The following is a 72,089-nucleotide window of genomic DNA, read 5'->3' as shown; positions in this document are numbered from 1 at the left end:
ACAATTCTTCTGCCTCAGCCTCCTGAGTAGCTGGGATTACAGGTGCCTGCCACCACACCCGGCTAATTTTTGTATTTTTAGCAGAGACGGGGTTTCACCATGTTGGTCAGGCTGATCTTGAACTCCTGACCTCATGATCCACCCGCCTCGGCCTCCCAAAATGCTGGGATTACAGGCATGAGCCACCGTGTCCGGCCAGGAAGCCTCTTTCCTAAGGACCTTAAGCCCATTCATGAGAAAGATGCCATCATGGCCTGATCACCCCTTTTTAATTCATGTTATATTATGTTATTTTGGTTTTGTTTTTTATTTTTTTGACACAAGGTCTGGCTATATCACCCAGGCTGGAGTGAAGTGGTATCATCTCAGCTTACTACAACCTCTGTCTACTGGGGTCAAACGATCTTCCCACCTCAGCCTCCCAGGTAGCTAGGACTACAGGCATGCACCACCATGCCCAGCTCACTTTTGTAGTTTTTATAGAGACAGGGGGTTCATGATGTTGCCCAGGCTGGTCTCAAACTCATGAGCTCAGGCAATCTTCCTTCCTCTGACTCCCAAAGTCCTGGGATTACAGGCCTGAGCCACTGTGCTGCCCTATTTTTTTTTTAGTTTTAATTTAATTTTTATTTATTTTTATGTATTTATTTATTATTATTATTTTGAGACAAAGTCTTGCTCTGATGCCCAGGCTTGAGTGCATTGGCATGATCTCGGCTCACTGCAACCTCCACCTCCTGGGTTCAAGCAATTCTCCTGCCTCAGCCTCCCAGTAGCTAGGATTACAGGCACTTGCCACTACGCCCGGCTAACTTTTGTATTTTTAGTAGAGATAGGGTTTCACCACGTTGGTCAGGCTGGTCTCGAACTTCTGAGCTCAGGCAATCTGCCTGCCTCTGCCTCCCAGAGTCCTGGGATTACAGTCCTGAGCCACTGTGCAGCTCCTCTTTTTTATTTTAATTTTTATTTATTTTTATGTATGTATTTATTTTTTTTTTCTGAGACGAAGTCTCACTCTGTTGCCCAGGCTGGAGTGCAGTGGCATGATCTCGGCTCACTGCAACCTCCACCTCCCAAGTTCAAGCTAGTCTCCTGCCTCAGCCTCCTGAGTAGCTGGGACTACAGGCGCCCACCACCACGCCCGGCTAATTTTTGTATTTTTAGTAGAGACGGGGTTTCACCACGTTGGTCAGGCTGGTCTTGAACTTCTGACCTCTGGTGATGTGCCCACCTCAGCCTCCCAAAATGCTGGGATGACAGGCGTGAGTCACCGCACCCGGCCTCTTTGCTTTTCTTAAGTGACTCCATGGGGGACCCATGCAGCCAGCAGCATCTCGGCTTTTTCTCCCTGGCAGGTGTCTGCGGGAAACCAGCATCCCAGTTAACTTCAGATGCGAGCGTGTTGATTATACACGCTCAGGGCCCCACATTAGGGAAGTTTGTGAGTCACAGCCCCACACGGGGTCGCCCAGGGATCAACAAGATCCACAAACCAGCATGGTTAGGATAAGTGGTTTCACAGTCCTTTTTTTTTTTTTTTTTTTTTTTTTTTTTTTTTTTTTTGAGATGGAGTCTGTCTTGCTCTGTCGCCCAGGCTGGAGTGCAGTGGCGTGATCTCGGCTCACTGCAACCTCCACCTCCTGGGTTCATGCCATTCTCCTGCCTCAGCCTCCTGAATAGCTGGGACTACAGGCTCCCACCACCACGCCCGGCTAATGTTTTTTTGTATTTTAGTAGAGACAGGGTTTCACTGTGTTAGTCAGGATGGTCTCGATCTCCTGACCTCATGATCTGCCCGCCTCGGCCTCCCAAAGTGCTGGGATTACAGGAGTGAGCCACTGTGTCGCCCTTTTTTTTTCTTCTTTTTAATTCCTTTTTTTGAGACGGAGTCTCGCTCTGTCACCCAGGCTGGAGTGCAGTGGCGCGATCTTGGCTGACTGCAACCTCCGCCTCCCAGGTTCACTCCATTCTTCTGCCTCAGCCTCCTGAGTAGCTGGGACTATAGGTGCCCGCCACCACGCCCGGCTAATTTTTTTTTTTTTTTTTTTGTATTTTAGTAGAGATGGGGTTTCACCGTGTTAGCCAGGATTGTCTCTATCGCCTGACCTTGTGATCTGTCTGCCTCGGCCTCCCAAAGGGCTGGGATTACAAGCATGAGCCACAGCGCCTGGCCCCTTACAGTCCTTTTTAACTCACTTCTAGAAGAAACCATCTCAGCCGCTTTTACACATCTGCAGCTGAGACAAGTGTGGGGCACAGGTTTCCCTGCTGACCCAGGGAAAGGATCAAATTGCTGTGTCCACTTTGCAACACCAGCATCTACCAGGTACTGCGAGGCAGAAGCTCAAAACCATGCATGACTTTCCTTGGCTTTTTTTTTTAATAAACCTCTGTTCAAAAATAAACAACACGTTTTTCTGAGCAGCCTGAACCTGTTCCCAATTTCTTGTCCACAGAATAAAAAATATACAAGTGCATTATTTTAAGGGTGACTCTAGCTGCCTTTCTGGGGGGAGAAAAACGGCACCTGCCTGGAGCCAGAAGCGTGTTCGGAGCGTTTGATGGCGTTTGATGTTAAGGCAGGGGCCACCTGGGTCGGCCTGTCATCGAATGACGTTTTCACACCAGTCCCCAAAACAGGAGATCTGGAAAATCTGACATCCAAGGTTTTAGATCTTGGCTTAGAAAAATAGACATTCCAAGATGCCTGAAGTGTTTAAGCGGCTATTGCTAATTGGATAGTGTTGACTGTGGAAGTAATGGATCCGAAATTGAAATGGGAGATTAGATGATTAGACGTATTCTCCAGACGCTTACAAAAACAATTATGTGTGTGCCTGTGTGTGTGGAGAGAGAGAGAGAGAAAGGTATATAGACAGACTGGGCGCAGTGGCTCACGCCGCTAATCCCAGCACTTTAGGAGGCCAAGGCGGGCAGATCACCTGAGGTCAGGAGTTTGAGACAAGCCTGGCCAACATGATGAAAACCCGTCTCTACTAAAAATACAAAAATTGGCTGGGCGTGGTGGTCTGTAAAAAATTGGCTGGGCCTGTAGTCCCAGCTACTCGGGAGGCTGAGGCAAGAGAATCACTTGAACCCGGGAGGTGGAGGTTGCAGTGAGCTGAGATCGTGCCACTGCATTCCAGCTTGGGTGGCAGAATAAGACTGTCTCAAAAAAAGCAAAAAAGGATATATAGATAGACAACAGACATATTCTATTACAGATGGAAAGAAATAAACTAAATAGGTTAAACTAGATAGGAATAGATAACTGTTAGAATGAGATAGATGGTAGGTATATAATTAATAGAAAGACATAAATTAGGACAATTAAATGATAGACCTAGGTAAATACATAAATGATAGATAGATAACAGATATATTATTAATACATAGGAATAGGTGAGTTAGATTACATAAATGATAAGAGATAGGTAGATAAATATGTGACAGATATATAGAGAAATAGCTGGATAGATGCATAGATGATACAGAGCTAGATAGGCAGATATTAGAGGGATGATAGGCAGATAGATACAGGGATAGATGATAGGTAGACAACTGATACATAGATTATAGATTTGATACATAAATATATAGATAAATGGATGGATAATAGAGGATGGATCTATAGTAGATTATAAATAGTAGAGAGCTGATAGGTAGATAGACAGCTAGCTAGCTAGATGGATAGATGATTGGTAGACGGATAATTGATACATAGATTATAGATTCAATAGGTAAATACATATATAGATAGATGGACAGCTGGATGGATAATAGATAGATGATGGATATATAGTAGACTATAGATAGTAGAGAGATGGTAGGTAGATAGCTAGCTAGATGGAGAGATGATAGATAAGTGATACACAGATTATAGATTCAACAGATAGATAGATAATGCATTAGATGGATAGATAGATGAATAGATAGCTACAGGGATAAATGATAGGTAGATAGATAATTGATACATAGGTTACAGATTCAATAGATAAATGCATATATAGATAGATGGATGGATAATAGATAGATGATGGATATATAGTAGACTATAGATAGTAGAGAGATGGTAGGTGGATAGACAGCTAGCTAGCTAGATGGAGAGATGATAGGTAGATAAGTGATACATAGATTATAGATTCAACAGTTAGATAATGCATTAGATAGATAGGTGGATAGATGGCTACAGGGATAGATGATAGGTAGATAGATAATTGATACATAGGTTACAGATTCAATAGATAAATGCATATATAGATAGATGGATAGATGGATAGATAATAGATAGATGATGGATATATAGTAGACCATAGATACTAGAGAGATGATAGGTAGATAGACAGCTAGCTAGACGGATAGATGATAGGTAGGTAATTGATACATAGATTATAGATTCAATAGATAAATAGATAATACATTAGATGGATAGATAGATCTATAGGTAGATAGGTAGATAGCTACAGGGATAGGTGATAGGTAGATAATTGATACATAGGTTATAGATTCAATAGATAAATATGTAAATATACATAGGTGGATAGATTGATGGATGGATGATAGAGGATGGATATATAGTAGATGATAGATAGATAGTACAGAGATGATAGATAGACGGCTAGCTAGCCAGACAGATAGATGATAGGTAGATAATTGATACATAGATTATAGATTCAATAGATAAATACATTAGATAGATAGGTAGATAGGTAAGTTGATAGATAGCTACAGGGATAGATGATAGGTAGATAATTGATACACAGATTATAGATTCAATAGATAAATACATATATAGATACATGGATAGATGGATGGATGCATAGATGGATGGATGATAGATAGATGATGGATATATAGTAGATGATAGTAGAGAGATGATAGGTAGATAGACGGCTAGCTAGCCAAACAGATAGATGATAGGTAGATAATTGATACACAGATTATAGATTCAATAGAGAAATACATAGATTAGATAATACATTAGATAGGTAGATAGGTAAGTTGATAGCTACAGGGATAGATGATAGGTAGATAATTGATACGTACGTTATAGATTCAATAGATAAATACATATATAGATAGATGGATAGATGGATGGATGCATAGATGGATGGATGATAGATGATGGATATATAGTAGATGATAGATGATTGACAGATAGATGATAGATGTTAGATAGATTATATATAAATAGATCATTAGGTCGATAGATGATAGATGGGTAATAGATAGACAGAAACTCCCCAGTCTGCCTAAGATATTTTCTGTTATTTTATAAGACATAACCCTCATGAGTTCTTTTGTATCTGCTGCTGCTGTTATTCTGAAAATAGTGTAAAGTTTCGGAGTTTCAGGTACAAGAGGACCCTGCAGATATCAGCCACCTGCTTTTCCCTCCCTTCCTGGGGAGGTTCGGTTCTGCCTAAGATGCACTCTCTGGTACATCCCTGTGGGTCTCAGAGCCGCCCCCTCATTGTCTGCAAAGAGGGAGGTGCGGTACCCACTCCGGGGACCCCCTCCATCCTTGGGGCACTCAGCGTGCGAGTCAGCTTGGCCTTCTCCTTCACAGACAAGTGGCATTGTCACAAGAGAGCGTGGGCCATTCAGAGGACTCTCACCCTCATGAGGCTGGCATTGCATGACACTGCGTTGGAGCCAGAGGCAACCTCAAAACGCATGGGCCCTGCTTCCCTCTTCTCAGAAATGAGGAGAACCTCTGGTAGAGATGACTTTTGGGGGCTCACAGGGTCGGTGCAGAGGGGTTGTCTGGGGCCGAGCTGGGACCTGGCTCTCAGGAGCCTCTTTACACTTCAGGTTGTCTGTGCCAGAGCAGATCCTGGGCTGTTGAATCATGGTAGGCAAACCACAGAACGATCTTTTGGGGTGAAACCTCAGGCTCTGTTCACTCACTGGCGTCGTCAAACCACACCTGCAAAGAGCTGGCAAACTATTCTCTAAGCACAGAAATCCTGATGCTTATTTGCGGCCATTCCGAGCCCTGCAGGTGGCTAGGGAGAGAGCCATAAGGTATTTCTTGTGGCGGGGGGTGGGGTCCCTCTCTGGCATTCCCAGGGCTGCCCCCAGGACCTGGAATCAAGCAGGAGAAAGAAGGACATAACCGAGAGAAGGCTTCGTCTCCGTGAGGCCGTGGAGTCCGGCCCCGGCCGAAAATAAACTTCGTATTACGATTGACATCAACAGACAGGGCTTTTCTCTGTGATATATTTAAGCAAATTGAATGCAATTGCCTCAATTGAATTCAGAGCAAGGCCTGCCCTGACCTTCCGCTGAAGCATTCTGCCTGCTTGGAGAGCAGGCTGGGGCACACATGACATCATTTGTACAATTTGCACATATTTATATAATTTGTCATGATGCCATCTGCACAGGCTGGAGGCTGCGAGGTTTGCCTCCAGCACCGCTGTGAAATCAGGCCTGTGAGAATCACATGCTGGACATATCTCTTGTGTGTGCTATTTACTTCGAATTCAAGTGTACCTAGTCACTAGTGGGGGGAGTGGGGTAGATGTGTCTGTGTGTGTGCGTGTGTGTGTGTGTGTGTGTGTGTGTGGCGGGCAGAAGATGCAAATCCGTTGATACAAATCAACAAGCAATATTATGGTATAAGGGAAATAAAGCCAGCAGGTGCTATAATACATGTCAAAAAAAAATCTGTTTTATGCTTATGCCACTGTAAGACAACAGACAGCTGTGTAGAGGTGTGGCTTCAGCGACTGCTGAGGAAGGGTTATTTGCAGGTACAGCCATGGGATGTCAGAGGTGTCTCTATTTTGACCTCAGGCACTGAGGTCCTGCCCACGAATGGCATGGTAGCGTGGGGAATATTCGAAGGAAAACAGAGAGGTGTCTGGATGATCTGTTTTGTTGCAGGGAGCAAACCAGAATAATGCAGGCAGCCTGAACTGAGAAAAGGAGGTTTCCTGATTTCCAAAGACACACTGAGTTCGCTGACATGTATCAGGGAGAAAAGCTCATTCAGGGATCTCTGCTGTATTACAAATTTTAATTTCTCCTGGCGTGGGAGTTCACAGCAGCCTTATGGAGGGAAATTCCTCCAAGCCTGCGTGTCATAAACTGAACTACAGGGTTTAGGGTCCTCAGGCTGCCCAGGGATGCTGGAGGTCCACAGGTCAACTGCAGGGAGATGGATTCCCCAAATGAGCAAGAGGGTTCTGATGCTCAGGAAATAGATTAGTGGCTCCAGGCAGGTGTGGCTTCATGACCGTAAGGAAATGGAAGCAAAGAGTTGTTGGGCATGTAGAACTTTCATTTCTTGCACATTTATTCAGAGATAGAGCGTATGAATTTTTGGTAGAAAATTCAATATTGCTGTTGATCTCAAATTCAAGTGTAGCTGGGCACACATGCATACAGCTGTTTACCTTGAATTCAAGTGTACCTGGGCTGCTGTTTACTTTGAATTCAAGTGTATCTGGGCATGCATGCATACTGCTGTTCACCTCGAATTCAAGTGTAGCTGAGCACACATCTGTTCTCCTGCTTATCTCGAATTCAAGTGTTATCTGGGCATGCCTCATGCTGCTGTTCACCTTGAAGTCAAGTGTACCTGAGCACGCATCTGTTCTGCTGTTTACCTTGAATTCAAGAGTAGCTGAGCACACATCTGTTCTGCTGTTTATCTCCAATTCAAGTGTATCTGGGCGTGCATCGTGCTGATGTTTACCTCGAACTCAAGTGTAGCTGGGCACACATCGTGCTCCCGTTCACCTTGAATTCAAGTGTACCTGAGCATGCATCCATACTGCTGTTTATCTCAAATTCAGGTGTACCTGGGCACGCATCTTTTCTGCTGTTTATCTCGAATTCAAGTGTAGCTGGGCATGCATGCATACTGCTGTTCACCTCGAATTCAAGTGTACCTGAGCACGCATCTGTTTTGCTGTTTATCTCCAACTCAAATGTACCTGAGCATGCATCTGTTCTGCTGTTTACCTCGAATTACACTGTACCTGGTACGCATGCCATAGTTTTATTGGTTAACTAGAGCAATTTGTAAAGCAAACTATCATCATTTTCCCCAAGTTGTAACCCTTGGCAAATCATTTCCCCCAAGTTTCAACTTTGTTGAAATGGAAGCTAAGAAATTCCACACAATGTATATATTCCTGGTAAAGTTTGCCCAGTACCTGAGCCAGCACCTAGGGATGTAAGAGCAGACAGTGGAGGTTGGGGTACAGACAGATTTGGGTGACCCAGACCAAATCTGATCTTCTAGAACCAAGAAATCCCACAGAGGCAGGACAAATTGGCCCGTTCGGGGCCAGCGTCCTACAGGATCCCAGACGCTTATGTTATGTGTATTTTAACACAATTTTAAAAATTGGAAAATAAAACAAAACACCTAGAGCCATGATCTCTAAGGCCATATGTGTTCTGCCCCTATTACTCCTCACTCACTCCATTCCAGCCCCACTGGCCTTTTTCTGGCTCCTCAGACATGCCAAGCACTCCCTGCCTCGGGGTCTTTGCAGTGTCTGTTGCCCTCACGTGGAATGCTCTTCCCACAGATCTCTCTATGACTCTCTCTCTCTCACTTGCTCTGCTCTAATGTCTCTTTTTCAGTGAGGCCTTTCCTGATCACCCTACAGAAAAGCACCCAGCAATATTCTCTATTCCTTTTCCTTGCCTTGTCTTGGTAGCAATTGCTCCTTGCTGACATATAGAAAGAATATGTGTTTATGCAATGGTGAATGTGATGACCACAGATTTTTCCCCAGCCCTGTTCTAGGCAGAGACTGGGAAATGGGTCATTCCTGTCCCCTATTCCAATTCTCTCCTTCTATAATGGCTTATTTTTCCTTTTTAATGTCTAACCTAATGTCGAGCAATTTCAGTTGATTTTTTCATAAGCTGGAAGGTCCATGAAATCTCTTTCTATGGCCATTATTTTCTCAAACACTGCAGTGTCTTTTTTCAGTGTTTTCCATATATAATGATATTCCTAGGAATATCTCCTTGGCCTTCCTATCTAAATTCACCCAATGTGGTGTTCTTCATATTTCAAGTGAATTCAATACTGCCTTCGTAATTGTTGGCACCTTTAAACTGTTATTGTCCCTGATAGGTAGGTGCTCGTCTTATTGGTTAAATGAATGATTTTGGCAATTTTGCTTTTTAAATTATTTTTATTTTTATTTTGAGACAGGGTCTCAGTCTGTTGCCCAGGCTGGAGTGCAGTGACGTGATCTCAGCTCACTACAGCCTCGACATCCCAGGCTCAAGCAATCTTCCCACCTCAGCCTCTCAAGTAGTTGGGATTACAGACATGTGCCACAGCACTCCACTAATTTTTTTCTATTTTTGTAGAGACAGGATCTTGTTATGTTTCCCAGGCTGGTCTGTAACTCATACACTCAAGTAATCAGCCCATCTGGGTCTCCCAAAGTGCTGGGATTACAGGCTTCAGCCACAATGCCCAGCCTAAAATGTCTTTTTGATAGAGTGATTTTGAAGATTAAGCAGGCTAGTGGGTCAAGCACGTAGTACATTTGAAGCCCAAAGGCAGGGAGTGTGAGCCCCAGGTGGTGGTGGTGGGGATGAAAGGAGAAGCAGGAGGCAATGGGGAATGAGACACTTGAGACTGGGACTCAGGGCTCTTCAGAGAGAGAAGCTTCCAGGTCCTGGAGAAGGGGCGAGACCCATGCGAGTCCCCTGGACGCTCAAAAGGAAGGGCCAGGTTTCCCTGACACAGTGGGCTCCGTGGTCTCCTCCCCTCCTTTTCACCTCAGGAGGGAGGGAAAGAGGGGAAGAGAAGGTCCTGCAGAGGAGGCAGGATGGCCGGTTGAGGGGGGGTCTTGGGTGCTTTTTCCCAAGGGCTGCCTCCTGCGGCTGCCCCAGGGGCTTCCTTGAACAAGAATTCCCTGCTCTCCCGCTGAGAGCCAGGGTGGGTCCTCTGTCCCTCACCATGAAGTTCAATGAGTATTGGAGAGTCCCCATGAGGTGAAGCGGCTTCAGCCCAACCACTGGTCCCTGCTGCACTCACTCTTCAAGAAGGACCACCAGCTGCCTGATGGTGAGCATGGAGCAGGTCTGAGTGGACCAGACTAGGGCCAAGAAACACACCAAAATTGAAATACAAAACATGAACAGACCAATGACAAATAATGAGATCAGAGCTGTAATAAAAAGTCTCCCAGTAAAGAAAAGCCCCAATATTCTATGGCATCACTACTGAATTCTAACAAACATTTAAAGAACTAACACCAATTCTACTGAAACTATTCCACCAAATAGAGATGGGGAATACTTCCAAACTCATTCTATAACACCAGAATTACCTTTATACCAAAATCAAAGACACTTTAAAAAAAGAAAACTACAATATCTCCAATTAATATTGATGCAAAAATCCTCAACAAAATGCTAGCAAACCTTTAAGCAATACATTAAAAATATCATTCTTCATGATCATGTGTGATTTATTACACCCTTGTGATTTATCACAAGGATGCAAGAATGGTTGCAAATCAATCCAAATAATACATCACACCAACAAAATGAAGGAAAATATTATATAATCATTTAAGGCATTTTAAAAAAGCATTTGATAAAATTCAACATCCCATCATGATTAAAAACCCTCAAAAACCTGGGTAGAGAAAGAACATTATTAACATAATAAAAGCCATATATGACATACCCACAGCTAGTATCATACTGACAAGGGAAACACTGAAATCCCCTTCTCTAAGATCTAGAACATGACCAGGATGCCCACTTTCACCACTGTTATTCTCCATAGTACTGGAAGTCCTAGCAAAAGCAATCAGACAAGAGAGAGAAATAAAGGGCATCTAAAGGGAAGAAGACAAATTATCCTTGTTTTGCAGATGATATAATCTTATATTTGTAAAAAACCTGAAGACTCCACAAAAACTACTAGAACTGATAAATTCAGTAGAGTTTCTGGATACAAATCAATATACAAAAATCAGTAGTTTTTTTTTTTTTTTGAGACAGATTCTCGCTCTGTCACCCAGGCTGGAGTGCAGTGGTGCAATCTTGGCTCACTGCAAGCTCCGCCTCCTGGGTTCACATCATTCTCCTGCCTCAGCCTCCCGAGGAGCGGGGGCTACAAGAACCCATCATCACACCTGGCTAATTTTTTTTGTATTTTTCGTAGAGACGGGCTTTCATCGTGTTAGCCAGTATGGTCTCGATCTCCTGACCTCGTGATCTGCCCACCTTACCTTCCCAAAGTGCTGGGATTACAGGCGTCAGCCACCGCGCCCAGCAGGAATCAGTAGCATTTCTATATGCCAAGAGTGAACAATCTGAAAAAGAATATAAAAAGAAATACCATTTATCATAGCCACAAATAGAACTAAATACATAGAAATCAACCAAAGAAGTAAAGGATTTCTACAACAAAAACTATAACACAATCATAAAATAATTTGAAGACACAAAAATTGAAAGATATTCCATGTTCATGGATTGATAGTGTTAGTATGTTAAAATGTCTATATTACCCAAAGCAATTCACAGATTAAATGCAGGAATCACATTAACTGACTTCAAATTATATTACAAAGCTATAGTAACTGTAGCAGCGTGGTACTGGCATAAAAATAGACACATAAACCAATGGAATTGAACAGATAACCCAGAAAAAAATTTTATACATTTTCACTGAACTCATTTTCAACAAAGGTGCCAAGAACTTAAATTAGGGAAAAGACAATCTCTTCAATAAATCGTGCTTGGAAAACTGGATATCTACATGCAAAAGAATGAAATTATAACCCCAACTCTTGCCATATACAAAAGTCAAATCAAAATGGATTAAATACTTAAATCTAAGACCTCAAATTAAAAAACTACTGCAAGAAAACATTGGGGAAAGTCTCTCCAGGTCTTGGCAAAAATGTCTTGAGTAATACCCCACAAGCACAGGCAACCGAAGCAAATATGGACAAACGAAGTTACATCAAGTTAAAAATCTTCTGCATGTCAAAGGAAATGATCAATAAAGTGAGGAGACAACCCACAGAATAGGAGAACATATTTGCAAACTATTCACCTGACAAAGGATTAATAACTAGAACAGATAAGCAGCTCAAACTACTGTATAGCAAAAAAATCTAGTAATCTGATCTTTAAAATGGGCAAAATATTTCAATAAACATTTCTTAAAAGAAGGCATATGAATTGCAAGCAGTTATATTATCAGAAACATACAAATCAAAACTACAATGAGATATCATCTTACCCCAGTTAAAATGAATTTTGTCCAAAAGTCAGGCAACAGCAAATGCTAGTGAGAATGTGGAGAAATGGGAAGCCTGGTACACTGTCGGTGGAAATGTAAATTAGTACAACTACTATGGAAAACAGCTTGGAGGTTCCTCATAAAACTAAACTAGAGCTTCCATATAATCCAGCAATTTCACTGCTAAGTATATACTCACAAGAAAGGAACTCAGTATGTTGAAGAGATGTCTACATTCCCACGTTTGTTGCAGCATTGTTGAAAATAGCCAAGATTTGGAAGCAACATAAGTGTCAATCAACAGATGAATGGATAAAGAAAATGTAGTATGTATACACAGTGGAGCCAGAAAAAAAGAATGAGATTCTGTCATTTTTAACAACATGGATGAGGGTTATTATGTCAAATGAAATAAGCCAGGCACAGAAAGACAAACTTTGCATGTTCTCACTTATTTATGGGCGCTAAGGATCCCATTGAGTTGAACTCAATGGAGATAGAGAGTAGAAGGATGGTTACCAGAGGCTGAGAAGCATAGTAGGGGGGCAGTTTGGTAGGGCCATGGAGGGAACTGAGGATGGCTAATGGGTACAAGAAATAGTTAAAAAGAATGAATAAGAGGTAGAGGTACTATTTGATTGCACAACAGGGTATTTGTGCTGATAGCACAACAGTAGTATTTGTACTGATAACACTGTTTGTACTGGTAGCACAACAGTAGTACTTGACACCACAACACTGCAATTGTCAATAATTGACAATTATTATAATCGATAATAATTTAGTTGTACCTTTTAAAATAACTGAAATCATATAATTCAATTTTTGTAATACAGAGTAAATGCTTGAGGAGATGGATACCCCATTTACCATGCTGTGATTGTTACACGTTGCATGCCTGTATCAAAGTATCTCATGTACCCCATTTATACACACAACTACTGTATACCCAAAAAAATAAAAATAAATGTGATATAATAATCAGGTATGGTTTTGCTGGGGTATATATTACATTGTTGTATTTTGCCTAGTCTATAGGACTAGGGGGAATAGCTGTGGTAAATTCCCACAGAGGCAGTTGCAAAACTCCCTACACTTCTCTCTCCCATTTGCACTTTAGTTTGTTAAAATCTGCTAAAGCTGTTTCTAATTCACTACTTTGTAGCATTCTTTGGCTTTGTTTTGGAGGACTAGTAAATCAGTTAGCTGATATTGGTTTGAAAACCCTGAATCATAGGTCTTAAGCATTATTTGGAATTCCTTGGCAAACCTAAGGTGTCTTGAGTCAGATCAGGAAATCCAAACATCAGAGCACTTAATTCGGACTTGGTGTAAAGTGTATATCTTATGTTTGAACCCACTCTTCCTGTGGGTTTTGTTTTAAAAGAAATGACTACTATTTTGTCTTCTGTAGCTATTTCTGGACCCTTTGTGGTTTAAGAAGGAATACAGGGAGGAGAAAGAGAAAAAAATGAAATCATCCAGGTGAGGAAGTTTAGAAAGCAGAGGTTTAGGAGAAGAAAAAGAAGAGACAGTTTCTGGCAGCTTCCTGATTTTAGAAGCTGAATTTGCTACTTTTCTTTAATTCTGAGGTAGTTTCAAATATTTTGTTGTTACCTTTCTGGAAATAAATAAGTTTATCATTTCCACTTTTGGATGTTTTTAGGTGCCAGCTAAAATACAACCCTCATTTATTTTCCTTGATGCAGAAACCTAACTTCTCTAATTTAGCATACGAGAAGACCAGTTTGGGAATATTTAAAGTTCTTCACTTTGGGAACCTTAGATGTTGGTCGTCCTTAGTAAAATCCTCCCTTTACATAAATGTTTGCAAGAAGAGGTGCTATAATTATCACACATAAAACCAGCTGGGGTGCCCAAAGGGGGACACTCTCCTTGCCTGTCCTCGATTTTAGAGATTTTTTTTTCTCATTTTTCTTTAAAAGGAGTAGTTGAACTGTGGCTTGTCATTTGGTTAGAGGATCAGAGTGTGCCAATTGTGGATGAGACTCCATGGTGTCTACCACTGAGTCATTTCTGTCCTCTTGTATCTCCCAGTTTCTCTGTCTTGGCGTTTATCACCTCCAGGGAGATGCAAATCAAAACAATACCAGACATTACCTTATCTTAAGTAGAATGGTTATAATAAAAATGACAAAAGAGAACAAGTGTTGGCAAGGATGTGGAATAAAGGGAACTCTTATAAGCTGTTGGTTTGAATACAAATTAATACAGCCACTATGAAAAACAAGTATGGAAGTTTCTCAACCTAAAATGGAACTACTGTATGTTCCAGCAATTCCACAACTGGGCATATAGCCAAAAGAAATAAAATCAGTATGTTAAAGAGATAGCTACACTCCCATGTTTATTACAGCACTATTGACAATGGCCAAGATATGGAATCAATCACAGTGCCCATCAAAGAATAAATGGATAAGACAACATGGTATGTAAACATAATGAAATGCTATTTGGCCACAAATATATGGCATAATAAAATAAATGGCAGAATAAAATTCTGCCATTTAAGACAACATAGATGAACCTGAAGGACATTATGTTAAGTGAAATAAGCCAGACATAGAGAGACAAATAACACAGGAATTTATTAAATGTGGAATCTAAACAAGCTTATCTCTTAGAAGTAGAGAGTAGAGTGGTGGTTACCAGAGCCTGTGGTGGTTAGTCGGGAGGACAGGTTGGAAAAATGTTGGTCAAAGGAAACATAATTATTATTAGATAGAAGAAATAAATTTTACAAGATCTGTTATGCAGCACTGCAGTCATACTTAATTATGATATATTGCAGTCCTGAAAAATGAAAAGGTAGTTGATGTTAAGTGCTTTCACCACAAAAAACAATAACTTTTAGATCATGCATTTGTTAATTAGCAAGATTTAATCATTTTATAATCTATATGTAATTCAAAACATACATAATAAACTTACACAATGTTATTTTCAATTAAAAACAAATTTTAAAATTATGCTTAAAAAATTTTTTATTCAAGCTAGAATTTGAATATAGCTAAATATCTTCAATAAATAAGAAAAATTAAAATAATTTCAAAAATTAAAACTAAGAGATTTGCTTGCCAATAGGAGCCGCGTAACAGTGTACTCAAGAAGAAAATAACATTTTCCTGTATAAAGGTAAAATTAAAATGAAGGGGTGAGAGACAGACCTTGAGAATACAAAATCATAGTGGACATTGAACTGAGGAAAGCACACAGTTCTTGGCACCAAAAAATTAAAAGATATTGAGATATTATAAAAGTACAATTCACATGTTTTATTTAAATCAGAAAGAAAATTATGTGCTTTTGTATAATTTAATTGATTACAAAGAAATATTTTTTAGAAAATTTTATCACTAACTTGTTAAAAATAGATGGCACTTCCATTGCAACTTTTGCAGAATATTGATGATTCTTTTATCAGATCTGATTAGCACCAGAGGACTGACAGTGGCATAGGCATTGACCACAAACTTGTGGACACCATAGGTGACAGGGCCAATTACCCATAACAGCATTGTGGATGATGAGAGGATGAAGTCCACTGAGTACATCAGCACAAAGAAATTCACCAGCATCAGGATGGTCTTGGTGGCCATTTTCACTAGAGAGGTCCTTAATATAAGGCTGCTGCTGTGAAAGTGCTGGGAGTGCCTCTGATGCCTGGACAAAAGAATGACCATGTATATACTTGAGAGCAGCATGACTCCTATGAAGAAGGCATCTCTGGATAATGACAGCATAAGAAATAGCGCCCTGATGAGGACATTCATTGGGGAAAATGTGCAATATTTGCTGATATTCAAAATCATCTGGGTCATTGGAATAACCTACAGTGTAGATTATCATGTCACTACTGAAAGACAAATTGCTAAACCAAAAAACAAATAAGCGCAGGATATCGTATTTTGTAAATTTATGTTTAAATCTCACCAACCAGGAGGTGCTGGGGCTGATGGTAATGGCCTGGAGCATGCTCAGGAGGCAGGTGGTGCAGATTAAGAGGCCCCTCATCACCTTGTGCAAATAGAAGAAAGCTTTAGGCCGGGCGCAGTGGCTCACGCCTGTAATCCCAGCACTTTGGGAGGCCGAGGCGGGTGGATCACGGGGTCAGGAGATCGAGACCATCCTGGCTAACACGGTGAAACCCCGTCTCTACTAAAAAATACAAAAAAAATTAGCCGGGCATTGTGGCAGGCGCCTGTAGTCCCAGCCACATGGGAGGCTGAGGCAGGAGAATGGCGTGAACCCGGGAGGTGGAGCTTGCAGTGAGCTGAGGTCGTGCCACTGCACTCCAGCCTGGGCAACAGAGTGAGACTCCGTCTCCAAAAAAAAAAAAAAAAAAAAGAAAGCTTTACATCTAAAGTTATTCTGAAAATTCAGTGACTCAAACATGTCTGGAGACAAAAACTCCATTGCAGTGAAGAGCATTACTAGGTGGACAAAGGCCAAATGACAGGTGACCAGGTCATGGGTCTTAGGCCTGTGATCCTGAAAGAATGTAAAAATGTGGAAGAAAATATGGAAGATGTTGGCTGAGATTCTAACGCTAGCTTGACAATTAAAGGCATTTTTAAAAGATAACATAAGTGAAAACTGTGTTCATCCTAATGGCATAGAAGAAACATATTTTGTAGATCTGAAAAAAAATGACTTCATATCATCAATGTTCTTTCTTCAGTGTTTGAAATTATTACCATCATTATTATTTTTATTTTACTCACTTATTCTTGATTAACCTAGATGCTAAATTCTTGATAATGTACCCCCTGCACTCTTTTATAAGCCAAATAATTATATATATATAATTATTACTCTCTATATATAATGAATACATTTACAATCATGCCTGTATAGGGTGCACACTATCTATATTCCTAATGCCCTTTGCCCTCCGTCTTTAGAAATCAATTTTTGTTATTTTGTGTTCTCTCATTTTATTTTTAGCACCCAATTCAGTGACAGGCATATAAAATGAATCACATTTGCACAGTTGAATTGAATAAAATGTATGCTAAAGTGGAAAGACTCACTAAAGCACACAATTAAAAATATATCCAATTGAGTCTTTCTCATGATCTATCACTTTGATACAGTTTATTCTTCACTATTCCATGGTTTTTGATGCTTATGATTCTACTGGGCCCACCATGATAATTCATAATAGTCTTCTTATTTTTCATCAGCATATCAGCAATTTTGATCCCATTTGCAACCTTATATTCTCTTTGCCATGAATTGTAATGTATTTCCAGTATCTAAGAACTTGGATGTAAATATCTTTTTTAGGGAGTGGGGAACATTATTCTGTTTATCCAAACCCTAATTAACTGTATGTCTTAGAAATGGTCCTGGTGCTTTCCCAGTTTAGTTCACATCCCAGAGACTTATCATGTGAACTCTCTTCATCTCAGAACAAAATTTTTAATATTTGCCTCTCAGTTATCAACAAGTTAAACACTACTTTTAATCATTTTATTTCAACCAAGAGGTTGCATTAAAATAGTCACATGGTTCTTTTTCCTGAGACTTTACTTGATACAGGAATGTCAGTCTCCAATGAGAAAGATAATGCCTCTCAAGTTTTCTTGGGATATCCTCAATACCATAATACCTTGTAAAATTTTGCAGAACAATTTTGCAGTTGCCATTTCATGTTATTTGGCCAGGATTCAGGTATCATTGTATCATTTTGCTTTAATCCATGGGTAAAAACAATTTAGCTTCATGAATGAAATATAAAAAACAGTAAATTAGCACAGATTTGGGGGTGTATGAAGGTGTGTCTGGTTATATATTCAAAGTCATTTATCATTACACTGTCCCCTAAATAAAAATATGAAAGGCAATGCAAACATCTTGACACTTAGTATTCTTGTCTAATAAACACAAGTGACTGAGGTAAAAAATATTGCTCTAAAACCACCAGATATGTTTGATTTTATAAAGGAAATATCATCTAGGTGATTAAATGATTATTACTCTCTCTACAAAACTTTAGTAAGTGAATCCATGTATCATAAATGTCAGAATCAAACAATGAAAAGTTCCCACCAACATGCGTCTGCACCATCAGCATGGTTGAGTTCTGCTGTCAAGTTGAAATCAGAAAAAAAAAAAAAAAAAACAAGGGGAGGCACCAAGATGGCCAAATAGGAACAGCTCTGGTCTACAGCTTCCAGCACTATCAACACAGAAGACAGATGATTTCTGCATTTCCAACTGAAGTACCTGGAACTGGTTGGACAGTGGGTGTAGCCCACGGAGAGGGTGAGCTGAAGCAGGGTGGGGCATCACCTCATCCAGGAAGTACAAGGGGTTGGGGGATTTCCCTTTCCTAGTCAAGGGAAGCCATGACAGATGGTACCTGGAAAATTGGGACACTTCCACCCTAATACTGCGCTTTTCCAACAGTCTTAGCAAATGGCACACACGGAGATTATATCCTGCACCTGGCTCGGAGGCTCACATGCCCATGGAGCCTTGCTCACTGCTAGCGCAGCGGTCTGAGATCGAACTGGGAGGCAGCAGACGGGGGGGGGAGGGGCATCCGCCATTACTGAGGCTTGACTAGGTAAACAAAGCCACCGGGAAGCTTGAACTGGGTGGAGCCCACCACAACTCAATGAGGACTGCCTGCCTCTGTAGACTCCACCTCGAGGGGCAGGGCATAGCTGAACAAAAGGCAGCAGAAACTTTCTACAGCAGAAGTTTCTACAGCCTTAAACTTCCCTGTCTGACAGCTCTGAAGAGAGCAGTGGTTCCCACAGAATGGAGTTTAAGCTCTGAGAATGGACAGACTGCCTCCTCAAGTGTGTCCCTGACCCCCAAGTAGACTAACTGAGAGATACCTCCCAGTAGGGGTCAACTGACACCTCATACAGCCAGGTGCCCCTCTGAGACAGAGCTTCCAGAGGAAGGATCAGGCAGCAACATTTGCTGTTCTGCAATATTTGCTGTTCTGAAGCCTCTGCCAGTGATACCCAGGCAAACAGGGTCTGGAGGGGACCTCCAGCAAACTCCAACAGACCTGCAGCTGAGGAATCTGTTAGAAGGAAAACTAACAAACAAAAGCAATAGCATCAACATCAACAAAAAGGACATCCACACCAAAACCCCATCTGTAGGTCACCATCATCAAAGACCAAAGGTAGATAAAATGACAAAGATGGAGAGAAACCAGAGCAGAGAAGCTGAAAAGTCTAAAAACCACTGCACCTCTTCTCCTCCAAAGTGTCACAGCTCCTCCACAGCAATGGAACAAAGCTGGATGGAGAATGACTTTGATGAGTTGACAGAAGTAGGCTTCAGAAGGTTGGTAATAACAAACTTCTCCAAGCTAAAGGAGGATGTTCGAACCCATCGCAAGGAAGCTAAAAACCTTGAAAAAAGATTAGATGAATGGCTAACTGGAATAAACAGCATAGAGAAGACCTTAAATGACCAAATGGAGGTGAAAACAATGGCACAAGAACTACGTGACACATGCACAAGCTTCAGTAGCCGATTTGATCAAGTGGAAGAAAGGGGATCAGTGATTGAAGGTCAAATGAATGAAATGAAGTGAGAAGAGAAGTTTAGAGAAAAAAGAGTAAAAAGAAATGGACAAAGCCTCCAAGAAATATGGGGCTATGTGAAAAGACCAAATCTACTTATGATTGGTGTACCTGAAATTGACGGGGAGAATGGAACTAAGTTGGAAAACACTCTTCAGGATATTATCCAGGAAAACTTCCACAACTTAGCAAGGGAGGCCAACATTCAAATTCGGGAAATACAGAGAACACCACAAACATATTCTATGAGAAGAGCAACCCTGAGACACAGAATTGTCAGATTCACCAAGGTTGAAGTGAAGGAAAAAAGGTTAAGGGCAGCCAGAGGGAAAGGTCGGATTACCCACAAAGGGAAGCCCATCAGACTAACAGTGGATCTCTCAGCAGAAACTCTACAAGCCAGAAGAGAGTGGGTGCCAATATTCAACATTCTTAATGAAAAGAATTTTCAACACAGAACTTCATATCCAGCCAAACTAAGCTTCATAAGGGAAGGAGAAAGAAAATCCTTTACAGACAAGCAAATGCTGAGACATTTTGTCACCACCAGGCCTGCTCTACAAGAGCTCCTGAAGGAAGCAGTAAACACGGAAAGAACAACCGGTACCAGCCACTGCAAAAACATGCCAAATTGTAAAGACCATCGATGCTAGGAAGAAACTGCATCAACTAATGGGCAAAATAACCAGCTAACATCATAATGACAGGATCAAATTCACACGTAACAATATTAACCTTAAATGTAAATGGGCTAAATGTTCCAATTAAAAGACACAGACTGGCAAATTGGATAAAGAGTCAAGACCCATCAGTGTGCTGTATTCAGGAGACCCATCTGACATGCAGAGACACATATAGGTTCACAATAAAGGGATGGAGGAAGATCTACCAAGCAAATGGAAAACAAAAAAAAAGCAGGGGTTGCAATCCTAGTCTCAGGAAAAACAGACTTTAAGCCAACAAAGATCAAAAGAGACATAGAAGGCCATTACATAATGGTAAAGGGATCAATTCAACAAGAAGTGCTAACTATCCTAAATATATATGCACCCAATACAGGAGCACACAGATTCACAAAGCCAATCCTTAGAGATGTACAAAGAGACTTAGACTCCCACACAATAATAATGTGTGACTTTAACACCCCATTGTCAACATTAGACAGATCAATGAGACAGAAAGTTAACAAGGATATCCAGGATTTGAACTCAGCTCTGCACCAAGAGGACCTAACAGACATCTACAGAACTCTGTACCCCAAATCAACAGAATATACATTCTTCTCAGCACCCCATCTCACTTATACTTAAATTGACCACATAGTTGGAAGGAAAGCACTACGCACCAAATATAAAAGAACAGAAATCACAACAAACTGTCTCTCAGACAACAGTGCCATCAAATTAGAACTCATGATTAAGAAACTCACTCAAAACGGCCCAACTAGATGGAAACTGAACAACCTGCTCCTGAATCACTACTGGGTACATAATGAAATGAAGGCAGAAATAAAGATGCTCTTTGAAACCAACGAGAACAAAGACACAACATACCAGAATCTCTGGGACACATATAGAGCAGTGTGTAGAGGGAAATTTATAGCACTAAATGCCCACAAGAGAGATCAGGAAAGATCGAAAATCGATACCCTAACATCACAATTAAAAGAACTAGAGAAGCAAGAGCAAACACATTCAAAAGCTAGCAGAAGGCAAGAAATAACTAAGATCAGAGCAGAACTGAAGGAAATAGAGACACAAAAAGCCTTCAAAAAAATCAATGAATCCAGGAGCTAGTTTTTTGCAAAGATTGACAAAATAGATAGACCACTAGCAACACTAATAAAGAAGGAAAGAGAGAAGAATCAAATAAACACAATAAAAAATGATAAAGGGGATATCACCACCGATCCCACAGAAATACAAACTACTATCAGAGAATACTATAAACACCTCTATGCAATAAACTAGAAAATCTAGAAGAAATGGATAAATACCTTGACACATACACCCTCACAAGACTAAACAAGGAAGAACTTGAATCCTTGAATAGACCAATAACAGGCTCTGAAATTGAGGCAATAATTAATAGCCTACCAACCAAAAAATGTCCAGGACCAGATGGATTCACAGCCGAATTTTACCAGAGGTACAAAGAGGAGCTGGTACCATTCCTTCTGAAACTATTCCTATCAATAGAAAAAGAGGGAATCCTCCCTAACTCATTTTATGAGGCCAGCATCATCCTGATAACAAAGCCTGACAGAGACACAACAAAAAAAGAGAATTTTAGACCAATATCCCTGATGAACATCGATGCAAAAATCCTCAATAAAATACTGGCAAACCAAATCCAGCATCACATCAAAAAGCTTATCGACCAAGATCAAGCTGGCTTCATCTCTGGGATGCAAGGCTGGTTCAGTGTATGCAAATCAACACACATAATCCAGCATATATACAGAACCAATGAAAAAACCACATGATTATTTCAATAGATGCAGGAAAGGCCTTTGACAAAATTCAACAACGTTTCATGCTAAAAACTCTCAATAAATTAGTTATTGATGGGACATATCTCAAAATAATAAGAGCTATCTATGACAAACCCACAGCCAATATCATACTGAATGGACAAAAACTGGAAGCATTCCCTTTGAAAACTGGCACAAGACAGGGATGCCCTCTCTCACCACTCTTATTCAACATAGTGTTGCAAGTTCTGGCCAGGGCAATCAGGCAGGAGAAAGAAATAAAGGGCATTCAATGAAGAAAAGAGGAAGTCAAATTGTCCCTGTTTGCAGATGACATGACTGTATATCTAGAAAACCCCATCATCTTAGCCCAAAATCTCCTTAAACCGATAAGCAACTTCAGCAAAGTCTCAGGATACAAAATCAATGTGCAAAAATCACAAGCATTCTTATACACCAATAAAAGACAAACAGCGAGCCAATTCATGAGTGAACTCCCATTCACAATTGCTTCAAAGAGAATAAAATACCTAGGAATCCAACTTACAAGGGACGTGAAGGACCTCTTCAAAGAGAACTACGAACTACTGCTCAATGAAATAAAAGAGGATACAAACAAATGGAAGAACATTCCATGCTCATGGGTAGGAAGAATCAATATCGTGAAAATGGTCATACTGCCCAAGGTAATTTATAGATTCAATGCCATCCCCATCAAGCTACCAATGACTTTCTTCACAGAATTGGAAAAAAAAAACTACTTTAAAGTTCATATGGAACCAAAGAAGAGCCTGCATTGCCAAGTCAATCTTAAGCCAAAAGAACAAAGCTGGGCCGGGCACGGTGGCTCACGCCTGTAATCCCAGCACTTTGGGAGGCTGAGGCGGGTGGATCACGAGGTCAGGAGATCGAGACCATCCTGGCTAACACGGTGAAACCCCGTCTCTACTAAAAATACTAAAAAGTAGCTGGGCGTGGTGGCAGGCGCCTGTAGTCCCAGCTACTCGGGAGGCTGAGGCAGGAGAATGGTGTGAACCCAGGAGGCGGAGCTTGCAGTGAGCCGAGATCACGCCACTCACTCCAGCCTGGGCGACAGAGCGAGACTCCGTCTCAAAAAAAAAAAAAAAAAAAAAAAAAAAAAGAACAAAGCTGGAAGCATCACGCTACCTGACTTCAAACTATACTACAAGGCTACAGTAACCAAAACAGCATGGTACTGGTACCAAAACAGAGATATAATCCAACGGAACAGAACAGAGCCCTCAGAATTAATGCTGCATATCTACAACCATCTGATCTTTGACAAACCTGACAAAAACAAGAAATGGGGAAAGGATTCCCTATTTAATAAATGGTGCAGGGAAAACTGGCTAGCCATATGTAGAAAGCTGAAACTGGATCCCTTCTTTACACCTTATACAAAAATTAATTCAAGATGTATTAAAGACTTACATGTTAGACCTAAAACCATAAAAACCCTAGAAGAAAACCAAGGCAATACCATTCAGGACATAGGCGTGGGCAAGGACTTCATGTCTAAAACACCAAAAGCAATGGCAACAAAAGACAAAATTGACAAATGGGATCTAATTAAACTAAAGAACTTCTGCACAGCAAAAGAAACCACCATCAGAGTGAACAAGCAACCTACAGAATGGGAGAAAATTTTTGCAACCTACTCATCTGACAAAAGGCTAATATCCAGAATCTACAATGAATTCAAACAAATTTACAAGAAAAAACAAACAACCCCATCAACAAGTGGGTGAAGGATATGAACAGACACTTCTCAAACGAAGACATTTATGCAGCCAAAAAACACATGAAAAAATGCTCACCATCACTGGCCATCAGAGAAATGCAAATCAAAACCGCAATGAGATACCATCTCACACCAGTTAGAATGGCGATCATTAAAAAGTCAGGAAACAACAGGTGCTGGAGAGGATGTGGAGAAATAGGAACACTTTTACACTGTTGGTGGGACAGTAAACTAGTTCAACCATTGTGGAGGTCAGTGTGGCCATTCCTCAGGGATCTAGAACTAGAAATACCATTTGACCCAGCCATCCCATTACTGGATATATACCCAAAGGATTATAAATCATGCTGCTATAAAGACACATGCACACGTATGTTAATTGTGGCACTATTCACAATAGCAAAGACTTGGAACCAACCCAAATGTCCAACAATGATAGACTGGATGAAGGAAATGTGGCACATATACACCATGGAATACTATGCAGCCATAAAAAATGATGAGTTCATGTCCTTTATAGGGACATGGATGAAGCTGGAAACCATCATTCTCAGCAAACTGTCGTAAGGACAAAAAACCAAACACCACATGTTCTCACTCATAGGTGGGAATTGAACAATAAGAACACATGGACACAGGAAGGGGAACATCACATACCGGGGACTGTTGTGGGGTGGGGGGAGGGGGGAGGGATAGCATTAGGAGATATATCTAATGCTAAATGACAAGTTAATGGGTGCAGCACACCAACATGCCACATGTATACATATGTAACAAACCTGCACGTTGTGCACATGTACCCTAAAACTTAGAAAAGTATAATAATAATAATAATACATTTTTAAAAAGAGAATTTCTTTGTTAGTTTTCATCACAATGATTGATCTGTCTAAAGCTGTCAGTGGGATGTTCAAATCCCCCACTATTTTTTTTTTAAATTATACTTTAAATTTTAGGGTACATATGCACAACGTGCAGGTTAGTTACATATGTATACATGTGCCATGTTGGTGTGCTGCACCCAGTAACTCGCCCCCACTATTATTGTGTGGCTGTCTAAGTCTTTTTGTAGGTTTAGAAGTATTTGTTTTATGAATAAGAGTGCCCTAATGTTGGATGCCTATATTTTCAGGATTTTTATGTCTTCTTGTTGAACTAAATGCTTCATCATTATATAATGCCTTTTTTTTTTTTTTTACTGTTGTTGGTTTAAAGTCTGTTTCATATGACATAGCAATAGCAACCTTTGGTCTTTTTGTTTTTCATTTGTATGAGAGATCTTTCTCCAACCCTTTCGTTTCATCCCATGGATGCCATTACATATTTAGATAGGTCTCTTGAAGATAGTATATGGTTGAGTCTTCCAACTTACCACTCTGTCCCTCTTAACTGGGGTGTTTGGACCATTTACATTCAAGGTTAATATCGATATGTGAGATTTGTATCTTGTCATTGTTTTGTTAGCTGGTTGTTTTGTAGATTCAACTGTGTAGTTGCTTTACATGGTCTTTGGGCTATGTATTTAAGTGTGTTTTATGTTAGCAGGTTTTATTTTTCATTTCCCTAAAGATCCTCTTGTAAGGCTAGTGTAATGGTAACAAATTCTCTTAGCATTTGCTTGCCGGGAAAGGATTTTATTTCTTCTTTGCTTATGAAGCTTAGTTTGGCAGGATATGAAATTATTGGCTGGAATTTATTTTCTTTAAGGATGCCGAAAATAGGCTCCTAAGATTTTAAGGATTGTAAGGTTTCTGCTGATAGGCCTACTGTTAGCCTAATAGAGTTCCCTTCGAAAGTGACCTGACCCTTTCCTCTAACTCCTGTTAAGGCTTTTATTTTCATGTTGACCTTGGAGAATCTGATAACTGTGTCTTGGTGATTGTTGTCCTGTATAGCACTTCACAAAGGTACTCTAAATTTCTTGAATTGGCATGTTGGCCACTCTAATGTGATTGAGGATACTTTTGTGTGGATTATATTCCCAACAAGTTTTCCAATTTTTTTTTTTTAGCTGGAGTCTCACTCTCTCCCCCAGGCTGGAGTTCAATGGCACAACCTTGGCTCACTGCAACCTCCACCTCCCAGGTTCAAGCAATTATGCTGCCTCACCCTCCCAAGTAGTTGGGACTACAGGCATGCACCACCACACCTGGCTAATCACGTACTTTTAGTAGAGACTGGGTTTCTACATGTTGATCAGGCTGGTCTCGAACTCCCAACCTCAGGTGATCAGCCTGCCTCAGCCTCCCAAAGTGCTGGGGTTAGAGGCATGAGCCACCATGCCCAGCCTGTTTTAACTCTTTGATTATCTGAATCTTCCAATTCCCCCCAACCACCAGTGAATTATTTCTGCTAATTTTTTTTTGTTTGTTTTTGAAAAGAGAATGATGGAAACCCACCCTGTTCCAGTGGGAGAGTACAGGGATTCCCTGGAAAGACTCTGGCTTAGAGCCCTCAGACCAGAGTTTAGGTCCAGGGGTCCACTTGGTGACTCAGGAGAAACCCTGGACCCCACCTCAAGGAATCTTGGATCCCCCGGTGGGGGTCTCAGAAGCAGGAGGCTGCTGGGCCACGGCAGGAACAAGGCTTTCTCCGGCACCCCCATGCAAGGTTCCTCCATAGAAAGAAATCATGTTGCCCGTTGCGCAGCAGGCATGCCATCCCAGGCCCCTGAGTCCCCCAGGGGACATCCCCGCTCTGCCAACCGTGTGAATACACTCTACCTCCCAGCCTCTGCCATGTCACAGATGACTTGAGGCTTCAGATGAGTGACTCCCCAGAGTCACATGGGCCTATGCTTGGGTCCCAGCCTCTTCTATGACCCTTGAGGTGGCTCTCAGCATAGGAGGCTGATTTCTAGGCCTCTATTTGCTGTTCTGTGAATGGGACAGGTAACAGACCTCTATGGCAAGCATGAAATGCCAAGCGCCCACCACAAGACCTGGCAACAAACTCTCAGGAAATTCAGGTCATTCTCTGGGAGTGGCCACAGATGCTTCTCAGAACCCCAACCCCTGGCACTGCTCCAGCCCATGCTGGACCCTTCATCATCCAGATGTCCCAGGCCCACAAGTATCTGACACCTCAGGTGGCACTTGTGGCCCACTATGTGACCCTAAGCATACCTCCATGTTCTCTGGGCTGAGTCTCTGAGCCGCCACAGCTCTGCAGAGCCCAGGCTGTGGGCTCCAGCCCCTGACCTCCAGCTTGACTTACTAAATGTAATCTCCAGGGCTAATTTTAATCCTGGGCAGGAATTGGACACATTCCCATGGCTAGGATGAGTCCCTGGAGGCTGGAGGTGACACCATCCCACAGGACCCAGTGCCAAGATAATCCCCCAAATGACCCCTATGCCTGTGGTCTCATGAGAGCAGGGACTGGGGCTGAGCTTGGGCCTGAGTCTCTTGAGCATAGAAGGCTCAACTAAGCCCCTTCTCAATCTGTCCCAATTTTAGTTATAGGGACACTATGGCTAGTGCAGAGGTCACATGACAGGGGAACCCCGAGAGGCAGGAAGTTGGGGGCCTTTCTGGACTGATGTCCTAGAGCTGAGACAGGAAGTGAATTCCATGCAGAAGAAACAGCAGGTACAAGGATCCCAAGGGGGAGAGAAACAGCAGTGAGGTTGGAGTGGGTGGGGAGGGCAAGAGGCCACAGAGGCTGGGCCACACTGGGCCTTCTGAGCTGCAGGAGGCTCTGGGTTTTAGTCTAAGAGCAAAGACGAGCTATGAGAGGGTTTTGAGGAGAGAAGGGATGGGGCTGATTTATCATTTTAACACGCAGATCATGCTACCATGGAAAGCAGGACTATCAGGGCTGGGGTGGAGATGGCAGGAGGCTGGAGATGAGGTCAGGGCTGTGTCCATCTGAGCAGAGCCTGGGGCGGTACCCTCTCTGTGCTGGTCTGTACCTCACACTGTAAGTCACTGGATCCCACGGCTTATTTGGCCCTCCAGAACATCAGGAGGTCCCCCACCAACTCTGGTGCGAGGTGCCAGGTGCAGATGAGTTGATGCGGGGCTTAACTCTCCTGACCCCTCATGACACTGGAACTCTCCTGATCCCATCACCAAAGAACCAAGCTGTCCCCCACTCTGCCCCTGAGAGATCAAGCTCTAATCATGGCCTCCCTTGCTCACACATTCTCCATGGTTCCACATTGGCCTTGTGAGAAAATTTCTGCATCCAGCCTGACATTCAAACACCTTGCCCTAATCAGCTCCTGCCTACTTCTCTCTATCTTTGACAAATATTTCTGTCTAGAAGGTCCTTTTTTCCCTTCTTCACATAGCCAACTCCTATTCACACTTCAGAACTCAGCTCAGGTCAGACGAGGTGGTTAATGCCTGTAATTCCAGCACTCTGAGAGGCCAAGACAGGAGGATTACTTGAACCCAGGAGTTTGAGACCAGCCTGAACAACATGATGTAAACCCATCTCTGCAAAAAATACAAAAATTAGCTGTGTGTGGTGGCATGTGCCTGTAGTCCCACCCTGAAGTAGGAGGATCAATTGAGCACGGAAGGTCAAGGCTGCAGTGAGCAGTGATTGTGCCACTGCATTTCAGACTGAGCTACAGAGAAAAAAAAACTCAGCTCAAGAACAAGCATTCCTCCAAGAAGCCCTCCCTGTTGTTCCTCTGGAATCCCACAGTCCCCATCCTTCCCCTGTAGTTCTAACCCCACGGGGCTGGCAGTAGATATATACAACTTTGTCTCCCCTAGACTAGACAGCCCTCTAGATCAGGCCTAGGAGTGGACAGTAAAATTTAGAGAGTGCAACAGGTGAAGAGAGACGTGACTGACTCCCTCCTCTTTAGCTTCCCTTGACAGCTTCCTCTCAGACTGCCCCAGCTGATATCCTGCCCAGAAACACACATGCTTGCAAATCCAGCCACTAACCATTGACCTGTCTTGGACTCAAGTGTGAAGAGCCAGCCAAGGAATGCAGACCTGGAAGCCTAGGGTGTATGTGTGTGTATTTGTAGTCAAGTGACAATCCCACCCAAGCTCCAGACAGACCCTGGCGGCCCATTCTGCAGATGTTGGTGAGGTTGGTATTTCTGTGGAGGTGTCAGCAAAGGTTGAATGTGCCAGGCATGAGGCAAAGGCCAAGGTTTAGGGGGACTTCTACACACCCACCTGCCCCCTTGCCTTGTCCAGCCAGAAAGCAGAGAGCAGTGGCATCTGCCCAGCACAGAGGCAGATGGGTGGATCCACTCACCTGAGGATAGAGCAGGGAAGATGGGACAGGAGAAATCCAAGAGGGCTTCTCAGGGGAGGAGGCGTGTAGTTTGGCTTAGATACAGAGGCTAGACAGGGGCCTGAGCAGATGAGTAGGGGACTGGGCATTTGAAGTCAAGAGTCTTGCACCTCCTTACCCCTTTCTTTGCACCCTCATACTTGAGCATTTATTAGCAACTTGTGCTAACCACTGAGCTAAGCTGACCTCCAAGTAATTAGAAAGCTTAAGTAAACCAACATCTGTAGATAAGAAAGGTGAATGAGGACCTACTGTTACAAAGGCAAGGTAATTTGAGGCTGCAATGAGCTATGAGCAACTGTGTTCCAGCCTGGGAGACAGAATGTAAAAAAATAGTAATAACAGAAAGTATACATCAATCTCAATTTTTTTAAAAAAGGCAGATGGTTTTACAGTTGTTTTATCAAAACTCAAAGAACAGGAAAGCCCAAATTATTTCAACAAAGTCAGACCTTTTAAACAGACGATAGCTGCCCAAGTCATTTTTATGAAACTTCTTTATATCAAAACCTAAGTCTAAAAAGAGAAAAGTGTTGACCTTGATACGGGCTGTGTTAGGCAGAGATTTCAATGAAGTCCTCTCTGAAGAGGTGACATTTGATCTGAGTCCTGAAGCACCAGAAAGAGGCAGCCAAGCCAGGAAGAGGCAGGAATGGGAAGGTCTAGGGAAAGACTGGTCCTGGCAGGCAGAACTGCAGTGGCAAAGGCCCAGCGGTGATCAGGAGCTTGGCATTTGGAAAAATAAAGAGTGTGTGTGACTGGACAGCGTGAGCAAGTGGGCAGAGGAGGGGATTGTGATACGGTGTGCACTGGTCAGGCCACCTAGGTCCTGGAGCCCACAGTGAGAAGCATGGGCTTGACTCTGAGGGCAAAGGAGAGCCACGGAGAGTTTGGGTAAAGGGGAAAGTTGGCATTTAATTTTATAGCTTTTTGAAGTTTGTTTTGTTTTCTTAGAAACAATGTCTCAGTCTGTTACCCAAAATGGGGTGCAGCTCAAAATATTTTCCAATTTATCTTGTGATTTTTTTTTGATCCAATGATTTAGAGGTGGGTTGTTAAATTTTCACATATTTTCAGATGTCCAATATTTCTTACTGTTGTTAGTTTCTAATTCTGTTTCAGTCAGATAACTTACTTGTTTTCCCTGTCTCTCCTGTCTTCTGATCCTGTTTTTCCATTGACTACCATTTTTAAAATAAACTTATTTCAGTGTGTCATTTACAATCCTATTTTAATGTTTTGCTCTATCTCTGAAGTGGTTGTTCCAGGGATTATAATGTGCTTTTCCATTTTTCCAACGAATGAAGAACGAAGTGATCGACTTCTTGCCGCTGCCGGGGCTCTGAAGCGCTGCCCCGAGGCGGTGGATGGAGGGTGTCAGGCGTGACATCAAGAGCTCTGCAGCCAGGGCCTGGGGCAACCTCCCACTCCACCTCCCCGGAGCCTCGCAGCCAGCATCCCCAGCGGCCCGTGCGCCCCGGCCAGGCGGGACCTCAGTGCTGTGGCGGCCACAGGCCTCACCTGGGCAGGCCCCGGGCTGCATGCGGACCGCCGGGCGCCCAGGACCCTAGAGGCAACCAGCGGTCTAGATCAGCACAGCGCCCCTGGGGAATGGATGGTGTACAGGGGACAAAGCTACACATTTCTTTCATTTTGGAGTGGGGAAAAAAGAAAAAACGGAAATGAAAGATAGAAAATGTGTGGGCTCTCCGTCCTTTCCTTTGCTCCTGAGCGCTCTCTGGGGTGGGGGGCTCAGCAAGCTTCAAGAGGTGACCGAGATTCCCCCACCTCGCCCCCAGATCCCCGGGAGAGGTCAGCACGGCCCCTCCCGTGGGTGTCACAGAGACCGATGCGGGTCCCGCTCCCCGGGAAGGAGTGGGTCTGGGTCCAGTCCGCAGGACCCCCTCACGGACGCTGACACAGAATGGAGTTGAGGTGGGGGCAGCGCTGGACCCCAGGGTCCCTGCCTGCCTCCTGGGGAGCCCGGTGACCCAGGCAGCCCTGGTGAGGCCGCAGGAGTCTGGGCCCTAGCGACAGCCCCGGGCTCCCACAGGACGAATGTAGACGGTGAGGCCAAGGACGTCCTGCTGCCCTCGGGACCGTCCCTCCAGCCCCCAGCTTTCCGTGGCTATTGGGCCCCCTCTGCAGAGGGGCAGGGGAGCCCACCCTGGATCCTGAGGCGCCGAGCTTGAGGGACCCCAGAGCTCCAACCAGGCCGCTTTCTTTGCAGATGTGAAGCTGAGGTCCCGAGGAGGGCAGGGGCAGGTCCCGGGCGCTCCTCAGGCAAAGGGAGCCGATTTAGGGGCTGGGGTCACAGGAGGGGCTTCTGCGACCTCTAGGGCCCTAGTGCCCTGGAGGATGAGAGACTGGGGGCCTTTCGTCCACCCCTGGGGCTGGGCAGACGCTCAGCCTGTGCAACCCGAAGCTGCTTCTGCCCAGTCCCAGCCGCGGCCCCTTTAAGAGGGGGTGGTGTTTCAGCCTGGCGCCAGGGACGCTGCCAGCACGCAGGCCCCGATGGAAGCAGAGACTGCGCTTCGTGCGAGGCCCGTGCAGCATCGGCGGCGTGGTCAGAGCGAGTCTCGCAGAAGATGTGGTGGCTTCCGTTTGTTGGTGGAGGAGGTGGCAGGCCTCGGCGGTAAGTGGAGGGGGATGAACCCCACCTGGAACCCTCTGGGTCTCCCTACTCCTTCTCGGCCGCTCCCTGCTTTCGGGCCCTGACTTCTAAGTGGGCATCTGGGCCCGAGTCATCAGCGTTGGGGCGGTTGTGGGATCCTGGCCCCGGCAGTGTCCACACCCCCGCCGGGAAGGCTATGCCCCTGTCCGACCCACGTCCAGCCTATAGGAGCGCCCTGGCCCAGAGCTGGCGGTGAAGCGCTGGGCTGGGTCCTTCCGAGCCCCACGGGCCTCTGAGCTGGGGTGTAGGGTTATTTTTTATGCCTCAGGACCTTTAGAAAGAGACCTCGCTAGAGCAGTGGACATCTGTAGTTTCAATTCTTTGAGGAGTTTCCAGCTATTTAACTGTTTTCCATGGTGTGTACCCTAATTTTCATTTCCACCTACAGTGTATGAGTTCTCCTTTCTCCAAAACCAAACCCCCATTCCAATTTGTTTTTGTTTTTGTTATTTTGAGACGGAGTCTCTCTCTGTCTCCAAGGCTGGAATGCAGTGGCGCCATCTCGGTTCGCTGCAACCTCCACCTGCCGGTTTCAAGGAATTCTCCTTTCTCAGCCTCCTGTGTAGCTGGGACTACAGGCGCCCGCCACCACGCCTGGCTAATTTTTGTATTTTTATTTTTAGTAGAGACGGGGTTTCACGATATTTGTCAGGCTGGTCTGAAACTCGTGACCTCAGGTGATCCGCCCGCCTTGGCCTCCTAAAGTGCTGGGATTACAGGCGTGACCCACGGCTCCCAGCCCCTCCTATTTTTAAAAAATTTTTCTAGGAATATTCAATAAGTGTGAGATTATCTGCGTGTGGTTTTGAATTACAGTATTCTAATGAATAGTTAATTTTGAGGACCTTATCTCTTATCTGTTGTTCGATTTTATATCTGTGCAGAATTGTCTGTTCAGGTTATTTGCGAAATATTAGATTGGATTCTTTTTCTACTTTGTAGTGTTTTTTGTGTACACGTTAGTTGACAACTCCTTATGAATTACATGATTGCCTGAAATTTTTGCATAATCTATGGGATGCTTTTTTATTTGGAAAGTAGTTTTCTTTGCTATGCAGAAACTTTTCACGTTGACGTAGTCCCATATGTTTTTTTTTTTTTTTTTGCGTTTTATGCGTGTCATAATGGTCACCCATATTAGAAAATATGCATCAGTAACAAAGCATTTAATTGTCAATGAGGTTTTTCTTCCAGGGTGTTTGTTTCTTTTCCTGTTTGCAAAGGTTAGCAGAGATTCAAGTGACCCAAAATATATGCTCAACCTGTGTTTTACTTAAAAACATTTTGTGGTTTTGGCCTTCAGTTGATGGGGGGGGAGGTTGATTTTCATACATCGTGTAAAATAAGGGTCCTGTTTCTGGCTTTTGCATCCGGATATCATTTTTCTCAAAGGTATTCATTGATCAGACTCTGCCTTCCACGTTGTGGTGTTCTTTATCAAAGTCAGTTGACTGTGTCCATATTTGTATTGTTTTTGTCCTCCCTGTTTTTGTCCATAGTTCTAGGTATTTCTTTTTATGCAAGTACAATATATCTACTGCATAACTACAACTTGGCAATTTAATTTGATATCAATGATTGTGGGTTCTCACTTTGATTGTATTTCTCAGGATTCCTTTAGATATTCATTGCTTTTGTGGTTCCCTGTGATTTTTAGCACTATGTATTTATTTCTGTTAATTTTTTTACAACATAAAGGGCCATAATTAGGGGTACTTTTTATACATATAAATTGGGTAATGATCAAATCAGGGTACTTAGGATCTCTATTCCCTCATACACGTATTATTTTTGTGTAAAGAGAACATTCAAAATTCTCCTTGCTCTTTAGAAAAATGTAATACGGTTAAGTCCAGTCACCAGGCTGAGGAGAACACTCAGATTTATTCCTTTAATGTTAACATAACTTTGTTTCCATAACCAATCCTTCTCCATTCCCCTTCTGTCTCCCAGACTCTGGTAACCAATATTGTGCTTTCTACTTCTTTAAAATAAACATCTTAAGATTTCACATGAGTGGTATCATGCAGTGTTTGTCTTTCTAGGCCTAGCTCATCACATTTAACATAATGTTTTCCGGGTTCATCTGGGTTGCTCTAAATGACACTGTTTGATTATTCTGATAGCCGAAGAATATTCCCCAGTGTATGTATGTGAGAGTTTCTTGATCTCTTTATCTGTGGGTGAACAGGTAGGTTGAATGTATAGCCAGTAGTGGGACTGCTAGATGGTATGGTATTTCTTTTTTTTCCTATTGTTTGCAGGACCCCCAACTGTTTTTTATAGTGTTAATACCAATTTACATTTCCACAAACAGTCCCCCTTTCTGGAAATTCATACCAGGAATTTTCTTTTTAAATATTTTAATCTTTTTGTGATGTTCATTCTAGTTGGAGTGAGATAAGATCTGAGTGTGGTTTTGATCTACATTTTTCTCATGAGTAGTAATGTTAACCACGTTTTTATAAATGTTGAATGTGTTTTCTGTCTTCTTTGCACAAATATCTACTCAGATTATTTGCCCAATTTTGGTCTGGTTATTTCTCTGTTGTTTTGGCTTTTTGCCAGCTGTTAGTGTTACTGGCTTGTGCCTTTTCAAAAGTAACCTGTTATCCACTGTATGTTTGCCCAAACTTTTCTTACAAGTTTTAGTATGCCTTTTCATTTTGTTCGTTGTTTCTTTCCTTTTTTGGGCACAAATTCTTCAGTTTGATGCGGTCCCACATGTGTATAATTTCTTGGTTAGTGTGCTATTGGTTACTAATCAAGAAAAAAAAAAATCACTGCCAAAGCAGTCCATTGTCAGTGATTTTTCCCTTGTATTTTTGTTACTTTTTGCAAACCATGAGCATACATCCAAGTTTCCCTAAATATACACACACTCGAGGTTGTGTTTATAAGAGCTTTATGGTTGCAAGTTTTGTGAATTATTTCTGTGTTATTTAGTACCATACTTTTTGTATTATTTAGTACACTAAATTTATTTTGTATTATTTAGTATAAATACAAAATAATACAAAATAAAAATATTTTTTATTATTTAGTACACACTATTTGTATTATTTAGTACCACACTTTTTGCAAACCATGAGCATACATCCAAGTTTCCCTAAATATACACACACTCGAGGTTGTGTTTATAAGAGATTTATGGTTGCAAGTTTTGTGAATAATCTTTAATCCTTTTGAGTTAAAGTTTTTTTTTTTGGTACCACAAGAGTCCTGTATTATTTAGTACCGCAAGAGTCCTGTATTATTCTTTTGCATATGGATATCTAGTTTTGGAAACCTTCCCCATTGTGTTGTTTTGGTGGTGTTTCAAAAAATGTGTTCACTCTGTGTAAATTTGTGTTTATTATTGAGCGCCCTCATTTTGCTCACTGGTCTGTGTTTCTCTGTGTATGCCAGTACCATATGGGTTGGTTAACTAGGGATTTTCGTTTAATTAGAACTCAGGGAATGTGATGCAGCCCATATGGTTTGTATTTCTCAGGATTGCTTTAGAAATTCAGGGTGTTTCATATTTCCACATAAATTTTGGCATTGTTTCTTTGTATTTCTTAAAACACTATTTGCCATATACTAAGTGTATATAAGTAGAGGGTACAAGGAAGATTTCGATACATGTATATGTTGAGTAATGAAAAAATGAGGTTATTTAGCATCTCTTCACCTCATAGTTACTACTTTTTGAGTGGTGACAACATTCAGAATCTTTCCTTCTAGCTACTTTGAAATATATGATACATTTTTATTAAGGCTAGCCACTCTGCTGTAGAATAGAAGACCAGAATTGATTACTGTCATCTAAGAGTAACTTTGTACCCATTACTGATTCCTTCCCAGACCCTCTCCACCTCCCCAGCAGCCTCTGGTAATCCCTATTGAACTTTCTACTTCTAGGAGATAAAGCTTTTTTCAGTCTACATGTCTGAGATCATGTGGCATGGGACTTTCTCTACCAGGCTCATTTGTTGGACCTGATGTTCTCCAGGTTTCTTCATGTGGCTGCAGATGGTGGGATTTCCCAAAGCTTTATGGCTGAAACATATTCCGTGGTGTATCTGTATGGCAGTTTCTTCATCCCTGCAGCTGTGTACGGACAAGTAGGTTGGTTTTGTACCTTGGCCACAGTTAGGAGTGCTTTAGTACCCATGGGAAGGCAGGTAACTCTCTTCAACCTAGGGATTTCAAGTGCTTTAATTGTGGAACCAGTGATGGAGTTTCTAGCTGACATGGTAGTTGTACTGTGAATTTTTTCAGGAACCTCTAGCTGTTTTTCATAGTGTGTATACTAATTTACATCCCCACCAATAGCATTTAAGAGGTTTCTCTTCTGTAAGTCTACACTGGCTGTCACCTTTAAAAATTTGTGTTTTGTTTGTTTTTGGTAGTATTCATTCTGAGTGGAATGAGATGGACTCTTAGTGTGGTTTTTGTGGATATTTTTGTGAGGATTGGTGATGTCGAGAAAGTTATTTGAGAAATCCCCACATCGTTTTCCATGGTGTCTGAACTAGTTTGCATTTCTACCAACAGCAGACCAGCATCCTCTCCTCCTCTGCCTCGCTGGCATTCATTCTTGTGGACTGTGTCATAATTGTCATTCTGACCAGTGTGAAATACTATCTCATGGGGCTTTTGCTTTGCATTTCTCTGATGATTACTGAGGTAGAAAAATGTCCTGTCCGTTGTTTGCTATAAACCTTCCTTTGAGATGTGTGTTTTCATGCCCTTTGCCCTTTCTTCACTGAGTTTTTGTTTTGCTGATTTATTTGCTTAACATTTTTGAGGTAGATCCTGGATATCAGACTTCATGAGATGCATACGTGGGGACATTTTCTCCCATTGTGTAGGCTTTCTGTTTACTCTGTTGGTAATTTCTTCTGCTGTTCAGCAGCTCTTTTGTATATTAGGTCCCACTTGTCAATAATTGTTTTAGTTGCACTTGCTTTTGGGGACTTAGGCATATCCATGCTGTGCCAAATCCTCTGTCAGGAAGTGTATTTCCTAGGTTCCCTTGCAGGCTTTTAATAGTTTGAGGTCTTGCATTTACAGCTTTCATTCATCTTGAGTTAATTTCTGTACATGGTGAGACACAAGGGCCCACAGTTTTTCTTCTGCAACTGGCTAGCCATTTTATCCCAGCACCATCTATTGAGAGGAGGGAGTTCCTTCTCCAAAGCTTGTTTGTGTGGTTTTTGTTGAAGATCAAGAAACAGTGTCAACCTGGTGTTTGATGTCCAATGTTCACCAGGCTTCAGGTGGACACCTCTAGAAATAGATCTTTACAGATGAGAATCTGGAACTGGTTTGCTGATCTGTTTTAGTCGGAATGAATTCCTGACCTTCTTGTCAGGAGGAGACAGAAACCTGATCATTTGTAGTGTACGGTGGTATTGTGATTACTTAAATTATCAAATGTGGTTATTGGGAATGATGTGTTTTTTTCAAGTGGCATATGAGAGGTAAAATTGCTATTGTAGTTGACTGTTGCAGTTATAATTTTGTCAACATGGTCTGTAAGAGTGCAATGGAGTCAGCCCGGCGTGGTGGCTCATGCCTGTAATCCCAGTACTTTGGGAGGCCAAGGCGGGCCGATCATGAGGTCAGGAGATGGAGACCATCCTGGCTAACACAGTGAGACCCCGTCTCTACTAAAAATACAAAAAGTTAGCCAAGTGTGGTGGCACACTCCTGTAGTCCCAGCTACTCGGGAGGCTGAGGCAGGAGAATGGCGTGAACCTAGAAGGCAGAGCTTGCAGTGAGCCGAGATTGTGCCACTGCACTCCAGCCTGGGCGACAGAGCAAGACTCCATCTCAAAAAAAAAAAAAAAAAGAGTGCAATGGAAAGCTGGTAGAATATGGACATTGTTTAAAGACCAAAACAACCACACTACTTTGCTAATCCCTATCAGCTAAAGCCTAGAGAATATATGAGGCATAGGTTTACATGGTGTTTGACTAAGGCATGCAGAATATAATCTTGACATAGGCTAAGTTTATCAACATGGATACATAGAGATTCTGAAGTTAAAGTCTTAGCCCAAGAAGTTAGAAGGGGTGCTCAAGTTTGTCTGACAGAAACTGTGAATCCACATTGCCCTGCTTATTTTGAGGTTGTGTTGCCAGAGCTTTCCTAGCATAATAAAGAGAGGTGCATACAAAGGAATAGGAATAGTAGGAGGTGGGGGTAAAAATATCAGGTGTGATCCACATGCCAAGCCGACCCCCACTGTGTCCCACAGGAAGCCCCAGAAGATATTTCTCTAAGAAATTAAGGATTCGTTTGTTGGGGAGGGCTGCTGGCATGCTTGAAAAGTACTGTGATGGCTGAATTTTGTGGGCTTGGGGAGATTGCGGGTTCTCTGATTTCAAGGGGAATGATGTGATCCTAGAGTTGCAAAGAACAAGTGACAGTGGAGGCGCTTATGCTTTGTGACTGCACTAGAGACAAGGAAGACGCAACTAGAATAATGGGGAGCAGGAATGGAGCGGCCAACAGAATATCTGACTGTTAGGGATCTTTGATGAAGGCTGATTCTCAGGGAGTGAACTAGATCAGTGACAAACTATTTGTCTTTATATAACTGGGTAATGTGGATGGATTCTAATAAAGGGACTACTTACAGCACAGCAGGAAAGACACAAAGAAACCAGACAGAAGAGTGTAAGTGGTAAGGGGCCAAGCAGTCACCTGACAGTGCCAGCTTGCCAAGAAGGCCCCAGACAGAAGCTGTGATCTTCAGCAAAGGGACACAGTCCGCCTGTGCTGACCCTGCAGGGGCAGAGGTGGGGGATAAACACACTCTTCTCTCACCTATCTTCTGCCACCCCCTCCATTAGCTGAACCCCAGTAAAAGCATGAGGGTAAGGGAGATCTCTGCAGTATCCAATTCAGGTGAGTCTCCTAAGGAAAAAAGCAGAACGTAGAAAAATTAAGAGTGGGTCTAGGGAATAAAATAGAGATATGCACCAGAGTATGATGATGTGTCTGGGAAAGAATATACAAATACTTTTAAAATTACTAGACAATAAACCTGAGATGACACTAATACAGGTAAATCTCATTTAATGGTAACATATTCCAAGAAATGCATCATTACATGATTTTGTGGCTGTGCTGACACCATAGAGTGTAGTTTATACAAACCTAGACAGTGTAACCTACTACATACCTAGACTATATCCTACAGCCTATTGCTCCTGGGCTACACGCCTGTGCAGCATGTCACTGTGCTGAATACAGTAGGCCAGTAGTCCCCAACACCCAAGCCATGGACCGGCACCGGTTCGTGTCCTGTTAGGAACTGGGCACAAAGCAGGAGATGAGTGGCTGGCCAGCCGAACATTACTGCCTGAGCTCCGCCTCCTATCAGATCAGCAGCAGCATTAGACCTTCACAGGAGCACAAACCCTATTGTGAACTGCACATACAAGGGATCTAGGTTGTGTGCTCCTTATAAGAATCTAACTAGGCTGGGTGCTGTGGCTCACGCCTGTAATCCCAACACTCTGGGAGGCCGAGGCAGGTGGATCACAAGGTCAAGACAATCCTGGCCAACATGGAAACCCCGTCTCTACTAAGAATACAAAAATTAGCTGGGTGTGGTGGCGCATGCCTGTAGTCCCAGCTACTAGGGGGGCTGAGGCAGGAGAATCACTTGAACCAGGGAGGCAGAGGTTGCAGTGAGCCGAGATTGTGCCACTGCACTCCAGCCTGGTGACAGTGGGAGACTCAGTCTAAAAAAAAAAAAAAAAAAAAAAAGAAAAAATAGAATCTAATGCCTGATGATCTGATGATCTGAGGTGGAACAGTTTCAGCCCAAAGCCATCCCCACTCAGTGGAAAGATTATCTTTCACAAAACCAGTCCCTGGTGTCAAAACTTTGGGGACCACTGCTGTAGGCAGTTATATCACAATAGTAATATCTAAACATGGAAAAGATACAGTAAAAACATAGTACATCGGGAGACCAAGGCAGGCGGATTACCTGAGGTCAGAAGTTCGAGACCAGCCTGACCAACATGGAGAAACTCCATCGTACTAAAAATACAAAATTAGCTGGGCGTGCTGGTGTGGGCCTGTAATCCCAGCTACTTGTTAGGCTGAGGCAGGAGAGTCACTTGAACCCCAGAGGCAGAGGTTGCAGTGAGCCAAGATTGTGCCATTGCACTGCAGCCTGGGCAACAAAATAAAACTCCTTCTCAAAAAAAAGAAAGAAAGAAAAAAATATATATATATTACAAAAGTTAGAGAGAGTGGTACACCAGTATAGGACACTTAGCATGAACAGAGGTTGCAGGACTGGCAGTTGCTCTGATGAGTCAGTGAGTACTTGGTGAGTGAATGCGAAGGCCTGAGATATTACTGTACATAACTATAGACTTTATATGCACTGTACACTTAGGCTACACTAAATGTATTTAAAATTTTTCTTTCTTTAACAAGTTCATCTTAGCCTATCGTAACTTTATAAACTTTTAATTTTTTTAATTTTTTGATTCTTATAATAACACATCTTAAAACAAAAACACATTGAACAGCTGTACAGAAATGCTTTATATCCTTTTTCGATAAGCTTTATTTATTTTTAATTTTTATGTTTTAAACTTTTTTGTTAAAAACTAAGATACAAACACACACACTAGCTTAGCCCTGTAAGGGTCAGGATAATCAATATCACTGTCTTCCATCTCCAAATCTTGTCCCAGTGAAAGGTCTTCAGGGTCTTCAAGGGCAATAACATACATGCAGCTGTCATTTTCTATGATAACAAGGCTTTCTTCTGGAAGAACTCCTGAAAGACCTTCCCGACACTGTTTTATAGTTAATTATTTTTAATGAGTAGAAGTACTACACTCTAAAATATGAATAAAATGTATAGTATTGTAAATACTGTTGATCCTTGAACAGTGCAAGGGTTAGGGGACCAGCTCCTGTGCAGTTGAAAATCCATATATAACTCTGGGCTATCCCCAAACTTAACTACTAATAGCCTATTAACTGCAAGCTTTGCTGATCAAATAAACAATTAATGCATACTTTGTTAATTGTATACTGTATTCTTATAATAAAGAAAGAGAAAAGAAAATTCTATTAAGAAAATCATAAGGAGGAGAAAATATGTTTACTGTTCATTAAGTGAAAGCGGATCATCATAAAGGTCTTCGTCTCCATATTCATGTTGAGCAACATGAGGAAGAGAAGAGGAGAAGTTGATCCTGTTGTCTCAGGGATGGGAGAAGCAGAAGGAAATTTGCATATAAGTGAACTTGTGCATTTCAAATCCATGCTGTTCAAGGAGCAACTGTACATAAACTAGTCACGTGGTCATTTATTATCATTACCAAGTATGACATATGGTACATAATTAGATGTGCTAACCTTTAATGCCACTGACAAATGTAGTGGGTTTGCTTATACCAGCCTCACTGCAAACACATGAGTAATGCGTTGTGCTATGATGTCATCAAGGCCACAGTGTTACTAGATGGTAAGAATTTTTCAGCTCTGTTATCTTAAGCGACCACCATTGTATGCAGTGTAGCATTTACCAAAAAACCATTATGCCACACAAGACCATATTTGGGGCTTTTAGTGTCCCCTGTCCCCAAGATCCTTCTATTCAAAATGTGAGCTCATGCATGGTTTAAAATTTGTGATGGTGTGCAGTGGACACATGGGGGATTAACATATTTTTTTCTTTACTTTTGAATAGTTGGATTTTTTTTTTTTCAAGACAGAGTCTCACTCTGTCGCCCAGGCTGGAATGCAGTGGTGCGATCTCAGCTCACTGCAAGCTCGCAAGCTCTACCTTCTGGGTTCATGCCATTCTCCTGCCTCAGCCTCCTGAGTAACTGGGACTACAGGTGCCCACCACCAGGCCCAGCTAATTTTTTATATTTTTAGTCGAGACTGGATTTCACCGTATTAGCCACGATGTTCTTGATCTCCTGACCTCGTGATCCGCCCACCTTGGCCTTCAAAAGTGCTGGGATTACAGGTGTGAGCCACCACGCCCAGCCGAAGATGACTTCTTAAAATAGACACTAAGTATGAAAATACTTGTAGCCCAAGTAAATTCTTATTAGAGGGAATCCACTGAAGAGGAGTAATCATATGCATACAATGACATGTTATATAATAGATGTTAGTCAGCTGATACTTGTTCAATGGGCTCATGGACAAATGCACATAGTATTAAGGTTAGAAGGTATTCACGACTTTACATAATCAAATTGTATCTGGACCAATGTAGAACAACTAAGACTAATATGACAGCCTTCCCTCAGGGGCTACCCAGTCAACTTGCAGATTGATGACATTGAAACCCATCCCTCAGGGATTTTTTTCTCACCGAAATAGACACTTATTCTGGGTACGAACTCACCCTTTACATTTGCAATTGTTCTGCTGGTACTACCATGAGTGAACTTAAATAATTTGTTATTCACCATCATGATATCCCATACAACATTGTTTTTGACTAAGGAATTCATTTCACTGCAAAAAAAAAAAATATGGTATTAGGCTCATGTTTGTGCAATTCATTGGATTTACAACATAATCCCCATCACCTAGAAGAATCTGACATGATGGAATGGAATCATGTAACTCAGTTAATGCTCCCAGCTGGTAAACAACACATAGTGAGGTTGGGATGTTGTCCTACAGTGTGTGGTATAAACTTAGAGTCAGTGACCACCATGTAGTGTTATTTATCTTACAACAAAAACACATGAATCTGAAAGTCAAGGGGAGGGGGCTCCCTGCACTATTATGCCTAATTTGCACTTGCAGACTTTTTTTTCCCTTTTGTGAAACTTTGGGTTCTCCTCATTTAGAGATACTGATTTCCCAGGGAGGAAACTAACTTTTTTTTTTTTTAATTTACAAAAGGTAGGCTATGTTTATTAGAGTCACACACAGTTGACTGTCTCAGTGTGACTCAAGACCACAAAAAAACCATTTTTCCTTCACTTCCGAGTCCTGGGGTTAAGACCTAGACCAGCAAGCGTACTGCTTGGGGTCCCTTCACAGGTTTACAAGTTTTTCATTGAGGGCAATCTGTGACTGTGTGAGGTTGGCCAGGTAGGTCACCATCAACAGGTCATTGATGTTGCTGTGGAGCATGGTCTCGAAGTCATCGGGAACTATTTTTGGTACTTGGTTAACCAGGCTCATCAGGAAGTGGCCCACCTTCCTGATGGTATTGTCACCTGACACCTTTCCAGATAGTATATCCTCTGCATATTGCAACACTATGCTCAGGGCATCCTGGATGCGAGCTGATGCCCCTCCTACTTGCTGCAAGTCACTTGAGAGTCCAACCACTCTGTTGGGGCTCAAGCAGGTCTTCATGATCAAGTCAACTCTGATGCATTCCGTGTCATAGTATGCATATTTCACTGTCAGAGGTGTGAACACTCCCACGGTCCTCCCAGGGACACCCATTAAAGTGCTGACATAGGCTTTGATGCTCATATGGCCGTTCTGGAGACTTGTGTCTACAGTGAGGTGGATGGGGTTGGGGGCCTCTCGGCTGTAGTATTCATGGATCAGCACAGAGTGCTCTGTGATGTCATGGCCTGCAGCGTACCACCCCAAGATGAACTCATTTGGAGAAACTTTTTTATGCAGTTCATACATGTTCTTAGCAAATTCCATGTCAACAGCCACTTCCTCTGACTCATTGTGTGACACTGAAAAGCAATTGGTGACCTCCACTGAGTGTTTGTTGACAGTTCCCAACAGGGTCCTGATAACTCGGGCAGCACCCTTGTTGCATCTCTCGTAGCTGTCCACAGTGGAGGCCAAAATGACTGGGTGCAGCCTGACCACACGGCCACCAGGGAAGGGCCCTGGAAGAGCAGGTCCAGGCAGAGCGGGTGCTGGGGTCTGCACTGGAGCTTGTGCTGAGGCCAGGGTCTGGCTTTAGATGACAGGTTTCATTAAGTGGAAGCTGAAATACTATTTGGGGATATTTAGTTCTTCTTGAAACTAACGGTAAAGAAAACAGCAGACCTATTAACAGGTAATTGATCTAGAGATAGCCAAGGTGAAATTGGGTTTCTCTATTCAGTAGGGGCAGGGAGGACTATGTGTGGAACACAGGATTATCTCAGTCATTCCATGTGTGATAGTACATGAAAGAGATGAGCAGTTGTAGTGCTGTTCACTGTGCAAAAGTATCCCTTCTTCCTAACGTGGGAGGGCTGCTTTTGCAAATATGTCTGTGCTATTTCTCACTGGTCCTGCCTCTTCTGTTCTTGGAATCAAACTCAGTCCATGACAGATCCCATGACTAGCTGAATTTCTTTATTAGTCCTATCACAAATGAAATTTTGTATTAGCACCTCAGGGGATTTCTTTAATTTTGCAAAAGTATGTCATCCTAATTTATTATTTTTTTTCCTAAGATCTGGCAATGAGCATCGGTGCTCTGCTTCCTATCTTACCCTGCTCACTCACAGCTGCTTCAGGTGACCTCCTTTTTAGGTTCAGAGTTATGGCTGACCTCTGCTTTAATCAAAACGAATGTATTTTGGTTTCTCATTTTGTTTATTGCTTCTATCTTCAAATTAGAAATCCTAGAGCTCATTAGATTTACTTTTATGTTTATTTTTGAAAGAGCATCCTGCTCTGTCACCCAGGCTGGAATGCAGTGGTAAAATGACTGCTCATTGCGGCCTTGACCTCCTGGGCTCAAGTGATTCTCCTGCCTTAGCCTCCCGAGTAGCTGGGATTACAGGAACCTGCCACCACACCTGGCTAATGTTTGTATTTTTAGTAGAGACAGGGTTTCACCATGTTGGCCAGCTGGTCTCGAAATCCTGATCTCAGGTGATCTGCCCACCTTGACCTCCCAAAGTGCTGGGATTACAGGTGTGAGCCACCGTGCCCAGCCGATTTTTATGACCATGAATGGGGACAGATTTCTTAAACAGATCACAAAGAGCCATAGTTTTAAGAGAATAAATTGATAAATTAGACTATATTCAAATTAAGAATTTCTGTTTATTAAGAGACACCACTAAGTGACAAGACAAGTTGCAGACTGGAAACAGATCTATGAACACATAGAACTGACAGAGGGCTCACATCAACAATATGTAAAGAGCTCTTAAAAATCACTAAGAGAAAGAACAATGGGTAAAACACTTAAACGTGTAATTTATAAAAGCAAAACTTGAATGTGTTCAGCTTTCTTAATATTCATGTAAATGCAAATTAACATCACAACAGGATAACATATCTTCCAAAACGGCTAAAATGTAAAAGATAGAACACCAAGTGTTGGAGAGAATCTGGAGCAACAAGAACTCTCATCACTGCTGGAGGGGATACTGTGTATGGCATTGAATAAAGGTTCTAGAAAGGAGCACATTTAGGACTCAGGTATTTCACTCTTAGGATAACAGAAACACATGCACATCTGCATCAAAAGACATCTATGGAAATGTGTGTGGCATCATTCTCTGTCATTGGAAAAATATCTTGAAACAAAACCCAATTGTGACTTCTGTTTTCCAGCTTGGAAGCTGTCACTCCTGTGCTCACAACAACAACAAAAAACACCTTGAACAAACTGAAAATTACAACTTTTCTTAGATCCATCAGAGACTTGAGGTTAACAGGGCAAATCGTTATCCCCCAAATTGGAGAGGCAGCCTAACAGGATCGGAGGCTGGCCACTGGAGCCAGAACCACGGTGGGAAGACTTACATGTAAACAACAAATCGCTGGAGGCTCCATGCACATAAACTTGAGAATTAAGAATTAAGGGAGCCCAGTCTTAGGGGGCCCTACACTTTCATGAACCTCCAAGAGCTCTGCCAGACGCTCTTATGCACATCAGAGAAAAATTCCCTCTTGCTTCCCACAGGGAAGGGGAAAAGTAACTACTTTGAAATATGCCCTGGGTGTTCCATTCTCCTTAGCAAAAGCCTGCCCCAGGGAAACTATTTCACAAGAGTCTAACCACCTTGGGCTTTAGCAGGGCCTAACACATGTTAGAATAAGAATAAAAATTGCATCAAACTTTTCTTCAGAACCCATGCAAGCAAGCAAGAAAATTCCACCAACCTAAAATTCTGTATCCTGCAAAATTATCTTTCCAAAGTGAAGAAAAATAAAGACTTTCTCAGACAAACACAAATTTGCTGTCAGTAGATCTGTCAAAATGTTAAAAGAAGTTATCCAGAGAGAAGAAAATGATATAGGCTAAAAACTTGGATCTACATAAAGAAAAAAGGTTTTAGAGAAGGAAGAAAGGGGCTTCCTGCCTCCCTCCTCCATGGGGCACTGGTGCTATGCCCAGCACCCAGATGCCCCTACCCAATGCTGAATAAGAACACAGAGCACCGTGAATGGCTGGCTCTAAAAGGAAAAGTGGAAGACTTGTGTTCTCAACCCACAGCTGCTACTGCTACATTTAAACACACTGCAGTGAACATTGTAAGTTCTCTGGCTCATGGAGGGAGGAATCTATTCCAAAGACTCTGAGAAAAACTGTAAATTAAACAAAAATATGGTGAAAGCTGGTTCCTGAGCTTTATTGACGTTAATAATGCAACTTATTGGCCAGGCACAGTGGCTCATGACTGTGATCCCAGCACTTTGGGAGGCCAATGTGGGAGGATCACAAGGTCAGAAGATCGAGTCCAGCCCAGCCAACATGGTGAAACCCTGTCTCTACTAAAAATACAAAAATTACCTGGGTGTGGTGGCACGTGCCTGTAATCCCAGCGACTCAGGAAGCTGAGGCAGGAGAATCGCTTGAACCCGGCAGATGGAGGTTGCTGTGAGCTGAGACGGCACCACTCCACCACAGCCTGGTGACAGAGGAAGACTACCTCTCAAAAAACAAACAAATAAACAAAAAACAAAAACAAAAACAAAAAAACAAAAAACTGGTCACCTTTTCACCATATACAAAAATTAACTCAGGTTGGATTAAAGATTTAATTTTAAGACCTCAAACTACAATAATCCTAGAAGAAAAACTTCAAAAGTACCATTCTGGATATGGGCTATGGGAAATAATTCATCACTAAGTCTTCAAAAGAAATTGCAACAAAAGCAAAAGTTGACAAATGGGACCTAATTAAACTAAAGAGCTGCCACACAGCAAAGGAAACCATCAGCAGAGTAAACAACCTACAGAATAGGGGAAATTATTCACAAACTGTGCATCCAACAAAGGTCTAATATTTAGAATCTATAAGGAACAAAATTCAACAAGCAAAACACAACCCCATTTAAAAAGGGGCAAAAGACATAGACACTTCTCAGAAGGAGACATACATGCAGCCAACAAACATGAAAAAAATGCTCATCATTACTAATCACGAGGGAAATGCAAATCAAAACCACAATGAGATATTATCTCACACCAGTCAGAATGGCTATTTTTAAAAAGTCAAAAAAAAAAAAAAAACCAGCAGGTACTGGCGAGGATAAGGAGAAAAGGGAATGCTTATACACCTTTGGTGGGAATGTAAGTTAGTTCAGCCACTGTGGATAGCAATTTGGAGATTTCTCATAGAACATAAAACAGAACTAACATTCAACCCAGCAGTCTCATTACCGAATATGTATCCAAAAGAAAACAAATCATTCCACCAAAAAGACATATGCACTTCTATGTTTATTGCAACACTATTCACATTAGCAAAGACATGGGATCAACCTAGGTGCCCATCAACAGTGGACTGGATAAAAATGTGGTACATATAGACCATGGAATACTATGCAGCCACAAAAAAGAATGAAATTATGTTCTTTGAGGGAAAATGGCTACAGCTGGAATCCAGGAAGTGAACTAATGTAGTAACAGAAAACAAACGCCTCATGTTCCTATAAGTAGGAGCTAAATTCTGAGTACCCATGGACATGAAGATGGTGACAATAGACACTAGGGACTGCTAGAAGGGGGAGGGAGGAAGGAAAAGGTTGAAAAATTGCTGAGTACCATGTTCAGTACCTGGGTGTTGGGATCATTCACACCCCAAACCTCAGCACCACACAATACACCCAGGTAATAAACCTGCACATGTAGACCCTGAATCTAACATAAAAGTAGAAAAAGAAAAAACAGAATGGAATCTCTGTTTATTCTCAACGTATCAGTTGTGCCTCTCTTCAATTTGAAACTCTCACTATTGGCTATATTTGGGGATGCCCTATTTCCCATCTCATAACTTATTTTAAGAAGCACAGCATAATAATGTGTGGGCTTTGGATTCAGTTTTTGAAACAAAACACTGAGCCTTCAATGACCTTCCTGTACATGTAAAAGCACACCTGTCTGCATAGTAGCAGTTGGACCTCACAATGTGGATTGTGCCTTCACCCTGGAATGTTTATGCCCTATCGCCATGGTGATGGGATTAGGGATCTCCTGCCCTTGGTCCTAAGTGCCACTGTCTGTGCTGAGTTTTTGGAAGGTCAGAGCAGATTGAACCTTTGTGGTTTCATTTACCCTGATTTTGATTTTTCTTCTGGGGAACCTGTGTTGCTGCATTCAAGGTATGTTCATACTGGCCTGTCAAATGTGATCTTTTCAAATTACTAGTTAATTCTTTCAAAATATATTATTTAAAAAATTATCCTCTGTATTTTCCATCTGCAGTTATAAATATGTTTCATGGTTATGTTTTATTCCTCAATTTATATATTTGATTATTGTACCAAGCAGAGTAACTTTGAAATTTTTCTTCATTTAAAAAATATTTATCTTGGCTCAGGCCTGTAATCCCAGCTCTTTGGGAGGCCATGGCAAGAGGATCACAAGTTGAGGAGATCAAGACCATCCTGGCCAATACACTGAAACCCTGTCTCTACTAAAAATACAAAAAATTAGCCAGGCATGGTGGCAGCTGGTGTAGTCCCAGTGTGAATTGGGATTCAGTTTATTCCCAAATTCCCAAATTATATATATATATATAATTATATATATTATACATTATATAATTGTATATATAATATAGATTATGTACTATATATAATATATTATATAATATATATTTTATAATATATATAATTATATATGTATTATATATATAATTTCCTTTTACATCCTGCATCCTTCAACGTTTCATCCCCCACCCCACAGATTAATTATTCCCTAGGGGAGAATATGGCAAAGTCTATCTTAATGCAGTTTTTTAACCTAATTAAGAACCTATGAAATCATTACTTTCCAAAACTTTGGAACAAAGCCACAGTAGTATGGATGGGTTGGAGGATTTTCCCAAAATAAAATGTACCTGTCTTTGTTTTTAACATGTTTTTCCCTTCCTCTCTTCTTTTTTTGTGAAATGTATATTTACTTTAATAAATTTGTAGTAATTCATTTCCATTCACATATTAATTTTTTAACATAATAAGAATGTGTATTGTCTACGTGTGAAATAAAACACACATTTATTTTTATGCTTTGGGAGTTATCCAAAATCTTGGAATTGTCAATCACAGTCAATCACCCAACCTACTCACCTTTCCAGTGTAATCTTAGTCCAATTTTTTTTTGTTATCCAATGAGATGCAGTATTTCAACTCAGAAAGATAAATAGAATGAATTGGTAGAGACTATTAACTAAGAACATACAGTTTTATTTATACTCAGAAGCAAGTAGATTATGTACATATATATATGAAGATAAAAATTAAAAGGATAATTGTGTAAATTTGCCTGTAGAAAGCTTTGAAATCCTGTTTACTTGTTAATGCTGTCAAAAACAGCATTGTTTTGTATTGTGTGACTTTGTTCTCCCGACCCATCATCCAGAGCTCTCTGCAGGAGCTAAGTGCTCATCAGTTCCATGACTTGGAAACTGTCTAAGTTTAGAGGCACTTGTATTTGTTAGTAAATAAGGCAAGATGATATTGTTTCACAGGTTTTAGTGCAGAAGACTGAATAGATAAGCTGCTCCACCCAGTACACTGGTGTTCATTTCATGGTCATCTCATCTGTTAACCGTGGATATAAAACACTTATCTTCAATGATCTTCCTGTACATGTAAAAACACACCTGTCTACATGGCAGCAGTTTGACCTCACAATGTGGATTGTGCCTTCACCCTGGAATGTCTATAATGCCCTGTCGACCATGGTGATGGGATTAGGGATCTCTTGCCCTTTGCTCTGCCACTGTCTGTGCCAGCCAGGCCACTTGGCCATTGTGGCAGAGGGTGATGCCCTTTGTGTGGAGTGCACTGAGTGTGCGCTGAGGTAGACACAGTACATTTGACAACTTTATCTGCTTCTTCAAAACTGGGTCTGCATTATGATAAAGTGGTCGGTTTTAGGCCAAGCAGGTGTATGTCATAGAACAATGACTTGGGAGTTCAGAATCCTGGGTGTGAATAAGCCTCTGAGCCTTATTAAGCTGTGAAATCTAAAGCAAGACATTTCCCTGATAAGCCTCATGAGCACTTATACTGTACACTTTACCTACATCAAATCATTCGGCCATCACCACAGACAAATGGCATGATTGATTTACTATCACGTTTCGCTGGGCAGAAAAAGACAGAGATGAATGTGCCCAAGCTTATGAGCCCCTCAGCAAAAGAGCCAAGATGGGAACCCAAGCATACAGCCCCAATGCTGAGGCTCTGAACTACTGACCTGCCCTCAGCAGTCAGCCTTGGGATCATGAGTCACTGTGCAAGGGAGTTCCAACATCTGCATGTATGTCTGGAATGATCTGAGCCTGTAGAGTTCCTACACACTGGCCACATTGTAGGGTGGTGTCTGTGGTCACACAGCTCAGGGCAGGTATTAGTACATGAATAGCTTAGCTGTGTCATAGTCTTTATGTGAAAGGCACATAAAAGCCCAAATGCTTTTGAACTGTTCGCGGATTTTGAGTTGGAGGACAACACTTGGGACAACCGGTCACATTCCTTCAGTGTGCGGCCACTCCTCAGCACATATCCCAAAGCCGGTAAATAATGGGAAGACCCTGTACTGATGTTTGATGGCGTTATGAACTTCAAATGACCCCTATAGAAATGTTAAAAAAAAAAAAGTCTGTGAGCTACACAACCTGGGGACAAGACAAGTAAGAACACAAAATACCACTAAATAATGAGCCTCATGTGTCACCCTGCTTGCAACTCCCTTGGCAGCTGGTTTGAAGAGCCTCAGTGCTCACCAGGGGCCATCTCCCTGCTCTGCCCTCTCTCGCTGTGGGTTGCCTGGGCTGAATATAGGCAGCCCCTCACATGATGACTGCAAACACAGGGCAAAGGAAGACTGAACGGAAAATGTATGGTTATAGTGGTTATTTTAAAATATAAGTATTTCAGTATTTTCTAATCTTTAATGATTATTTTTAGGGGAGTTTTTTTTTTTTTGAGACAGAGTCTTGCACTGTTGCCCAGGTTGGAGTGCAGTGGCATGATCTCAGCTCACTGCAATCTCTGCCTCCTGTGTTCAAGCGATTCTCCTGCCTCAGCCTCCCGAGTAGCTGGGACTACAGGCACGTGCCACCACGCCTGGCAAAGTTTTTGTGTTTTTAGTAGAGATGGGGTTTCACTCTGTTAGCCAGGATGGTCTCAATCTTCTGACCTCATGATCCACCCGCCTCGGCATCCCAAAGTGCTGGGATTACAGGTGTGAGCCACCACACCTGGCCTGATTTTTTATTTTTTATTTTTTTGAGATGAAGTCTCTGTCACCCAGGCTGGAGTGCAGTGGTGCAATCTCAGCTCACTGCAATCTCTGCCTCCAGGTTCAAGGGATTCTCCTGCCTCAGCCTCCTGAGTAGCTGGTTTTTTTTTTTTTTTTTTAGTTGAGATGGGGTTTTACCATGTTGGTCAGGCTGGTCTCGAACTCCTGACCTCAAATGATCCGCCCCCCTCCACCTTCCAAACTGCTGGGATTACAGGTGTGAGCCACTATGCCTGACTGATTATTTTCATAACCAAGAAAAGAAATAAATACAATTAATGCTGGTGCATGGTATTAAATCTAGTTTTTAAAAAATTCACACATAAGGCAGAACCCTATACTCTCCATGATAAATGCAGTAGCAGTGTATGTGGGTCTGTGGAGGTTGAAAGGGACTTGGTAGATATCAAGAAGGTAGTGGCAGTCCTGCTGGGCTTTTAAAGGGTCTGAAGAAGTGACAGGATGCTGTGGTTGAATCCTAGCATGTATTTTAGCATTTGTTCATTTGGAGTTTGATTATTTCACTTTGCTTTCATTTGCCATTACCTGGAAAGCCAAGGGCTCTACTCTCATTTCCTTGCTGCTGTTTCTTTGCCTTCCTTTGTCCGTGAAGAAGATGGTCCAGGAGAAGCTCATTCCATGCTTGTTAACCAGGCACACCCCTAAGTTCCAGTCCCTGAGTCATTCATGAGTAGCACTGCCAATGAACTGACAGCCATGCTGTGTCCCTCCACATCCCCTAGGTGACTCGAAGAAGCCTTCCAAAAAGCGTGTGAAAAGGGAGCCCTACTCTACTACCAAGGTAAAGTAGCCTGTCTTTGCCTAAGATGTAAATGTTGTTTTCTTGGATCCTTTATTTTTCAGTTGATATCAGCTATGGGAAAATTATCCACTACATTATAGATGTTAGATAATATTTCCTTGGGGATGGAGGAGGTGTATTTTACCAACTGACACCTGATTCCAGAGGACGTGCAAAATTGGCAGCGTCAGATAGTACACTGCGTGTTAAGGGATGTTTTCTTCAGGAACAAGCTTTCCACTTTAGATAAGAATTCTGCAATTGCTACTCAAAAATTACCTAGACAGAAACATTCTTCAAGAAAAGCTCCTGTGCTTTCCTAAGGGAACTCTACTCTAGAGTTGGGGCTTTTGACTTGAACCTTATTTCCAATCTTGGTTACCCAGAGTTCCCAAGTGAACAAAAGACCTGTGTGAGCCATCCATAGCATAGCCTGATTCTCAGAGTGTTTTCCTTCTCTAATTACAGGTGACTTCAGGGAGCACATTCAATGGTACTTATTCTGGAATCACTCACTGGTTGTTAGAAAAGGATTCTACAGGAAATCTGGAGCTTAACTGCTGGTTTTTGTCTGGAGAGCCTCCATGATCCAAGACATCTGGTGGGAATGAGGATGTGGGGTAGAGTAAAAGAAACTGGTTTTCCAGGTGACATACTCTTTTTATCTATGTATAATTTCTGGGAACGTGTTCACATTAGGTTGTGTGTGGGTATGTGTGTATTAGGGCGGGGGTGGGGTGAGGTGGTCTGTGTGCAAGTCTGCATGATTTGCTTGTGAATATGTGTCTATGTGCGTTTCCCCTAGGAAAAAAATGTTGTGTTTACCCAGCACAACTCTCAGTGCCATTTTTCTTAATTTAACAAGTCAGACCACATACTTTACTTACATTAGTTCACACCTCATCATCATCATGCCCATATGTTGTGAGCTTGTTTATTGAGCCCACATGCCAGATGGAGAAACTAAGCCACATAAATAAATGTGTCCTGGTTCACTTGCTGCATAGTGAAGAGTCAAAATGTTTACTCATACGGTGCTAATATTGAAGGCCTGAACTACAACTTCTATTTATCAGCCAGTGAAGAGATCACTATTCACCATGCAAGGGAGTTCCAGCACCCTCTATGCCTGGAATTACCCATGCCTGCAGAGATCCCAAATGCCATCCCTCACATAAGACAGCCTCATGATCTCATAATCCAGGTAGCTATGTAGACATATTCCTGCAGGTGTCACATAGTCCTTAGTGTGAAACCAACATAGAAAGCCCATGTTTCTGATCAAATCACAGGTTCTGAAACACTAAGGGAGGCACTAAGTAGGACAATGTGGTGCCTGCGTGTCATAGCTGGGTCTCCTCAAGACATGGATCAAGTCCAATAAGAATTGGGGAGATGCTTTAGAGTCTTGATGGAGTTATCACCACAAGCCCTATGAGCTACACATTTTAGGGATCATGACCATTAAGTACTCAAATTACCATTTGGTTGTTATCCGGGTATCTGTCATCCTTGTGGCAACTCTCTTGTGAAGCTGGTGTGGACAGCCTCAGTGTTGGAGCTGTGCCTCCCTTCTGAGTGGACCCTTTCTGTGTTAGCAGGTGGGTACAGGCATGGGGGTCAGCACACTCAGTGGATTTACACACACAGCATTGAAGAGGAAGGCTGGGCTTCGTTATTTATACATTTTCAATAAATGATTATCTTCATAACATAAAATCAATGATTTTATGTTATGTACTAGACAGTACTAGAATACTGTCCCTAGTATTGAATCTTGTCTCTCAACAAAGGGTTGCTTAAAGTCACATGACAGATTCCATTCAACTGATGACACATGCTGTAGCAGCAGTTAAAGCAGTCATTTGAAAAGGCTTTTACTATAAACTTATGTGTGAGCCTGAAGTGGGGGATAAAAGAGGTGATTAGCTCCCCTGTGCCATGTTTCTATTATGTGCATGGTGGAGGAAAATTACACAGGAGGGTGATGGAGAGAACAGAGCAAAGGATTGGACTGGTCCATTGAACCCATAAGACTATGTTGAGGTTAGTGAATGAGACTGGTCATTTTAGGTCAAATTTTACCCAGAGCTGTCGCAGCCACTGCCCATTCTTAGCCAGACCTTATTGCAGGCAGCTCTGATCAATAGTCAAGGAGGCAGTGGGGGTTGCAGACTTAATTCATTAAATCACCAAAGCACCAGCCCACACTGCCACTTTTCCAGTTAATTCACAGTAGCTTGCATATTCAGGTTTGATCAGTGGAAGCGAAGTTACTCTTTGCAGACCCATCTTTTGACAATCATTTTGCAGTGTCAGAAGGTCTGAGCAGCCTCGGGAGGCAAGCAGTCCCTGGTCCCTCAGTGTAGTCACTGGAGGAGACAGTCACTGAGAGGCAGCTGGCAGGGTGAAGGGAAAGGGGAGGCAGGCCACAGAGATGACAGCCTTTAAGCTGTCATACTGGGGAAGTCAAGGATCTGAAAGAGGAAGGAGAATTCTTTATCATTAAGGACCTTTCCTTATCTCAGGCATTTCCTCCAGAGCATCACCTTTGTCCAGCCACACACCTTGGGCTAGGAGGACTGGAGAAAGACAGTGAAGGGTCTCTTGGGTCTCTGGCACAGGGCGTGATGAAGAGGTGGCAGTTTTTCAGGAATCTCTCTCTCTAGGGAACCAAATACATTTCCCATCTCAGGTCCTTCACTCAGTGGGGTTGAGGTTCTGCTCGTCACTTATCATCTCTGAATGTCAGCACCCTCAGGTGTAAAATCTCAGCCACAGCCCCTCCTCTGCACCCCCTGCAGGGCTGATGTTCCCCATAAACCATAAGGCATCATGCCCACGGAAAAGCTGAACAGGAAAGCATGCTCCACTGCCCCGGAGCCATCCAAGTTCCCCCTCCATATTCCGCCACTGCTAAATGTCCAGCTTATTCCTCCTGGCATGTAGTAAACACTTAGAGAACATTACTGAAGTACCAGTCCTCTCTAAGGTTTTCCTGTATTTAGTGATTTTTTAGCCCTGTACTGTGATACTAAGAAGTAGGGCCTAAATACGGCTTAAAAAGTATTGCTAAAATTACATTATGACAGTGCAGAGAACTGAGGGCAGAGGAAGGACATGAGCTTGCTAGGTCCACATGGCTTAGTGGAATTTGAATCCGGGCCCCCACTCTGCACCAGCCCTGCACTCACAGTCATCCTGCTGTGTTCTCCTCTCCAGGAAGGCACTGCCCACACAGTCTGTCTGATAGAGGTGTTGAGTGCTCACTGAACTCTGTGATCTTCCTGAAACCCAACTTTGATTCAGTGGGCTCTGCTTGGAAGCCTGTAAAGAAAAGCATCATAAGTTTAAACTTAGAACAGATTATCACTATTTTCCCTCTGGTCTTCTGTCAGCAAGATGTCAACAGCCCTATCTATTGTAAATGCATTAACCAGCATCTTCTCTGATAGAGAATACAAGAAGATATGCTGTGCACACCAACCAGTGTCGGAGACCTCATGGCTCCCCGGTAAAGAAGAAGATGTACCCACAAGAAGGTACTGTGGAAGTTCATTAATTAAGTTGCTTCAAGAATTGCAATTGCGGGGAGTATTCAGTGTCCCATATGTAAGAGGAAACTATGAAGAGACTAAGCCATATTTTTAATGTGTCAGGATTCTAATTTGCCTGGTCAGTAAATATTGCTACAACCACAAAAGTAAATATCTACTTAAAAGTCAATTTTGGTTCATGTTTAATGATAGACAATGTTTCAAGCTAATGTCTAGAACTTACCTGGTTGTTAAACATAAGCATAGATCTCCCTGAAAGAGTGGTGCTATATTATTATTTTTCAATTAATATATTTCTTTAGAGAGTTTTAAATTGACATAAAAACTGAGCATATGGCCAGGCGTGGTGGCTCACGCTTATAATCCCAGCACTTTAGGAGGCCAAGGCAGGCGGATCATCTGAGGTCAGGAGTTGGAGACCAGCCTGGCCAACATGGTGAAACCCCATCTCTACTAAAAATACAAAAAAATTAGGCGGATGTGGTGGCAGGCGCCTGTAATCTCAGGTACTCAGGAGGCTGACGCAGGAGAATCGCTTGAACCCAGGAGGCAGAGGTTGCAGTGAGCCAAGATCATGCCATTGCACTCCAGCCTGGGTGACAAGAGTGAAACTCCGTCTCAAAATAAATAAATAAATAAATAAATAAACAAATAAATAAGTAAAAATTGAGTATATAATACACGAAGTTCCCATATTATTCTGTCTCCTCACCCTCACTTCCTAATTTCACCTATTAGTAACATCTTACATTACTGTGGTACATTTGCTAGAATAATGAGAAAATATTGATACATTATTATCTGAAGTCTACATTTGCATAATGTTCATTCTTTCTGTTATACATATATATGAATTTTGAAATATTTAAAACATTATGTTCACCCTTATGGTCTCATAAAGAAAATGTTCACTTCCCTAAAAATCCTCTCTTCTCATTAATCTCTGTCCTCTTCAGAAACCTCGCCAACTATTAATATTTTTACTATTGCTTCAACTTTGCCTTTTCCAGAATGTCATATAGTTGGAATCATGTATTATGTAGTTTTTTCAGATGAATTTATTGCACTAAATTGATGTACGCTTTAGCTGCTTTCATGTCTTTTTTATGCCTTAATGGCAAAAAATGGCACATTAAATCACCAAATAATATTGCATTAAATGAATTTTTGTCTTTTTATTCATCTGTTGAAGAATTCGGTAGATTTCATGAGAGAAACCATCTGGGCCTGGTGCTTTCTTTTTCGGAATGCTCTTAATGTGAATTCAACTTATTTAATAGACATAAGTTTATTCAAATTAGGATTCTAGTGTGACCTTGGGAAGATTGCCTTTCAAGGAATTGATACATTTCACTGAGGTTATCAAACTGCGGTCATAGAACTGTTCATAATATTCCTTTTAATGCCTAACAGTTCAGTAGAGATGGCTCCTCTTTTATTTCTGAAATTGGTCATTTGTGTTATCTTCTTTTTCCTGGTTAGCCTGCATATCAATTCATTCATTGTAATGAGCATATCAAAGAACCAGCTTTTGGTTTTATTGATTTTCTGATGATTTCAGTGTTTTAATTTTATTGATTTCTGTGATGTTGTTTATTACTTTTATTTTCTTTCCATTGCATTCCTCTATTTTCTACAGTTCCCTAATAGAAACATGATATTACTGATTTTGGGTCTTGTGATTTTTAGTATATTGCATCCAATGCTATAGATTTCCCTCTAAGGACTGCTTTTGCTACATCCAGAAATCTTGCCAAGTCACATTTTCTTTTAATGTAGTTAAACATATTTTTAATTTTCTATTGAGACTTCTTCTTTAACCCATGAGTTATTTAAAAATGCATTGCTAATTTGCAAATATTTGGGGATTTTGTGGCTCTTTTACAGTTGTTGATTTTTTGTTGTCAGGTATGTGTTGCAAAAGCAGTTGTCTACCTCATCTTGCCACCACCCAAGATGGCCCAGGATGTGGGCTCTCCGAGTGAATCTTTGGCAATCTGCCAACCTGATGTGGTCGGCCTCCTTCTTTAGTCTGAGCTTGCCTTCTGCTTAGAAAGGGCCATTCTCAGTTCTGGCAGGGAGTTTTCCCAACATTGAGAGGGTGGCATTCTTACTCCCCAGTGCAGCCTGCACCTCTGACCGGTGGTCAGCAGACAGGACAGAGGTCCTCATTAGACAGAGTTCAGCAGGGTCTCTGACCAAAGTGCATCTTCAGAGTCTGCACCTACCCACTGTGACCATGGGCAGGCTCTGAGTCCTAAAGCAGGAGGAACTGTGCGACCATCCTGATTGGAAATTTGTGAGGATCACCGTGTTACTCAAGTAAGGTCTTTGGAAAGTGTCATATTACTACTGTTTGTGAACTGCTTGTTGGTGGCCTGGCTGAGCCACACACTTTATGAAAACCAGCACCCCTCAGCTGGTGTGGGTGTCTATGCAGCCTGAGACCCTCATGTGAACAGCCTTGTGGCAGCCGTCTTTGCCCCTTGCCACCATCAGTGCCTCCTTGTTCCTGGGCATGGCTTTCTCTGATGGTGCTCCATTGTTTTCCTGCACCTCAGTGTCTACAGCTGGATGTCTCTTCTGCAATCTAGGTGAGGGGGCATCAATAATAGTTCTGCTGTGGCACTGCCCTCCTTCTTAGCTTGTCTTGCTCTGTCTTAGTCTCCCTCAAAGATCCCACCCTTCAGCTTCTTCCACAAGTTTCTTATTGAAATCCGAACAGAAAACTATGACCAATATGACCAATCCTATACTCACTGAAGACATGAATGAAGAATTAAAACAATTCTCCATGGACTCTACCATATAGATCCCTAGAAGTAATTTCTAAAAAAAAGAAAATCAAGGAAGATGTAATAGTTTTCCATAAATTAGAATACCCTACATGTACAATTAAATGAAATGGCTAGTATAGTCTTGAAACCAAAACCAGATAAGGTAAATTAAATTCTGTGATATTTTAAAATATTTTAAATTCTGACTAATGTGAGTTAATCTCAAAATATGAAATAGTAGACTAACATTGAAAATGCAATAAATAAAATTAGCTACCTCAAGAGTTTAATGGAAAAAAATGTGATTATTGCAGTAGATTCAGGAAATTCGTGAATAACATTCACCCTATATTTGTAGGACAACTATCTGATTAACTTTAAGTGACCTGTGACAACCATTTGAATTAATGCTGCTTTCACAGCATATCTCTTGGCTTGTTAAAAACCCGACAAGAATTTCCGTAACATTAATTTATTTTTAACACCTATATTGGGTGTGAACCCACCATAAAGTTTGCCCACTGAAAAGGTCTGCAATTTGATGCTTTATTAAATTGATACTGTGTGCACCCAACACCACGATCTAATTTAAATATGTTTCCCTCGCCCAAGTTCTTGCTTGCGCACTGGCAGTTAATCCCCACTCCCATCTCCAGCCCTAAGCAATACTGCTGTGACATTCCATCTCCATAAATTTCCCGCTTGTTTTATAGAAATGGACATATATATATATATATTTGGAACCTGACTTCCTTCATTTAGCATACTATGTTTGAAGTTAATTGACGTGTTAGCACGTGCTGGTCATGTGTTTTCCTTCATAGTCTGCTGCGTTTATTCATACAGATAGTGTTTATTCATTTATCAGTTAATGGACATTTAATTATTTTGTTATTTTCTTTGATGATTAATGTAGCTTTGAGCATTCATATACAGTCATGTAATGCATAATGACATTTTGGTCAAAAAAATTTTTTTTTTTCTGAGACCCAGGCTGGAGTGCAGTGGCACAATCTCGGCTCACTGGAACCTCCACCTCCCAGGTTTAAGCAATTCTCATGCCTCAACCTCCCGAGTAGCTGGGACAACTGGCACACCCCACCACGCATGGATAATTTTTGTATTTTCAGTAGAGACAGGATTTTGCTGTGTTGGTCAGGCTAGTCTCAAACTCCTAGCCTCAGGTGATCCGCCCACCTCTGCCTCCCAAAGTGCTGGGATTATAGGCATGAGCCACCACACCCAGCCTAATTTTTTTAAGAAACGAGAACTATTTTCTAAATTACTTTTGCCGATTTATATTCCTACCATGATGTATAGTACTAATTTCACTGTACAATGTATGGTAGGCCCCAATATGTAAGAAATGATGAAAGTAACACATAAAGATTAGTATAAAACAAATGAGATTATCATTGTTGCCATCATCTTTGTCAAATTCTGAAAACAATCTGAGTATATTTTTATATAAATATGCTTGGCAACATAGCTGAAAAAAGCATTATCAGTTACATTTATCAGTAACAAAGACATAAATTTGAAGGGGGAAAAACACTTGTACTAACAACGCAATGTCAGAATTAACATAAAAATTCTGCTGGTCACTTTGGAATATTTAATTGCCTGGGGCAGTGTTTAGTAGACAAATGAGCATCTACGGAGCACCCAAAGTAGGGGAATCAACAGAACTTGGGTTTCAAAAGTTATCTGGGTTTAGAGCATGAAACTTTGTTAGAGGACACACACCTTGCATGAGCGAGGTGACTTGGTGTGTGTGGACGTGTTGGAGGCACAGCATAATGGTGGCTTCCTCCAGAAAGGGACATTTGGGTTGGATTCATTCCATCTAGACAACACAGCCTGATGTGGCATGGACATGAATGGGGGTGAAATGGTCAGTAGTTGAGAGGATCAGTCCTGACAAGGGCCGAGGTGAAAAACCTGGGAACCCCTCCAGGTGCAGAGTCTTCAGTTGAAAAAGGAGGTGGTCACAGGAAATACTGAGACGGGTCAGCAATGCATGGGAGACAGAGTTCTTGGCCCTGCAGGGTGAGTAGTGTGGATTCTTAAGTTTTCTCCTCTCTCCATTAATTTCTTTCCCAATGCAGATGACTTCCATCATACAATCTTCAGCAACCTTGAAAGATCGGACAAGCTTCAGCCCACTCTTGAAGGTAAAGGAAGACAGCTAACAAGACTGGCATCTGGGCTTGGCTGTGCGTGTTTTCTATCATGGGGAAATATATATAACACAATATTTATCATTTGAACCTTTTAACCAAAGTGTGCACTCCGTGGCATTCAATATGTTCACAGGGTTGCATAACCAACACCACTATCTACACCCACAATTCTGATGATTTCTTACAAAACCTTGTCCACAATAAGCAATATAGCACCTTCCCCCTATTTCCAGCCCATGGTGATTCCTATCACACTTTCTCTTGTATGAATTTGACTATTCTAGGCACTTCATGTAAGTACAATTATACAATATATTCCTTTTGTGTCTGGCTTATTTCACTAAGCATAATGTTCTCAATATCCACCCATGTTGTATCATCTACCAAAATTATGTTCGTTTTTTTACAGATGGATGATGTAGCATTGCATGTAGACCACCTTGCTTTTATTACATTCATTTGTTCACTGATGGTTGGATTATTTCCACCTTTTGGCTCCTGTGAAAAGTGATGCTATAAACGTTAGTATAGAAACATCTGTTTGATTTCTGTTCTCCATTCTTTGGGGTGCCTAAGAGTAGAGTTCCTGGGTCCAACAGGAGTTCTATATTTAACCTTCTGAGCCACTGCAGACTGTTTCTCACAGTGGCTGCAACTTTATCCATTTCTACCATCAATGTATCAGGGTTACAATTTCTTTACATCCTTGTTCACACTTATTTTCCTTTAAATCATCCTAGTAGGTGTATACTGGTGTCTGCTTGTGTTTTTCATTTGCATTTCCCTAATGACTAATGATCCTGAGCAGCTTTTCCTATGCTACTATCTGTGGCTATATCTTCTTTAGGGAAATATATGTTGAAGTCTTTTGCCCATTTTTAAAAAGTTGTCTTATTTTTATTTAGTTAGTTTGTTGTTGTAGATGTTTGAATATATCTTAAATATATTTAAAATATATTCTAAATTTTAGTCTCTTACAAGATAAATGATTTGCAAATATTTCCCCCTTTGTGTAGAACTTTAGATTCACAAACTTCATTAATTTGTAAGAAATCCTCAGCAGTTGACCCCAAACAGATAAGACTGAAGCAGTATTTTAGGAATAGTTGAAAGTATGATCACCACAAAACATAAGCGTAATCAAATCCTGCAAGCTACACGTAAGGCACAATGACAAATAAGGCAGCAAAGGGCCATCTGGTGATTAGTTCACCACACTTGTTGCAACTGTTTGTGCTGCAGAATTAAAACATACCAGCATTCAACCCATGTCTCCTCTCTTGAAGTAAACTGTCGTATGTTGGCTGGCCTGAACAAGTGTAGATATTCTCCATCCTCAATTAATATGCATGCATGACAAAGAAAAGGAGGCCTGGATGAAAAAATATTGTGTGATTAATAATTATGCTTTAATTAATTTTAAAGGATATAATTTCAGTACTTCTAATTCTCCCATCAGCAGTTATAACAAAGGATTAGTGAATAAATACCATAGACTGTTTTGCCTAGAATTGAATCCAATCTGTCTATTAAACTTTGCTTTTATTCAAGTGCAAAATGCTAAAACACATAATAACTACAGTGACAGCCACTGTGGATCCTCAAAGGTAAAATTAGTCTTGGGACATAAATCCTGCAAGCTAATATTGTTTTTACAGGGTTTAGAAAACCATTTAACTGGGTTTCAAACCTCACAGTGTGAGCAGTGGGACTCTCATCAAACTATAGCATGTGCTTCAGTACCATTTGTAGACTGACTCATTCCTATTGCCTTAAGTTGCCATCAGCAAAATGCCAGGGACTCTATTTCTTGCTCCTTAGCTCCTCGTTCTTGCCTGTCTTTCCACGAGGGAAGATTTTCTAGCAGGAGCTAAAGCTGTGCTTTTAATGAAACACATCCACACACACTGTCCTGTTGTCCACATTAAGCAGAGCTCCCTGAATAACTCATGAACAAAAGCATCTATGACTAATTGTTGCTGTGTGTCCTCCTAGCTTCTGAGGAGTCTCGAGTTCACAAGGACAGAGGAGATGGAGAGAGGCCAGTCAATGCAAGGGTAAGGTTGCCTTGCTTTCTCTGAAATAGAAATGTTCCTTTCTTGGTGTCTTTCTTTTTCAACTGACTTTACATGTGAAAAAATGACAATGTCCATGACAGGTATTAAATGCAGTTTTCTGAGGGGGAGGAAGAAGTGACTCTTAGCAACTGATATGTAATCCAAAATGGCATTTAGCTATGACGGCTTCAGGTTGTAGACTGTATCCTTGGGATCCTTGTCCTTGGAAGCAATGTCTACTCCTTGGATTCAGTATTTTGCACTTGCCAACCTACGTGGACCTGAGATATACACCATCCAGAAGCTGATGTCTTTTCCAGTGTGTATCCTACCCTTGTCTTGGAGGCCTTGAAGTTGACTACACTTTCTGATCAAGTTTTCAGTATTCATTGAGAGAAACAGGGCCTTGTGCAAATAATCCACAACATGACATACCCCTCAAAAAGTTTTGTTTCTGTATTGCAGGTAGTGCAGGTGGCCCCCCTGAGGCGTGAATCTAGTAAGTATTCTGGAATCACTTGCCAAGAAAACAATCTGGATGCCAAGAAACGTGTGGCATCCTTGCCTGGTTTCAATGTGAAGAGCCACCCTGATCCTGGGATTGTGATAGGAATAAGTACAGGAGAAGTGTTTTTTTAAAACCTGAATTCCCCAGGGAAAAATTATGGCCAAATTTTGAGGAAGCAGCTGTGCTCCCTTTTGGGTGGTGCTGAGTTGGGTGCTTGAGGATTGGTGGTGTCTTGTGTGAGGCTGCATCGTGTGGTGTGAATGTGTGTGTTTCTGTACAGGTGAGGCTGTGTGTTTTCTCAGGAGAGATTTCCCACTTATACAACCGAATCACCAGTGTCCACTTCTAACAATAAAATCCACCCCCGCTCTACTGTCTCTGTACAGTGACTCCTCCACCCTCACCAGAGCCATCCCCGGGTCTGCCTTATTATCCCGACTGCTCAGGTGGAGAACCTGAAGGACCAAGGGAGTGGCCCCAGCTCCTGAGTTCCTGAATGAAAAAGTGAAAACACGAACCCAGGAGTGTGGGCCAGTGCTGACACTGACATGCACTTAGTCATGGGGTGTTCACCACCACACAGGGAGTCCAGCATTCATGTATAAGCCCAAAAGCAACGAGCCCAAAAGGCCCCAGACACTGCCCATCATCGTAAAGTGGCCTCCATGGTCACACAACCCAGGGCAGTTATAAGCTCATCTCCCCACAGACAGGCATAGTCATCAGTGTGTCAAAAGCACAAAGATCCCCAGGTGTTTGGCTCAGCTCACAGATCTTTTTTTTTTTTTTTAACTTTTAAGTTCAGGGGTACATGTGCAGGATGTGCAGGTTTGCTACATATAGAAATGTGTGTCATGAGAGTTTGTTGTACAGATTATTGCATCACCCATACATTGGCCTAATATCAGTTATTTTTCCTGATCCTCCCCCTCCTCCCTCCTCCCACCCTCCAGTAGGCCCCACGCACACAAATTCTAAGAGGAGTGGGGGACCACAAAGGCCAGTGTGGCCCACTTCAGCTGTGAAGTTAATTTGCTCAGCAACTGGCCAAAGTCTATAAGGATGGGTGATGTATTTTAGTAGATTTAGTAATACTATCTTCCCAAGCCCTAAAATGCTCAAATCCTGCCAGCCAAAAATGGTGAGGAGGGACAGATAGGAACTCTGTGTAGCACTTGGTTATTAGCCTGGCTTCCATCCCTTAGTGGCAACTCTCTTGTATATGTGGGTTAAAGACCCTCAGCTTCAAGCCAAGCCTCCTCCATGAGGAGCCATCTCACTATTGACTGGCTAGTGCCGGGTATGGCCACCAGCCCAACTGAAACAAAATGTTGCCTTAAAACAAGTGTAAATCTCATACAACAGGCAAATGCAGAAGCAGTGTGGTCTCGCAAGTTGTAAAGAGGACAGTCGCAATTTTGCTGGACTTCAACCTGGGTAGAAGACATGAGGGAACTCTGTCACTGAATCACGGCAGAGTTCAAGGCCACTTGTAGACTATTTCGTGTTACAGAAGGTGGCCTTTAGCTACTAAGCAAAGGCCTCAGTTTCTCATTTCTTTCCTGTTCATCTTCTTGGTCATCCTTCTTCCGCAAGGGAAACGAGCCCAAGCAAAAGGCAGTTTCAATATTAATTTGACCGAGGTTTTGTGCAGTTTATTATCATCCAGGTAATCAGGTGCAACCCAGTCTGCCTAGCAGCCCCCCTATCTCTGCTCTGTGTTTTCATTTAATAAATATTTTGGTCTACTTACTATGTGCTAGATTTTCTCGAGACCAAGTAAATGAGATAGAATCTTTATGTTGGCAGCTAAGTTAGATTTAACATAACTGACAAAAATTAAAATTTCTGATTTCTTGTAAAAATATTTTGTATGTGTGAATGCATATTGAATGTAAAGTGGATAAAAAAATCACACTTGCACTCATGGAAGGCTTTTCATCAATTTGTCAATTTCTAGTTTTTATATTTCCCCACTTCACTGGATAATGCATACCTGAACCTGGAAACTGATTCCGACTGCAGAAAGTGTTCTGAGCCATATCCCTTAGCTTCACTAGTGCAGGTCCACCTGGGAGTATGTCCCAGCATCAGCTTGGCCCATGCTGTGATAAGCCACCTCCATGCACCACACCAAGCAAGCCCCTGGGTGATTCACAGTCTCCACTACCAGGGAACTGACCTTTATTCAGTGTTCTTCAAGCTCCCCATGGGGACGCCATCCACGACACCGCCAACGAGGACACCTTCCACAACACCGCCGACGAGGACGCCGTCCACAGCACCGCTGACAAGGATGCCGTCCAGGGCACCGCCAATGACACTGTCCACGGCATCGCCGACGAGGACGCCATCCAGGGCATCGCCGACGAGGACGCCATCTACGGCATCGCCGACTGGGATGCCATCCAGGGATTCACTGACTGGGACGCCGACCAGGGCCTCACTGACTGGGACGCTGACCAGGGCCTTGCTGACTGGGACGCCGTCCAGGGCCTCGCTGACTGGGACGACGTCCACGGCTTCGCTGACGGGGATGCCATCAAGGGCATCACTGATGTGGGTGCCACCCAGGGCATCGCTGAAGGGGACGTCATCCATGGCATCACTGACGGTGTTGCTGTCCAGGGCATCGCCGACGAGGACGCCGTCCAGGGCATCGCCGACGAGGACGCCATCAACGGCATTGCCGACGAGGACGCCATCCACGGCATCACTGACTGGGACACCATCCAGGGATTCACTGACTGGGACACCATCCAGGGCCTCGCTGACTGGGACGCCGTCCAGGGCCTCGCTGACTGGGACGCCGTCCACAGCTTCCCTGACGGGGATGCCATCAAGGGCATCACTGACAGGGATGCTGCCCAGGGCTTCGCTGAAGGGGACGTCGTCCATGGCATCGCTGATGGTGTCACTGTCCAGGGCATCGCTGACGAGGATGCAGTCCAGCTCATCGCTGACGAGGGCCCCGTCCATGGCATCACTAAAGAGGATGCCGCCCAGGGCTTCGCAAACAAGGATGCCACCCAGGGCATCGCTAATGAAGAAGCTGCCCAGGGCATCGCTAACGAGGAGGCCGTCCACGGCATCCCTAACGATGTCGCCATTCAGGGCATTGCTAACGAGGATGCCGTCCAGGGCATCGCTAACGAAGATGGAGTCCACGGCATCGATAACGAGGACGCCGTCCAGGGCATCGCCAACAAGGACGCCATCCACGGGTTCGCCGACGGGGTCGCCGTCCACGGCTTCGCCGACGGGGACGCCGCCTAGGGCATCGCTGATGGGGACGCCGTCCAGGGCATCGCCGACGGTGTCACCGTCCACGGCTTCGCCGACGGGGACGCCGTCCAGGGCATCGCCGACGGGGACGCCGTCCAGGGCATCGCTCTCGACGCCGTCCACGGCATCGCTAACGAGGACGCCACCCAGGGCATCGCCAACTGGGATGCTGTCCAGGACATCGCTAATGAAGATGGATTCCACAGCATCGATAACGAGGATGCCGTCCAGGGCATCGTCAATGAGGATGCCGTCCAGGGCATTGCCAACTGGGACGCCGTCCACGGCTTCGCCGATGGGGACGCCGCCCAGGGCATCGCCGACGGGGTCGCCGCCCGGGGCATCGCCGACGGGGACGCCGCCCGGGGCATCACTGATGATGACGCCGTCCACAGCATCGCTAACGAGGAAGCCGCCCAGGGCATCGCCAACTGGGATGCTGTCCAGGACATCGCTAACGAAGATGGATTCCACAGCATCGATAACGAGGACGCCGTCCAGGGCATCGCCAACTGGGACGCCGTCCATGGCTTCACCGACGAGGTCGCCTTCCACGGCATCGCCGACGGGGACGCCGCCCAGGGCATCGCCGACGGGGTCGCCGCCCAGGGCATCGCCGACGGGGTCGCCGCCCAGGGCATCGCCGACGGGGAAGACGCCCAGGGCATCGCCGACGGGGACGCCGCCCAGGGCATCGCCGACGGGGACGCCGCCCACGTCTTCGCCAACGGGGACGCCGCCCAGGGCATCGCCGACGGGGACGCCACCAAGGGCATGGGCAACAAGGTTGCCATCCACGGCATCGCTAACGAGGAAGCCGTCCACGACATCGCTAATGAGGACGCCGTCCATGGCGTCGCTAACGAGAAAATCAAATGTTAACCAGTAGTGACCTGCTTCAACACCATCATTGGAAGTCAGAAGTTGAACTCTTTTTTGATGTTTAAAGCCTGCATAATATTCGCTGTATTATTATTCAGCATATTACTATTTCCTTCATGATGGAAATTTGGTTTATCCCAATTTTCTATTCTATCAAAACACCACTACATAGAAAATCCCCATGCACATATTTCTCCTAATTGTGGAAATATTTTACATAAAAGACTCTAGACATGGGATGAAATTCCCAGGTTACTGGAATTTTAAAATAGATAGGTACTTCCAAATTGACCTCTTAAAAATTATATGAATTCGTAAGCTTCCAACTGTTATGGAGTTACCCCTTTTGAGAAATCTGTGCTAAAAGGACCCAAACAATGCTGATGACAATGATCAGGATAATAAGTACGCTGGGAAGACAACAAAATGATTTAGATCTTAGACAAGTCATTCTAGGTGTCTCCACTGTTTCAGTTCTTGCGTTCGTTCATTCTTGTGCTTTTTCGTTTTACCAAATAAAATAGCTCCTTGATGTCATATGAATCCACGCTATGCTTAATGAGTATTGGTTAGTAAAATGCCTATAACTAGTAATCATCATCTGTGCAATTAAATATTAATTCATAAAACACTTCAAATGTAAACAATAATTAGTAAATGAAAAGTACATAATACCTCGATTAGAACAAAATCACTCCATTAAAAAGACATTATTTGTGTGATAAAAGAGTTTGCCATTTTTGTATTTTTCTACAAGGTTAAAGAAAACTAAGTCAACTTATACAAGTGAATTTTAAAAGACTTTAGGGCGGGCGTGGTGGATCACACCTGTAATCCCAACACTTTGGGAGGCCGAGGAGGGCAGATCACCTGAGGTCAGGAGTTCGAAACCAGCCTGACCAACATGGTGAAATCTCATTTCTACTAAAAATACAAAAAAATTAGCCCAGTGTTGTGTCACATGCCTATAATCTCAGCTACTTGGGAGGCTGAGACAGGAGAATAGTTTGAACCTCGGAGGCGGAGGTTGCAGTGAACCAGGATTGCACCATTGCACTCCAGCTTGGGCAACAAGAGCGAAACTCCATCTCAAAAATAAATAAATAAATAAATAAATAAATAAATAAATAAATAAACAAATAAATAAAAGCCTTTAACCCAGAATGCAGAGTAAATTGGCCAAAAATGCTAACCTATGCATTTCAATACTATAGGAGTTGCGAAGGTAGAAATAACTAGATGAAATACTTCTGGTATTTCACCTTCCCAACTCACACAAGCCAGTGTTTTTCTGTGAATAACAAAAACAGCATAATTTGCTTGCCTATCCATAAGAGGTTACCACTTCTGTGTGTTCCCCTGAAACAAGTGGCGGCTGGGTGAGAAGGTGGACAGCACTAGGGTAGGAGATGGGGTCTCCAGTATCGTGGGCGAGCTTCCTAAACCTCTGCAACTTTCAGCCCCTAAATGGGATGAGCCATCAGAATTTTTAGCACAATGCCCAGAAAAAAGTAAGGATTTGACAAATGACGCCTCTCTCCACATTGTTCTGTCATCAGCCACCGCATCCTGTACCTCCAAGCCCACTGGGCTCCGGCTGTTTCCATCACATGGAGAATGACTCAGAGCCTGGCCTCCAGCCACCCTCCTGGCCTTTCTGCTTCTCACTCTGCCACTGGCTCCTCATGGACCAGCCTGGGTGTCCTCAGATATACCGCAAACTTCACTGTGGGAGTCACGCATCCCTCACTGCTCCTTCACCAGGGAGCCATGGGGCTTTCCTCCTCAGGAGGACTCTGCAAGCAGCTGGGTGAAGGGCCCTCCCATCTCTCATCCTTCCTTAACTTTTGTCACAGTTCTCCTTCCTTCCACTCAGTGCTGCGCACACTGATTGATCCTCCATCTTCCCCAAAAGACAGGAACAGCATGAGCAGTAGAGAGTAGATTCCAATGATAGAAAAATAGTCAGTGATTTCTCATTTCCATTGATCATCAATGAAGAAAATGTATCCTGAAGGTCATGTACCTCCTATGGGACTGCTGCATCCTCAGCCTCCTGAATTTCAGCCCAGCACCTTCCTCCCCAGCACAGCAACAGGTCAGCCCTTACCAGCATCCCTCTCTTATTGCCTTTGTGCACAGCCAGCACCAGGGCCGGGGGAGGCCTTGGGATTGTCCCTCCCCAACAATCTGTGAAACAATCCTTTATGTCACCAACAAAGCACAGCATTATGCATTGGTGATCAGTCCCTCCCAACACCTCTGTCACTGTAAAGCTGGCAGGCAACCCTCCAAGGTTGGCCTTCCCAAGCACTGCACCTCTGGGTAACAGAGCACATCCTTACCTTGAGGCCTGGGCGCCCAGTCTATCCTGTCCAATGAGCGAGCTGTGGAGAAGGGGGGATTCCGGGTTAAGGGGAGACTAGCAGGGCTCCTGCTTTTATGCTGCCCTGTTGAGAAGGCTATTAAAGAAACACAAAGTGCTAAGCAGTGGGGATAGAACATGTTTTTATTATTTAAACCAATACATTCCACAGATGGACTAATAAGAAATGCTACAACCAAGCTAACTGAATCCAACAGCATATCAAAAAGATAATCCACCATGATTCAAGTGGGTTTCATACTAGGGATGCAGGGATGGTTTAACATATGCAAGTCAATAAATGTGATACATCACATAAATAAAACTAAAAACAAAAATCACATGATAATCTGAATAGATGCAGAAAAAGCCTTTGACAAAATCCAGCATTTCTTTATGATTAAAACCGTTCATCAAAATCAGCATAGAATGGACATACCTTAAGGTAATAAAAGCTATCTATGACAAACCCACAGCCAACATTTTCCTGAATGGGGGAGAGTTGAAAGCATTCCCCCTGAGGATGGGAACAAGACAAAGATGCCCACGTTCACCACTTCTTAACACAGTGCTGTTCACTACAGCATTGGTTATAAGAGCAAGACTGGAAATAGAACGAATGGATACCCATAGCGGGGTGCTTAAGTAATTTTGGGAATAGTCATAGGGTGCAGTACTTTATAGCTCTGAAACAATACAATGGATTTACATTTGAAATGTGGAATGATAACTAAGGTGCATTGCCCAGTGATATATGCAGAGGTGCAGAGGACTTTGTGTAAACATGATCACACATCAGCATGCATTCCAGGTGCATGTTTCTATTTGCACATAGATTGCAGGGATGATAGGCAAACAAAAATGTTGACTTGGCGTTTGGAAGTTCAGAGTGGAAGGGAAACTTCCTTGCTAACCTTTTATGATATTTCGAGTTTCTAAATGTGAATATGTAATACATTTAGAAATCTTAGTTAATAAGAAAAGCCTCTGTTCCTGGCCTCTTGCTGGCACATGTCAGGTGGAAATGGGGCTGTCATGCTAATGTGTACAAACAGAAAAATCAAAGAATGGGAGTCTGCTTTTTTCATCATACAAATAATTTTTAATAGAAACAGTATGATAATTGCTCATTGATATACCATGCATATTCTATTAGATAATAATAAATTTCTGAAATTTGAACTATACTTACACATGGAAATTGAAATATATGGATGAAACATTGTGGCTTATATAGGCAATTGTTTTATTGGCATTTTACAAACATCATCATTCCTCATGGCACGGGTCTATGTGATATTAAGTAGCTTGTTGTTATGCTTGGGAAAGGCAATGATGACCACAAGAATGACTTCAAGTACTAAAGTACAATGGAGATTTCAACAATGTTTTGTTTAATATTTAAATATTTCATTGTGCTCCCAGGCTTTTTCTCACCCTAATAGCTCTCATCCATATCATGTGGGTCCCATTAATACAGATACCTCCGAATGCACCACTCTTCCATTATATCCAGTCAATTGCTGGTTACCTTGGGCCTACAACTGGGGGAGGGCAGGGGCTGCTGGCCACCTCCTCATCTACAGTAAGAGTCAATGAGCAGTTAAGTGGATACTGAAAACCATTTATCCTGCTGGCGTGAGAAATAAATGGTTTCTTTCAACAGCGTAGTAAAATGCATCTTTTCCAAACTATTTATATGACTCAAGGCCCATCTCAATTTCAGATGTGGTTAGCCTCAATTCCTGATTCTCACCAAGGTGTGCAATGTCATCCACGGCCCAGTGCAGAGGAACACAGGTGCTGCCGTCAGACTGCCAGGGTCCGATCCCGCCTCCTCACTCACCCCGGGAGATCCCTTTAAGCCAGGAGTCAACAGTGAGGATGGAAACATGAGTGCTTTTTAAAGTCCTGAAAGTTCAGAGGCCGACTGTCAATTTCTCCTCCATCCCTGGGCACACACCAGGAGAACTCTGTCTCCAGG

At 42.6% G+C, this 72,089-nt stretch overlaps 2 protein-coding genes and 1 pseudogene across 2 annotated transcripts; 1 reads left to right on the top strand and 2 right to left on the bottom strand.

The window, feature by feature from the left end:
* Nucleotides 1-15,630: 15,630 nt before the first annotated feature.
* Nucleotides 15,631-16,861, bottom strand: LOC129530226 (putative vomeronasal receptor-like protein 4; annotated as a pseudogene).
* A 26,100-nt stretch (nucleotides 16,862-42,961) lies between these two features.
* Nucleotides 42,962-44,692, bottom strand: LOC129530380 (eukaryotic translation initiation factor 3 subunit F-like). Its single transcript, XM_055377161.2, has 2 exons — nucleotides 44,658-44,692; nucleotides 42,962-43,940 (listed from the first exon to the last, which is right to left on the bottom strand). The coding sequence occupies exons 1-2, from the start codon at nucleotides 44,690-44,692 to the stop codon at nucleotides 43,043-43,045; spliced, it is 933 nt and encodes a 310-aa protein (XP_055233136.1). The 3' UTR covers nucleotides 42,962-43,042.
* A 3,824-nt stretch (nucleotides 44,693-48,516) lies between these two features.
* On the top strand, nucleotides 48,517-66,849 carry LOC129530379 (uncharacterized; the record flags this gene model as incomplete). Its single annotated transcript, XM_055377160.1, has 9 exons — nucleotides 48,517-48,538; nucleotides 52,433-52,491; nucleotides 52,960-52,984; nucleotides 55,947-56,033; nucleotides 60,934-60,999; nucleotides 63,004-63,065; nucleotides 63,531-63,564; nucleotides 65,777-66,132; nucleotides 66,202-66,849. Coding segments are annotated over 9 exons (1,359 nt in total), but the record flags the coding sequence as incomplete, so codon positions are not given.
* Nucleotides 66,850-72,089: the final 5,240 nt, after the last annotated feature.

The sequence above is a fragment of the Gorilla gorilla genome, chromosome Y (genome assembly GCF_029281585.2).
Source record: "Gorilla gorilla gorilla isolate KB3781 chromosome Y, NHGRI_mGorGor1-v2.1_pri, whole genome shotgun sequence".
Lineage (NCBI taxonomy): Eukaryota > Metazoa > Chordata > Mammalia > Primates > Hominidae > Gorilla > Gorilla gorilla.
This window is presented reverse-complemented; position numbering and strand designations above follow the sequence as displayed.

Bases quoted from the DNA above. Each gene is read 5' to 3' on its own strand.
- LOC129530380 (XM_055377161.2), bottom strand. From the start codon at position 44,692: ATGAGCAGTCATTTTACCACTGCATTCCAGCCTGG. The intron at 43,941-44,657 runs GTGACAGAGCAG...TGTCATCTAAAG, and splicing joins ACCACTGCATTCCAGCCTGG to CCAGACCCTGGCCTCAGCAC.